We start from the raw sequence: 72,089 nt of genomic DNA, 5'->3' as shown, positions 1-72,089 counted from the left end.
TTTTTTCCCCTAAATCTTATGAACCCTAATTTTAAAATCTTCCTAATTTTAAAAAAAAAGTATGGATCAAAATCTCCAATCCTCAATAACAGAACCCTTCATTGGTTTCTGATCCAAAATCACAAATGAATTATGCGTGATCAACCATGAATACCGATTAAATGGTAACCCTCTGTGTTTTACATTTCCCTCTTCTTCCTGCACCCAACGCCATTAACGCAATGTGACACCAAACCCAAACGCGGAACCGCAAGCCTCCGTCGATGTTGGCGCGCACATCTCCGTCGCTGGTAATACCTACAGCCGACGAGCATAAAAGAGCGAGATTGTGGCCTTAACGTGCGATGAATATGTTGGCGGCGCGGATCATGGCATTACAAATTACGAATGATTGATTTATAGGTAAATTAAAATTTATTATTATAAGACATTTATGGATCACCCAAAGGTTGATTGTTATTTTTTATAATTAATGGATATGACTGTTAGTAATATGTATGTGTTATTAGTTTTGTTTATATATTCAAAGATAATAAATACTCCAAATTAATGCATACGTATTACTGAATAATGTTAATATAATTAGCGACATTATGTTTTGTGTATTAATGTTTCACCAAAAGGAGAACATTAGTATGCATAGAATGTTTGTTATCTGAATTTCTATTGTATGTTAAGTTTATGACTCAAAGTATTAATGTTAAGTATATGTGATTGTAGTATATGTTCTTGTATCTTTACATTTGCATGATATGTCTATTCCAGTCTTTAATGGTTTAAATTTTTCTTATTGGAGTGAACAAGTCTAATTTCACTTAGGTGTATTGGATCTTGATTTGACTTTTCAAATTGAGACACTTGCTACTACTACTGATGATAGTAGCAATGAGAAGAAAACTCATCATAGGGCTTGGGAAAAGTCAAACAGACTTAGTCTGATGTTTATGTGAATGAGCATAACAAGTAATATTAAGTTTGCTCTTCCCAAGACTGATAATGCAAAAGAATTTATGAAATTTGTGGAAGAACGTTCCCAACTGTTGATAAGTCTCTTGCTAGGACATTAATGAGTACCTTAACCACCATAAAATTTGATGGTTCTCGTACTATGCATGAACATGTCATCGAAATGACAAATATTGCAGCAATACTTGAGTCTTTTGGAATGGTAGTGGATGAGAATTTTCTTGTGCAGTTAGTCTTGAACTTATTACCGACTGAGTATGGTCCTTTCCAAATGAACTATAATACCATGAAAGACAAATGGAATGTGCATGAATTGCACAGTATGTTAGTTCAGGAAGAAACTAAACTTAAGAATCAAGGAAACCACTCCATGCATTATGTGAACAATTAGGGAGTTGGAAAAAAAGTCTACAAGAAACATGGAAAGGTTAAATGACCACTAAAGATAAATGATTCCTCTACTAAACTCCAAAAGAAAAATGAAAAATGTAATTTTTGCAAGAAATTTGGACATTTCCGAAAGAATTGTCTGGAACATAAGGCTTGGTTCGAAAAGAAGAGTAAGCATAATGCTTATTATGTATGTTTTGAATCAAACTTAATTAAAGTTCCACATAATTCTTTGTGGATTGATTCTGGATGCACAACTCATGTTTATAAATATGATGCAGGGATTCCTTTCAACCCGAACCATAAAACTAAATGAAAATTTTGTCTTTATGCGGAATAGATAGAAGGTTCTAGTGGAAGTTGTCGGGACTTATCATTTAATCCTCGACACTGTATTTCATTTAGACTTAATTGATACTTTTTATGTACCTAGTATATCTAGGAATTTAGTTTCTTTGTCTAAAGTTGATGTTGCAGGATACTCTTTTAAATTTAGGAATGGTTGTTTCAGTTTATATAAGCGTACTTGTTTGATTAGATCTGGTACTCTTTATGATGGTTTATATAAATTGAATCTTGATAATTTATATGTTGAAACTCTTATGATGTCGCATCATAATGTTGGCATTAAACGTAGTTGAGTGAATAAATGTTCTGCTTTCTTGTGGCACAAGCGTTTGAGACATATTTCCAAATAAATTATGGAAAGATTAGTAAAAAACGAAATACTTCCAAATTTAGATTTTACTGATCTGAATGTATGTGTGAATTGTATTAAAGGAAAACAATTAAAACACACAAAGAAGGGAGCCACAAGAAGTACTACATACTTACAAGGAACCAAGGACCACATTCTTACGTATAAAAGATCTGATGATCTTAAGGTGATATGACATACAAATTTAGATTTTGCTAACTGTGTGGATACACGAAAGTCTACATTTGGTGATGTGTATCTTTTAGTCGGAGGAGTGATTTCATGGAAAAGTGTGAAACAGTCTATCATTGTTGCATCCACCATGGAGGCTGAATTTGTGGCATGCTTTGAGGCCACAGTTTAGGCTAATTGGTAGCGGAATTTTATTTAAGAACTTGGAATTGTTTACAGTATTGCCAAGCCGCTGAGAATTTATTATGATAATTCAACTGTTGTCTTCTTTTTTTTTAAAACGACAAGTATTCCAAAGGTGATAAACATATGAAATTGAAATCCTTTGTCGTTAAAGATGAAGCTCAGAAACATAGAGTGTCCATAGAACATATTATTATTGCTCTTATAATTGTTGACCCTTTAACAAAAGGGTTACCGCCCAAAATATTTATTGGTCATGTTGAAAATATGGACATTATGTCTACTAGTGAATGATGAATATTGTTATTAATACTTATTTGACACTTTGAGCTCATTGATAAATAAAAGTTTTTGAAATCTATGTTTTCTACTTTATGTATATGCATGTAGATTATGGTGTGGAAAACAAATTGTGTTATTATTGATGAAAATGACATTATGTTTGAACCCATTATGGATTTTTCATTATAAAGTCATATCAAGGAGAAAAGATGATACAATAGTACATAGTACATGGAAGGAATGTGTTGATTAAAAGACATGTAATCGCCATGACTTTTATTATTTTTGTATCCTTGATTTTGATTGATGATAGAACCAAAATTCATGTAAGGCCTTTAAATGCGCATTATGATTTATGTAATTATTAAATCATGAAAGTATTATAGCTCATGAGTCAAGTGGGAGAATGGTAGAAATTAGCTCATGAGTCAAGTGGGAGAATGTTAGAAATTATGTAAATTAATTTGTATAATGTGACTCATATGAAATAGATTTTGGACTTTGGGCCTGAATGTGATTTAATAATAATAAGATAAAAGACTCATTGGTTTACGTTATATATGTGTGTGTGTGTGATGATGATGATACCTAATGAAAACCTAATCTACTGGATATTGAAATAATAGCAATAGAGTTTTGTCTCTGCAAATAAGGTTGTCTCACAGTTGGTCATCAAGTAAGGGTGTGCCAAGAACTGAATTGTCAAGAGATAGATTAGGAGAAGGGAGATAAAGAAACTCCTCACATGGGAACTTTCATGGATCAAGGTAAGTGCCTATCTCATTCTTAATTGAATATAAAGCATGTGCGAACCATAATTTGATAAGATCTTTATGAGAATATTATTGTATGCCTCCTCCTGTTTTATTTTACATGGTTGTCATTGAAGGCAAAGTTATTCATTTTTTTATTGTTATTGTGTACAATTAGCGTACTCTCCTTGTTTATACTTTGCCGACAATTTATCAGTTTTACAAGTATTGAAATGATGTTGCAGTTTGGAAGCATAACGTGACAGGCATACGAGTGAATTAGACCGCGTGAACGGATGTTGATATGTTTTTGGAAGGGTGAACTGTTTATGATCTTTTGTTGGAAAAGTATATTTTAATTTAAATAGCAATTGATACTTAATTTATTTTTGTAATATAGACATATAAGATTCATACACTCTAAGAAGTTCTTATGTGAGTTGATTTTATGATTGATCATTTAGGTGACACTTTTAGAATTAAGATTGAGATTGTTAAGCAAATAAGAGTGAAAACCTAAGGAAAATCCCCATTGAACATTAACTTAACCAAGTGGTTAAGTAGATGTGAAGGTTCATTTCACAAAGGCAAAAGAAAAACACAATTAAATGGTGTTGATGATGACAATATAAAGGAGCAAAATCATATAAAGAAATAAGGACAAGAAGAACAAAACCGAATTGACATATGGAAACAATTAAAGGACAAGGAAGAGAAAAACATGAAGAGGGAATGGATAAATGGAAGACATAATGAAAGAAGAACTTATGGATGTGGAGCTATGGTGTATCACACCATTTGATGGGATGGAACCACCAAGATAAGTGAGGGGAGGCCGCCACTTGAGAGCATCATGAACCCAAGATAAGACTAATTTTGGAGGAGAAACACTCATTCACTACTTACACAAAAGTTGTGCAAAATTTCTTTACTATAATTTCAAATTCTCTTTACAAAGGGAAAAACCTCCTATTTATAGATTTAAGAGCCTTGGAAAAGAAGAAAAGAGGGTAAAAAGGGAAGGCACAAAATATGGTGCGGCTAGGATGTTGACATTGGTCAATGTCGCACCATTCCACATGTTCTAGAAGGTAGGGTTTCCTTCCTACCCTAATGTACATCTCATGGGCCCATTCTTATGTCTTTACCTCCTAATTATGCTATATAAACCTAATCTACGGAAATTACAAATAAAGAGACAATAAGTGGATAGGTATATCTTTTGTTCAACAAAATGTCTTAAATCTGCACTTCACTAGCTTTTGTCTGAGCCATATCAGTAATAAACAAAATCTGATATGGAAAGGCGTATGGGCAACTATCATTAGATGTATTTGGGATCAAAGGAATCTCATTGTCTTCAAGCAAGGGGTAGTTGATGCGGAAGAGGTGTTTCAGAAGGCACAACTTAAATCTTGGCTCTGGATAAAATATAACGTGCAGTCCTTTAGCTACTCATATGTCGACTGGGTTCTTAACCCAATGTTATGCATTAGAGGTTATAAGTAGGCACAGTTTTGCAGCAGATGCAGGGGTCCTTAGCACACTAGTTTCTGCCATTGGAGGAAGAAGGACATGGTGTAAGTGTGAAGGAGTTTGTTCAGAAAGTCCAGCTTAAGTCTTGGTAGTGGCTAAAGCACAGGGGCTCCTCTTTTAACTATTCTTTTACAGATTGGATGTTGACCCCCTTATCTGCATTAGAAGTTACAAATAAATGGGGAAGGATGTCATGATCGCCGGTCGATGAAGCGGCGTTCTCCATATGTGTAGTCGGTGGTTGCCGAAGTTATACAAGGTCAACAAGACCGCCGATCGATGAAACGGCGATCTCCATGCGTGCGTAGTCGGTGGTCGTCGAAGTTATGCAAAGGTCAACATGATCGCCGGTCGAAGAAACGGCGATCTCCATGCGTGCGTAGTCGGTGGTCGTCGAAGTTATGCAAAGGTCAACATGATCGCCGGTCGACGAAGCGGCGTTCTCCATATGTGTGTAGTCGGTGGTCGCCGAAGTTATACAAGGTTAACATGATCGCCGGTCGATGAAACGACGATCTCCATGCGTGCGTAGCCGGTGGTCGTCGAAGTTATGCAAAGGTCAACATGATCGTCGGTCGATGAAACGGCGATCTCCATGCGTGCGTAGTCGGTGGTCGTCGAAGTTATGCAAAGGTCAACATGATCGTCGGTCGATGAAACGGCGATCTCCATGCGTGCGTAGTCGGTGGTCGTCGAAAGGTCAACATGATCGCCGGTCGATGAAGCGGCGTTCTCCATATGTGTGTAGTCGGTGGTCGCCGAAGTTATGCAAAGGTCAACATGATCGCCGGTCGATGAAGCGACGATCTCCATGAGTGCGTAGTCGGTGGTCGTTGAAGTTGTGTATCATTGCCGAATTCGAAGAACAGAAGATCAGATACTGGAAATCGCCGAGGTAGACACATCGCCGGGTTTTCCAGAAAGCTATTTGAAGCTATTGGAGTTTAGGTGAGAAAGTTCAGACGTGTTGGTTCGATAAAGATGTCAGTTAACCTTAACAAGAGCAATGAGATGAAGGGAACAGCACGGCCTTCGACGAGGGGATTTACCGAGTGGGTCCTCCTCGAGAGTAGGGTTTCCTTAGGTCAAAGCATACATGGCGAGAGGCATTGGCGGCAGGCGATTTTGCAGAGATTGTGCTCCTCGTGGCACTTAGTGCTCACCAGAGTAAGTTACATGGCGAGTTATTCCGTGCATGGGTAACTCGTCGTGTGGCGAGGTGAATGTAGGTGTGGCCTCGGTTCTGGGTGTTTCGGTAAGGTCGAATGTTGCTTTGAGGTAACCTGTTGGTTATATTTTTGGGTATGTTTTTCTCACTTTAAGGTTGTTCTGCTCCAACCATAAAGGAGAGTTTCTTTTGGGATGATATAGGAAGTCCACTTGTTGTTACTGTATATGGGTTGGGATACCCCTGAAGTATCCCCTTTAATTTTATTTATTCATTGCTGATAAAAAAAAAGACCAATTGATGCTCAACACCCAGAGTTTGTGCTCCACTCCTAGTAATCCTCTGAGGTATGGGTGTGGAGATCATGGGTTGGGCTTGGTCTTCATCATGGGTAGGCGCCCTCTCTCCTTGGGTCTCATTAAGTTCATAGTATGATTTTTATGGTTTGGTTAAAGTATTTATAGTTAAGGGTGGATAAAAAATCCAAATTACAAAATCCAATCCATAATTACCCAAATCCATATTAGTTTTAATCCATTTAAATGGATTTATCTCAAATCCAAATCCATATTTTTTGGATTTTAAATCCAATCCATTTAATTGGATATGGATTACTTATAGATTGGATACATTTTTGGATTATCCAAATTGCATTTTGGGTTGGATTTTGACTTGACCTGATCCAGGTTGAGCAAAGTCGCCTCAAGTCCACGTCGAGCCGAGTCGTCCGGGCCCAAGTCGAATTGAGTCGGTATGGGCCAAAGTCGAGCCAAGTCGTTCCGGGCCAAAGTCGAGCCGAGTCAACCCTGGGCCAAGTCGAGCTAAGTGGTCGATATTGAGTCGACCCAAGTCGGTCGGGTCCAATATCGAGCCGAGTTGACCCAGGCCAATGTCTAGTCGAGCTAGTCCAGCCCCATGTCGAGCTGAGTCTTTTGGGTCCGATATCGAGTCGAGCAGGTCTGGGCCGATGTCGAGCTGAGCGGGCCAAGGCCAATATTGAGTCGAGCGGGCCCAGGTAGATGTCGAGCCGAGCAGGCCCGACCCAATGTCAATTCGAGCAGTCCCGGGTCGATGTCGAGTTGAGCGGCCCGACCGATGTCGAGCCGAGCAATCCTAGGTCGGTGTTGAGCCGAGCAGGCCCAAATTTTTTATTTTATTTTTTGATCAGAAAAAAATAAAATAAAATAAAAAAATACTTCAAGGGTATCTCAACCAGTATACAGAACCACGAAATCCAAACCAAACTAAGGTTATTGGTTTCTTAAAAAGAAAATAAAACTCATTCCTTCCACCAACCCATAAACCTACACAATTGGTCTAAAGGGACTAGTACTTACGGTCCCCCACAGTACCACAAATCAACATCCATTATACCACTTATGCAGCAGAATCAAATATAATAATAATGATTGTGGCAATATCTAAGGTCTTAAATCCAAAGATAATGTACTCCCTAAGCAGACCCATCCAACAAAGCTTCTACCCTCCCTTCCTTTCCATCATGCTGCTCCCAATTTTTTCCACGCTTCTTGGGTCGTTTTAACATCTCAAATCTGGTTTAGAAACGTTCTTAGGCTTCCATTATACCATGCATGGCTACTTGCAGGATTCATTTGACAGCATTCCATTCCCTACTTCATGTACATGCCCAAAATTAAGCATTTTGTAGCACCTTCAATCAGCAGGCCACAATTTGATTTGTGTACTAATACACACAAATAAATTAGATGGATCAGAATAGAATTCCTACTGCCAATAATTCTTTCTTCAAGACCCCTTCTTCATTTATCTTCCAAGGTAAACGTGCACAAAATTTTGCTCTGCTCCACACACAAAACCCCATAATTCTTCTTATGGTTACTGCTTCTGCCAATTCTACTACCTCCAACAGACTTGTTTCCACTCCAACAGACCACCCTCTACAAATCTGGTCTAAGAGCCGAGCAGGCCTGGGTTGATGTCTAACCGAGCAGGCCCGAGTCGATGTCGAGTCGTCCGGGCCCAGACTGATGTCGAGTCATTTGGGACCAGGCTGATGTCGAGTCGTCCGGGCCTAGGCCAATGTCGAGTCGAGTGGGCTAGGGCTGATGTCGAGCCGAACGGGCTCGGGCTAATGTCGATTCGTTCGGGCCTAGGCCAATGTCGAGCTGAGCAGTCCTGGGCCGATGTCGAGCCGAGCGGTCCCATGTCGATGTCGAGCTGAGTGGGCCTCGGGCCGATATCGAGTTGAGCAGGCCCGGGCCAATGTCGAACTGAGCGGGGTCGAGCCGAGCGGGTCCGGGCTGATGTCGAGTTTTTGGGGTCCGGGCCGATGTCGAGTCATTCGAGTCCAGGCTGATGTCGAGTCGTCCAGGCCCGGGATATCGAGTGGTCTGAGTACGAGCCGATGTCGAGCCGTTCGAGCCTGGGCCGATGTTGAGCCGAGTTGGTCTGCGTTATAGGTTGAGTCGACTTAGGCCTAGTTCGAGTTAAATTAGTTTGTAGATTTAATGTAATTGATAAAGTGGATTTAATTTAATTAATAAAGTGGATTTAATCTAGATTTAATTCACTTTAAATGGATTTAAAAAGAAAAATCCAAATAAATTTGATCTAGTTAAAATGATATGGATTTTAAATCCAATCCATTTTATTTGGATTTAATTGGATTTTTGAAAAATCCAAAATCCAATGACGACCCCTATTTATAGGTTTGATTTGTTTTGTGGAATTTTGTTGAAAGAAGTAATGGAGTTGTAACCCTTGTACCCTATATTCTCTTTACAGATGAAGTTTGTTTGTATATAAATAGAATAGCACTCAGAAATGTAAAAACCATTATGCAGTTGGTTTATAACTGAAATATATCCTTTTCTGTAGTCAAAATCTCTTTTTCCTCTTCAATTCCTTGCTACACTTCTCAACTCATGATATCCTAATTAATCTCCCACTTCGTTGGCTTTGTCTGGTGCTTGTCAAAACTCATTAATTAATAATTTGGCTGTCAGAACATTTTTTCAACAAGTAATAATTCCGTATGCTACTTAGACCCCTTTTATGAGGTATTTTCTTGTAAGGACGAAATTCTTCTTAATTTGTTGTCTTTATTTTTGTTTTCGGCTTTAGTCTTATAGTAGAGATACTTGTAATGATATTTCTTTTTTCAAGTCATTTTTAAGAGTTATAGTGTTTAGTATTGTCTATTTATAATCATAATTTTAGACATCAAGATGTATGGATTGATAGATATGATGAAATAAAATCCAATTGCCTAATAATAATTACTTGATGATATTGTTAATTATTATGCAGAACATAGATAGAACATGATAAAAATATTGGAAAGATCAATTACTAAAATCATTAAGAAAATTATTAAATAATAATTAAATTTATAGAAAAAATAATAATTAATCATAGTTCTCGCCGGTTGATTCGCTTCGCTAGTTGACTCCAACAGCTGCTTTGGCCCTTCAATCTTGTCTGAGAATCATGCCTTCTTGGTCAAGAAACCTCTCACCTGCAAAGACAAAGGGGCGCCCTAGCGGCCGTTTGCACTCCGACGCTCAAGTCAGTATTAGGGCAAAGAAACAATAAGTGTATAAAGTAGTTCCAGTCTTAGAAACTGTGTACCTTGCTAGGGTTCTTAGCACCCTTTATATAGGTTGAAACTAGGGTTTACCTCTGCTCTGTTACCCTTGTCTAGGGTTCCTTGGAGAATGTCCATGTGCCACTATCATGCAATCTTAGCGTAATCTAGCATATAAGACTTCCCATAACTGGAGTGCAACGACTAACAGAATGGTCGCCTTGGTACCAACTTGTGCACCAAATCTCTAGGGTCATATGTTCTATGAGTGCCCTAAGTATTCACGTGTCATGCATGCAGCTTCCCTTGGAAACCCTAGCCCTAATCGGGCCTTAGTGCCTCCAATGGCTATTTACTCGTGTCGCGCCTGAATGTGCTATACACACCACCTTCATGGATCCCTCGTATCTTAGGGCTTCCTCTCATATCTGATGTTTTAACTGGTAACTAGTATAATTCTGGGGCCCACCTTACGTGGCCCAATATAGTTGTTCAGATCACTGACGTCCGATATCTCCCTCTATTGACGAGGTCCGATGTCGATCCCTGACGTCGATGTCCGAGGACTGATCGGTACAATCATTATATATGTTTATGTGTATAAAAGGCATGGAACAATTTATCCTTGTGATATATGTTTATATGTATAAAGGCATGGAACATTTTATCCTTGTGCTTGTCACTGTTCTTCTTTTGATGTCTTCAATATTAAAATGTGTTCTTAACAAAAGTTCATATGTCCCTTCTTCACCTCCCAAATAAAGAAAAGTACCTCTACAATTAATTTAAGTTGATATATATTTTGGTGTAAAACGGTACAAAAACTTTAGACATACTCAAATATCCACCATTTCAGATCAACTCCTATGATCTATTATTCAATTTCTCACTACCAGGCTGACCTAGTGCACGTTTATATTGAAAGGGAAACAATGGAAAAACAAACATGTCTGCTTTACTTGCACTCCAAAAATGCGATATTTTCGGTCCCATGCCTGTGGGGGGATTAATAATGCTGGCTATGATGTCCATGTCCCTGTGTTCAAATCCAAATTACATTTCATAATTTAACGTCGTCGCATGTGGGTCCATCAAACTATCCTAATGCAGTTTTCACAATCTGGTAATGAAAAACCCATGCTGATCACTCTCCAATCATTTACCTCAGCCCGTCAGAGCTTTTGCCCTCAAAACGGCACATCTCGCTCATCAAATTCGTAGATATTTTGACACATTTCTGATAGGCCATTTTAACAAGTGCTTAATTATCACGACAGAAAGTTTACAAATACTAGTTGTTTTCATAAAAGAAATGCTAAAACACGCAATATGTATATACAGTGTTCGGAATTCAGGGTGCTGGTTTCAATATTCAAAAGTATCAAAGTTGTGGAAGCAATTATTATGGAAGAAATATGCGTAAACCGTGTATGTAACTTTAATGCTAAGGGAGAAAAACCAGCAAACAAAAACATAAAACAAGAAACCAAGATTTTAAGAAATATTGGAGTTAATGGTAAGACGAAACCGTCAATGGCTTTGATATCTAACAACAGAGAGCGACGTGATGAGCATAGAATTATAGCTAAAATAAGGTCCCATATCAAATCTATCAGCTTTCAGTGCCGCTGGATGATCACAAGGTTCAACCTATCTTTATATTTCATGAACCACATATGTATCTAGAAAAAAGACGAAGAGTCATAATACTCTTAAACATATCACACCCCTTTTATTTACTCATTTGAATATAAAATCCTTTTATTGATTATAAAAAAAACAATGAAGTGTTTTTTTCTAAAAGTTAAAATTAGATTATAAATATGTTAATTTGTAAAAAATAATAGTTCCCTCGAAAGAATTTTTAATTAATGTATAAACTAATTATAGTTTATAAAATTATATATTATTTTTGTGAGTGTTTACAGAACAAAATTACTTGAATAAATTCTAACTATCCTTCCGTTTGGTTTAAGAATATTTTGTATTTCACTTTAACACTTTTGTTGGAAAACTTATAAGGGATAGTGAGGGACATTTAACACTAATAAATTAGGAGTAACTCAGATAAGATAACATAATACTATTTTATATATGTTTTTTTAATTTTACGTTTCTATTTAATATAGGACTTTTAACTCATTTAAATTTTTAACATATTTTTTATTTTCATTCTCCTCTTCTTTTCATTATTGATTTACAAAGTTTGTATGCAAGAAGTAAAAGTGAAAACAAAAAAGTTAATTAAATATTTTATATAAAATTCTAAAAACAATAAATAAAATGTCACTGTCTTCACTTTTTTCTTCCAATGAATCAAACGATAGCTGTTATTCACACAAAAAAGTGGGACAATTAGTCGAAGACTTTTATATAATCACGGATGTGAAATGGATAATCAGCTTTTCTCGAACATTTAATTAGTTACTTTCAGTTCTTTTTCAATAAATTTTTTTGTTTATAAAGTTCAAACTAAATAGTTTAATTTTTGGAAAATCATATTTAATTCCACTTATATCAACAATTTGATAGGAAGAAGTTTTAAACTTCAGTTATGTAAATTTAAAATGCTATCATATTCCATTTTGTAGCAAGTTAAAGTGTAAACAAAAAAAAAAAGTGGGATTTTTCATATATACAATAAAAGGATAGGTGAAAATAGAAAAATAAATAACCTTAAAACTTGTTTTACACGGTAGATTTCTATGAAATCTCATTTATTTAGTATCTATTCATTTATTGTGCGGTTGAAGAAATGTTAACAAGCAAGTTTGACTCTAAAAGTTATGTTAAACATATAGGTCAAATGTAGAAAGATATGATTCCAAACCATGCATGTACATATTTGTTACTTAAACAATAAAAAAAACAGCTATTATAACTACTAAAAAAATTATTAAATAAAAATATATTTTAAACACTAAAAATAATTAATTATTATATTAATTAAATAATATTTTAAAGACTATAAAATTATTAATTTTTAAATTAATTTTTATTATTAATAAATAATTTTTAAATTAATATTTAATTACTTACCAAGATTTTAACTATTAATTATTTAAATTTTAAATTTGATAATAAAAACTTTGTAACTAATTAGATACTAATTTAAAAACTATTTATTAATAATAAAAATTAATTTAAAAATTAATAATTTTTTAATTTATAAAATAATATTTAATTTAATCCATATAATAACTAATTAATTTTTTATTTAAAATTATTTTTATTTAATGATTTTTTTATAATATATATATATATATATTATTTATATATTTTTTAAAACACATTAAAATAAAAAAGTTGTTTATCAAAAAGAGATGGTCATGGTCAAACATAACTTATTTCAGCAGAGAAAATGTTAGAAAATTAGCTTGCTTATTTCCCTTGATGTGCCGTATCATTGACAAGTTATAGTTGCAGATTGAAAATGGTGGATTTAATTGAAAAAAAATCATGAAGCAAGTTGCATGAAATACAAAACGCTCCTAAACCCAGTAAGCGTGTATTTGAATTTGAGTGAGTTTGTGGGTTTAGCCGCTGCTAGCAAATTAATTCATCATCTACACTCAGTTGCCGACGCAACTCCGTTCTACGGGTTAGGTGGCCAATGATTTTCTTAGGATTTTTTTTTTCAATTTTTTGTTTCATTATAGAATTGATTAGCAATTTATTTTTCCACAAATTCTCCTCTCTTATTTAATGTTTAAAGAAATAAAATCGTATAAAGTAATTTTCAATGATTAAACATTCATTTTAATATCTTGTTAAATATATTTTACTAATGTTTAGAAACCAGTTTAATGGATTTCTCTATGCTTAAAAAACTATTTATTATAATTTCTAATACTATAAGATTCAAAGATATACTCGCTGATTTTGATAAAAATGTGTACTTGTAAATGGGGAATGGAATTGTTTTTTGAACGATATTATCTGTTGGTAATTGTAATTGAGGAAAATAAATTCATTTGTTATTTACTCATTTTACATACAGATTATAATATTAATATTAATAAAAAAATTGATATTATTAATAATAATAAAAAGTAATAATATTAATATTATTAATAACAATATTATTAAAAATAATGTTAATAATAATAACACAAACAACATTAATAATAATTAATAATTTTAATAATAATAATAACAATAATAATTTTATTATTATTATATTATTATTATTCATATTATTATTAACAATAATAGTATTATTACTATTAAAGTTAATGATAATTATTATTATTAATCTAATTATTACTATTATTGTCGTTATTATTAGTATTACTATAAATAATATTAATATTATTATCATTATTGTTATTAGTATTACTATAAAAATATTATTATTATTAATATTATTTTTAATATTTTTAATAATATTATTAATAATACTATTTTTAATATTATTATTATTATGAGTACAGAGCAAACATATCCGTTATATATATATATATATATATATATATATATATATATATATATATATATTCACATTTTTCTTATGATAACAAAACATAAATAACTAATTCTTATAAAAAGTATTATTAAATTTATAAAAAAATATTCATAAAATATAATTGTAAAATAAACAAATATTTTTATAATATCTTTTTTTTCTTTATTTCAAACTTTACAATCTAAATAAATTAATTTTTTCTTGTTTCAAAATTTAGATATAATATTTATTTATATTGAGAAAACTATTAAAATAAATCATTATTTATCTAACAAACTAATTTTTCTTACATCTAAAGTTTGGACTATAAATGATTTTTTTTTAAAGTAAGAACGAAAAATATATTTAACCATGCCCTTAGTATATTATAGTTAATTAAGGTTTTTTTTGGTAACTCTTGAAGAAGGAAGAAGAATTGAGGATGTAAAAATAATAAGAATAAGGTTTTATCAAAGAATTTTGGTTGTTGAAAAGCCAAAGTGGTCCAATAAGTCAAGAATTTTGGTTTTTGAAAGTGTTAAGGAATTGATAACTTCTTTCTAATCAAATTTCTTGTTAATACTGGAGAACTGATTTATTATGGAGTGTTTGGTTTGAGAATTTTCATTTAGCGTAGCCTCTTAGTCAAAAAGCCTCTTCATAAACATTTATATTTGGTCAAAAGGGGAAATATAAAAAGAGTCTTTTAGAAAAAATAATGAAATGGTACGACTAAAATGCAAGAGAAAAAAGGAATATAAGAAACAGTGCCACCTAATACTTTAACATCTAATCTTGTATTTTTTATTTTATTTTATTGGTACTCGTGATAATGAGCAGTTTGATCTATATTTGTTAAGGTTTAGATATAACTGTTTTAGATAGGAGTATAGGCGACTCTATATCTAGAACATCTAAAATGGTTAAGGATAGGAATACTCTTTTACTAGTGTGTATTACATTAGATAGTATATATGAGCGCATTCCTAACTTTCACTTTAAGGTTATGTTTCTATCTTAATTGAGTAATTAAGGTTAATTATTCAGGATCTCATGTTTCGTGCTATGATGCTTGCTCTTAGGGTCGGCGACCGATCTTGATATATCTAGGATCGGGCCAGAGTCATATCCTTACATACCCCCAACCTCGAACGTAAGCTACTGAGACTTTAGTGAAATGTGAGTCTGAGGATGGCGTATTATTTGTCAGACCATACCCTTACAATAACCAATTAACTCTCTTGTATATTTCATCGATAAACCTTTTGTTTAGAAATCCTTGAGCTAAATGCAAGTCTCCTGTTGAATTATAAAGAGATTAATAAAGTAGAATTAGATTTTGACGCTAGGAAATTAAGGTTTGAACAACTTCTTCAAGATTGATATCAATGTTGAAGAAAGATAGAATTTCATGAGGGTGTTCCAGAATGCAAAAGTTAGCTACGTCTAATAATAATAATAATAATAATAATAATAATAATAATAACAATAATAAAATATTAATATTAATATGAATAATAATAATTTTATTATTGATATGTTTAATATTGTCATTAATAATTTTAATATTATTAATATTATCCTCATATTTGTATATAAATTTACTTATAAATTTTTTATATAATTCGTACGTAAATTTATCTATGGACTGTACCTAATATTAATAACATTAACAATATTATTATTAATAATTTTAATAATATTAACGATCATAATAACTAATAATAATATTATAATAACTAATAATAATATTGTATTTATTATTATAATTATTAATATTAAAATTATTATTTTTATTTTTGTTATTATAGATATATATTACTATTAATATTAATCTTATTAATATAAATGTTATTATTAATAATAATAATAATAATAATATTAATATTTATATTATTTATTGATATAGATTTGTAAGTAATTTTCACATATTTATATATCTGTATATAATATTAATAAATAATAGTATTAGTATTAATAATAATATTATTAATATTATAGTATTGTTGTTATTGTTATCATTATTATTAATATGTTAATCTGTGGGTAATAATATGTATTGTTGTTATTATATGTATATGGGAATAATAAGTCGTATATAATATTGAATTTATTGATGGATACATATCAAAGGATAATATTTCATATTTCATATTTAATATTAAATTATTGATAGATACAAATTTGTGGGGTAGTATCAGTATGAAATGTTGAAATTTTCTATAAATTTGGATCCATAGATAAATTTAAAATTTCTTGCAATGATTTCTTATTCATTGATAAACAACATCATTTTTATTATCACCACCAACGGTTGGTTATTAATTTAGATTTTATTAGTGTTAAATGTTGGTTATTAATTCAGATTTTATTGCTCTTAAATTATTTATAGTTAGTATTGCATTAATGGTCATTTTACAGGGTAGTATATGGTATCAAGAGTCAGTCTATTATCATGAACTCTACCCAATTATCCGTCCCTATCCTTGATGGAAAAAAATTACAATCGGTGGTGTGTGCAGATGAGAGTTTTGTTTGATTATCATGAGTTATGGGATGTCGTTGAGAGTGGAGTGTCTGCATTAGCCGATAATGCAACTGAGGCGCAAGAGTAGCGCATTGTGACTAAAGAAGAAGGATAAGAAGGTTTTGTATCTCATTCATCAAGGGATGAATGACGAGAAGTTTGAACATATAAAAGGAGCAACAACCGCAAGTGAGATTTGGACCATTTTGTCAACCAATTATAAAGGTGATGACAAGATCAAGAGGGTGCGTCTTCAAACCCTAAGACGCCAATATGAACTGCTGCGGATGGAAACCACAGAGACTATTGATGTCTATATAAATAAAGTTCTTGCCTTGACAAATCAGATGAAGACCAATGGTGAAACACATTCAGAGCAGGCAAAGGTGGAGAAGATTTTGAGGCCTTTAACTCCCAGATTTGAATATGTTGTTGCCACAATTGAAGAGGCCAATGACATTTCAACAATGATAGTAAAAATATTGTATGGTTCCCTACGAGCGCATGAGCAACGGATGAATGAAAATAAGATTGAAAAACCAATTGAACAGGCTTTACAAGCACAAGCCTCAATTGGTAGCTCCTATCATAAACACGGTAGTTCACGAGGAAAAGGACGGGGACGTGGTGGTAGGTATTCCAGCAATGGTCGTGGAGGCCAGTATCATGGAGGCACTGAGCAAAACAACACTGGTTCCAATCACAATCCAAGTTCAAATAACTCTTGACACGAAGGACGTGGTCGCAGAGGACGAGGAGGCATGTATATAATGTGGAGTGTTATAATTGCCATAAACGCGGCCATTATGCAAATGAGTGCAGATCAAAAGGTGATAATCATGCTGTCAATTGTGCTCAAGAAGATAGTAATCACGAACAAGATGAAGAGGATCATGCAGTACTAATTGCAGCCACATCAAATGAAACTCCAAACAGTCAGACTTGGTATTTGGATACTGGTTGCACAAATCATATGTGTGGTCAGAAGGAGTTGTTTGCAAATTTGGATGATTCATTTCACACAAAAGTGAAATTCAGTGATGGCAGGTTCGTTCCAGTGACTGGAAAAGGACAAATTCTTATCACATTGAAGAATGGTGATCACAGGTACATCTATGATGTTTTCTATGTACTTGATATGAAAAGTAATCTGTTGAGTATGGGACAACTGGCCGAAAAGGGTTACGTGATGCACATAGTTGAAAATCAATTCTCAATTTTTTATAAAAAAGGTAGTTTGATTCTTAAAACCTTTTTATAAAAAAATCGCATGTTTCCGATAGATTTTCATATGGGTGATTTCAAGTGTTTGAATGCAATAGAGAATAATGAATCGTGGTTGTGACATTTACACTTTGGGCACTTAAATTTTCGAGTTTGGAAAATCTTTCCAAACGAAATTTAGTGAATGGTTTACCCCATATTCATCACCCTGATCAATTGTGTGAGGCTTGCATTTTTGAAAGAATCACAGGATACCATTTGTTAAGGAGCTTTAGCGTTCGAAATTTCCTTTGGAGCTTGTTCATACAGATGTTTGTGGCCCGATGAACATATCATCAATTGGAGGTAATAAGTATTTTTTTAACCTTTATTGATGATTTCTCAAGAAAAAGCTGGATTTATCTATTGAAAAGCAAGGATGAGGTATTCCACTACTTTAAAATATTTAAAGCATTTGTTGAAAGACAAAATGGCAGACTAATTAAGATGGTGCGTAGTGATGGAGGGGGTGAGTACAAGTCTAATGAGTTCAAAAGGCACTGTGAATAATTTGGGTTGCAGCATAACATAACCTGTCCCTACACACCTCAACACAACGAAGTTGCTGAGACAAAGAATAAAACAATCATGGACATGGCGAGGAGCATGCTTAAAGTGAAGGGTATGCCAAATTATTTTTGGGCTGAGGCCGTAACATGTGCGGTATATTTGATAAACAGATCACCCACTCGGAGTGTTCCTAACACAACTCCAATTGAGGCATGGAGCGGATTCAAACCCAATGTGCAACACTTGAAGGTATTTGGGTCAATTACTTATGCTCATCCCCAAGGTAGCAAGATTGAAGTTGGATGATAAGGCAGTGAAGACCATTTTCATTGGATATAAGCATGGGGGATACAAATTGTACAATCCAATGAAAAAGAAGGTGATTGCCAGTCGTTATGTTACATTTGCCGAAAATGAGGAATGGAAATGGAATGCAACAACTAAAATGGATTCGAAAAAATGATATATTTACGTTTTGAACGATGATGTGAAAGATGGAGTCACTCTTGAAGCACCTGCAATTCAACCTGAAGTTGTAATTCAACCAGAAGTTGCAGCTCCAATTGCAACTATGATGGAGCGACCAAGAAGGCAGCAACGACAACCTGTACACCTTCAAGATTACGAAGTAAATGTTGATGATGAAGTTGATGGCAATGGAGATTTGGTTCACTTTGCTTTTCTTGCAGATTCAAAACCCGTGAGACTTGTAGATGCCATTCAACACCCCAAATGGCAAGAGGCTATAAATGAAGAATTGATGGCTATTGAGAAAAACAATACATGGCAACTCACTGATCTTCCAAAAGGACACAAAGCAATTGATGTGAAGTGGGTGTACAAGATTAAAGTGAAAGCAAATGGAAGTAATCTCAAAATGATTGGTGACTTCAAGCATATCATGATGAAGGAATTTGAGATGACTGATCTCGGTCTTATGTCCTACTTTTTGGGCATTGAAGTCATCCAAGGATACGATGGAATCTTCATTCATCAGAGGAAATCTGCTGCTGAGTTTTTAAAGAAGTTTAAGATGGAGGATTCAAACCTAATTAAGACTCCAATTGGAACTGGAATTAAGCTTACGAAGGAAGGTGATGGGCGAACTATAGATGCAACATACTTTAAGCAGATTTTTTGGAGCCTTAGATATCTTATATGTACTAGACCCGACATATGTTATGTTGTGGGATTGGTCCGTCGATACATAGAGTCACCTCAACAAGTTCATTTACAAGCTGCAAAGAGAATTATGCGCTACATCAAAGGTACTACAACTTTTGGTCTATTTTACTCTTCATCTAAGAAGATTGAGATCGTCGGATACTCAGATAGTGATTAGGGTGGAGATTCAGACGAGAGGAAGAGCACAATTGGTCATTGTTTTATGATCGGAAAGACTGTTTGCTTGTGGTCATCAAAGAAAAAGTCAATTGTTGCATTATCTACTTGTGAAGCTGAGTATGTAGCAACAACAACAAGTGTTTATCAATAAGTTTGGCTTAGCAATATCATGACTCAAATTGGTTTTATTTTAATCTAGATGTTTCGATTAAGATTTATGTTGTCTCTGCAATTAATCTTGCAAAGAATCCGGTTTTTCATCAAAGAAGTAAACACATTGATATTCAATATCACTTCTTGCGAGACCAAGTTGGGAAGAACATGATCAAATTGGAATACTGCAGATCAGAAGATCAGATTGTAGATATTCTCACTAAGCCATTGAAGATCGATAATTTCATTAAGTTAAGAGATCTGTTGGGCATGAAGGTTGTTCCAATTCAGAATTAAGGGAGGATGTTGGTTATTAATTTCATTATTATTAAATGTATAAATAATACTAAAAATCTCTCATATAATATAATATATATATATATATATATATATATTTAAAGGTAATTAAAATGAGGATGTAAGATCATATATGTGCAATAGTTAGAAAATAAAAAAAACGGCAATTAAGTAAAAAAAAAAAAAAAGAATCAAAATTTTAATGTATCTTTGAAATAGGATTAATGGGGGAGATTTTTGGTGTTAAGAAACACATGGTGGGGTAGAAGAACTCCACTCCTTATCTCTTCTTAGGTCCATATTTAGAGGTAATATATTAATACTCTTAGAAGTAAAAAAATATCTTTCATATCTTAATAAATTAATATTTTATTATTTTTATTTTATTTTTAATTTAAAAATATTATTATATTATTATAAACAGTATTAAATGTATGCTTTTTTTATTGTTTATAACAAAACTTTTCTCTTAAAAGAAGGATGATGATGATATATTAATATGGTGAAAAACATATATTTAACACTCAAATAAATTAATTTTTTTATTTTTTATTTTTTTTAATTTAAAATATTATTATAATGATTTTTTTGTAAAGATCTTACTAGCCCTGTACTTCGAACAGTGTATATATAAGTCCCATAACACTCTCTCGACTCAGCAACAACGCTTGCTGTAACATAAAATTTAGATTTCAGTCACTGAAAACATCAAAACCACATGGATTGGTTTCTAAAATCATCCGAAGCCATGTCCAACCTAAATCCATTCAACATGGCCATCTTACTCATCCTCCCACTAACAACACTTCTCTTGGTTTTGCTACATCGTACTCGTCGAAGAGCACCTTATCCGCCGGGACCAAAGGGGTTACCAATCATAGGAAACATGTTGATGATGGACCAGCTAACCCACCGCGGTCTCGCCACCCTTGCCAAGCAATACGGCGGTCTTTTCCACCTCCGCATGGGCTTCCTCCACATGGTCGCCATCTCCGACCCCGAGACGGCGCGTCAGGTTCTCCAAGTCCAAGACAACATCTTCTCCAACCGCCCCGCCACCATCGCCATCAGCTACCTCACCTACGACCGTGCCGACATGGCCTTCGCACACTACGGTCCCTTCTGGCGCCAGATGCGCAAGCTCTGCGTTATGAAACTCTTCAGCCGCAAGCGCGCCGAGTCCTGGCAGTCCGTGCGCGACGAGGTCGACGCTGCAGTCCGCACCGTCGCCAATTCCGCCGGTAAAACTGTCAACATCGGTGAGCTCGTGTTCAACCTTACGAAAAACATCATCTACCGTGCGGCCTTCGGGTCGACCTCGCAGGAGGGCCAGGACGAGTTCATTGGGATTCTACAGGAGTTTTCGAAACTCTTTGGCGCTTTCAACATCGCAGACTTTATACCCTACCTCGGGCGCGTGGACCCTCAGGGACTCAACGCGCGCCTCGCTAGGGCTCGCGGCGCGTTGGATAGTTTCATTGATAAGATCATCGAGGAGCATGTACAGAAGAAAAAGAATGGGAATGGTGTCTGTGATGGAGAAACAGACATGGTGGATGAGTTGCTCGCCTTCTACACCGAAGAGGCCAAGTTGAACAATGAACCTGAGGATTTCCAAAACTCTATCAGACTCACTAAGGATAACATCAAAGCTATCATTATGGTATCTACGCATTCCTTTTACCCTTTTTTTTATAAATCTATTCTTTTTAACACATCAACATTTATTTCTTTTTCTCTTCTTATTAAATCGTAATATTTATAACAAAAATTATCCTTTTAAGAATTATTTCGTATTTTAAGGTTCTAGCTATCCTTTTTTTAATTCATAATTCATGCTATCAAGGTTTTTGTCATGTCACTATTTTGTCTATAGTGCAATTAGAAATTATTTATTTTCTAATTGGTACTTTTAGAAAGAAAATTATACGAACAAAGTGTCACTCTCTTTGGATTGCTTTCCACTTTAGTGGAATTTTCTAATTGTGAAATCTAAAATTGTTAAAGGTGTTTTGTATGCAAGATTAAGAGAATTGGTTATTATAGAAAAACTGGATGAAGAATTCAACTTATAAAAGGTAGTGTTTGTTGGGAAATTAACCCAAAATATCTCTCATTATATTCATTCTCATTCTCATCCTTGACAATTTGTACCACCTTAAAGAAACTGCCTCTGCCTTGAGTTTACAGAGAATATTGCCTAAAATTATCCACTTTCGTATGTTAAATTATAATGTATAAATTTTAACAACTAATTTAACTTTCTAATTTCTTTAAAGGATGTTTCATATCTTTTAAAAAAATATATTATAATTTTATTTTTTTTGCAATAAATAATTTTGCACCTTTTAGACTTTAGTTAAATTTTAAATATGTATACCAGTGACATGAAAATACATGCTAGTTGTAAAAGTATTTGCATCTCTGTCTGTCATGTTGAAAATATGTATAGGTCTTTGTTAGTGAGGCTTTAATTTGTCAAAAGTTGGTTTATTAGTTTATTATTTTATTTGCTGAATTGTCAAAACTCGATTTACATGTCTAAGTTAGAAATTTGACTTATAAGAATCTCTCCAATTGTAAAGTATTTTCTAGAAAACTTGTGCGATTGTTTTTACTTATTAAACTTTGTTGAATTTGTTTATAAACATGGTAAATTATTTAAGAAATATACATTACTACAAAAGAACATGTCCCAAATCAATTATGATTACTCGTGCTGAAATGAAAAGGTAAATGCAAGTTTACTACAGTTATTGCCATTATAAACGGAGAAGAAGGAAAAAAAAAAGTAGATAAGATTTAGTAGATACGTAAATATAGCATGCGGAAACATAGGCCACCAAACTTGCAGTGATCATCACCTTCAACGTGTTCATTCATAGTGGATTTAATTGGGTTGGTGTCATTTCCCCCTCCATGTCACCTTTTCTTTTCTTATTTATTTTCAATTAAAAAATTCAATGGCAAATTTTTCTTTTACCATCTGAAGGTGCTAAGTAAATAAGGAATTGATATTGATGATTGGGCTGTGGGTATCAAATCACCTTTTGTATTTCTTTATCTCACGTTATGTTCATAAATAAATAATTGAAATATGACTTAAAAATAATTATTTATTTTGTTTTTTCATTCTCTTTACCAGTTTTAACAGCATGTCTTCTCTTAGAAAAATATGGAAAAAAATATCAATCCAATAATTTTTCTTTGGTGAATAAGAATTGATATTGGTGATTGATTGTGTTGGCTTTAACATTATACAGGATGTGATGTTTGGAGGGACGGAAACGGTGGCATCAGCAATTGAGTGGGCCATGGCGGAGTTAATGAGAAGCCCAGAAGACCAAAAGAGGGTCCAACAGGAGCTGGCGGATGTAGTGGGCCTGGACCGTCGGGTTGAAGAATCCGATTTCGAGAAACTCACATTCCTAAAATGTACCCTCAAAGAGACCCTACGCCTCCACCCTCCGATCCCGCTCCTCCTCCACGAAACGGCGGAGGAAACGACGGTCGGCGGTTACTTCATCCCCAAGAAGGCGCGCGTGATGATCAACGCGTGGGCCATTGGGAGGGACAAAAACTGCTGGGAGGAACCGGAAACATTCAAACCCGCCCGATTTCTGGAACCGGGCGTGCCCGACTTCAAGGGGAGCAACTTCGAGTTTATTCCATTCGGGTCGGGTCGAAGGTCCTGCCCCGGGATGCAGTTGGGACTGTACGCGCTTGAATCGGCGGTGGCTCACCTCCTCCACTGCTTCACGTGGGAATTGCCAGATGGAATGAAACCCAGTGAGTTGGACATGGGTGACGTGTTCGGACTCACCGCTCCGAAAGCCACGCGACTCCTTGCTGTGCCAACCAAGCGCGTGGTGTGCCCTCTCTTTTAGAAAAAATAAATAAAAATAAAAACAGCAGCAATTGGATCCTTCTTCCTTTTATTTTTTATATTTTCTTTTCACCCCAATTATACATAATCATCATAAATAATATAAAGGGCAAAGAGTGAGAGAAACAACAAGAATGTGGTACATGTGGTTGTTCTCTCTGTTTCAAAAAAATTAATTGAAAAACTCTTGTTGATGCGATATGTATTTCGTTTCTTTTTGCCCCACTTCCGTTTTGATTCTTATCTGTATGATACACTGAAATAAAAGTGAAGCAGTATTAAAAGAGTGAGTGGCCATGGTGGCAATGCCAATAACTGGTGTGACAAATTAAATTGCAGGATTGTGGTAATTTAGTTTCATTTTTAGTGAATATTTTGAAAAGGGTTGATGGAGAATTAATGTTTGTTGAGAGGATTGACATGAAATCGCATATTTAACAGTGATAGCAGTATTGTTTTCTAAGCAAGTGGATCAGATGAAGTTGATGACTTTGGGTGTGAAATGAAATTGCAGCTATAGAAAAATCAACAAAAGGGTGTCATAAAAATCAACATCCCTCAGGTTCACAACTCCTGCAAATATATGAGGTTGATATGCTTGGACTAAGTCCCATAGATTGCTTTCCCAGTTGATATGAAATGATATGCAAACATTTTACACTGTATTGACTTTATTTAGTTAGATTTGGCGGTGCATAAAAGTGGAGTTTGAAACAGAAAAAAGATTAGCAGTTTAGGTGAAACGTGAAAGTGACACCTTGGACCCTTGTTTTGTATCCAGAAGCCAAGTCAACTGAACACTATTTCCGGGGCTGTAAACCTTTGACACCTTTAACTACTTTGTCACCAAACACAGACTAATCTTGTATTCAAGTTCCACTATTTTGCTTCTGACAGGAAAATCTACCATTCATCATTCTGCTCAATCCAACATATTGGTCAGCATGAACATTGCAATGAGTTAAGTCAACATGCTGGCATGTGTCTTTTTAGGGTGTGAATTCATTGTTTTTCTATTAGACTCATTGGACAACGATGACATGAACAATCAAATTTGATCACCTCTACACTAAAAACAAAACATTACTCCATTGGCTAAACCACAAATAAATGTTTCTTTTGTTGTTTAATTTGGAGTAGGTATAGAGAGACAACTGAGTTTAGTAGAATTTAGTGAGAGTATGTAAAACGAATATGCTTTATTATTGTTATACAAAGATTTTGCATATGAATAGTAGGACAACACAACATATTTTTAGGATTATAAAATAATGTTTTTTAATTGTGACTTAAATTTTATATAGTAAAACTGTTGAGAATTGAGTTTTTGATAGAAAAGTTATTTAATTGAAAAGAATATCATGTTCCCAGGTTAAATAATAATGATAAATTTATAAAGACTAATTGTAAATAAGTTTTTGGTCTTACCTTTAAAATTTTAACCATGTTATATTTAGTATAGACTATCTCATAATATCATATTAAGAGATGTTGAATAGTAATATTATTTTTGAACTTTAAGTATAAGTAATAATAATAATTGACTTCATTAGAAACTTAGTTAATATCATTAATTTTAGTAATCTATATTAAAAATGATTTTTTATGAGATATCATCGAAACTTGATATGATGAATAAAAAAACTACTAAAAATAGAATACCTATTAAAGGAAAAGTGTTTTATCATCAAACACTTTTCTTTTAATAGATTCAAAACCGTGGTTTTAATTTGCATGTGAAGCTAATTGTTGGTATGAAATAAACTAGCATTGATTTCCTTGACTTATACTTATTGTTTGAAAGGTTTCCCATCATGTACTTATCTAATAGCCTAATAGAAATATAGGAATTGATAGAACAATATATGAAATTATTTAGTGAAGGATGCAATAATAGAAAGATATAATTATGAATTTAAAATATTCTATTTTTATTAACATTTTTCTTAAAATATTTGTTAATATATTTAATATATGTAGACCTCTTTAAACCAAACCAAATTTAAGGTAGTTTTTTTCTTACCTGGATTTAATATTTAATTGATTTGTTTAGATAGTTCAATTCGGGTTAACTCTTTTTCTCAATTTCAACATTATTAGCCCAACCCATGTACTTATTCCAAATTTTACTCCTCTAAAATAAATAAATAAAACTGCACTTTAAAGAATAAAGTATATTAGGGTAATATAATAAAAATATGTGCTAAAATTGTTATTTATCTCATAAAAATAATATTTCTCTAAAAATTACCCTCTCACTGAAAATGTTCCATTTGTACAGATATTCTTTGAATGAGTCTATAAACTGATAAAAGAAATCTAGACATTTATTATAACTTTTTGGTATATGATATTTTCAAGATGGTTATTCTTTCTTAGTTAAACTTAATAAATTTTAACATTTAGCATTTCGGTGTTGCTTTTCAAATTTTGTTGATTAACCAAGAAATATTCTATAGCACTAGTGGAAACACATTGTCATTTTTTTCTTATAATAATAAAATAAAATATTAAAAATTATGATAATTATTAAAATTAAAGATATTACTAAAGCTTATACTGAATTGAAGTTATAAAGATTTGTGCATACAAAAATCAGTTATAAAATTAATTTTTTATAATGTTATAATAAGATTATTTGTAATTTTCAATCAAAAATAAAATAAATTATAATAAAATATGTATAAAAATAGTGTTAAAATATTTTAATATTTATTAATTGTTATAATTATATAAAGAAAACACTTTCAAATTATTAGTTTTTTCCTAAATCATGGAAACTAAAAAATTAGTTATGAAAGATGAGGATACAAAACAATAAAAGAAATAATATATATATATATATATATAAACAGATAACAAAAAATCCAATGGAGGCAGAGCTTTAACGCTTACCCTTGCAACCTAGATGTTGCCCTTTCCAAAAGTATATTGATAATTTAAAAATTTACAAACATACTTTTTCATCATAGTATAACATAAAATGGAGAGTTTTGGTTTATTAATATATTTTGTTCCTATGGCTAGCTGGCTATATAGTACCATATACAAGGCAGTGAAAGGGAAGAATCACTGGGTGGAAATTATGTTAAAAAGGGGATAATACGCATCTAATTCAAGTTCATCTAGGACCTGTTGTGTAGCCCACAAATATGAAGAATGACCCTCTACGTGATCTGTCACGTCAACCTGCAAATCCGAGGAACCATTTTAGCAAAGATCCAAATAAAATGAATCATTAATGGTACCACTAGTTTATAAGTTAAAATGCCAATTTGAAATGGTAACCCAAAATGAATAAAAAAACAGCAACTTGCAACGATATTCATGCACAAAGGGAATAGGAAAAACTAACATTTTGGATCCCAGGAATGTTCACAGGTTGGATTCCAGCTAATCCTTGAGAAAGTAGACTGCACAAAATCCATTTTTATGTTAGTTTCTGCTGTCTACTAAAAAGTCTACAAATAATTCTTCATTGTTTTCTTTAATATTTAAAATCATTCTATTCACACAATGCATTATGTGAGCATGCTCTTAGTTTGTAAAAATCGTGTCATATCAAACTGTGTGAGTATGCGTTTAGTCAGTGAAAAATAACCGTGTTATATGAGAATATGTTCAGCCACAAAAATGGTATCATGCAAATATCGACCATGGTCACCAGAACTTTATGTATCCCAATCAATAGATGAAACAGAGTCAATAAAATATGGAGTCATATTCTCTGTTATTGCAGGAACAGAACGCTATAACTCAGGACTTCATGGAAAAACTGCATAAAAAACATTTGGTCCAAGAATCACCAATACAACTTCTTGTCATTCTTTCTTTTTTCAATTGATTGTGAAGTGAATCTTTGGAGAACTGATAGCTTCATATCGGCTTGTACTGTGGATCAATTGGAAAATAAACTCACAAATCTGCAGAATACTAACACTACATTTTTGTGTACCTGGCACGGAAAGCAACTCCAAGCATCCAATCATTGCTTGAGTAGACATTTACAAATCTTCCAGCTACCATCTACAGAATACCAGGGTCTCATAGTAATTAATAAAAGCAATACATAGTATTCAAGAGTAAAATTAATTCCCTTTCCACCTTTCTAACAGCTTCCCAATTCTCATCCATGATTGCAATGGGTGCTCCAAGAAGAACAACTTTCTCAACCAGTTCAGCTGCTAATGAACAGAAGCAGCACCTCAAAATCAATAAAGGAACATCTTATTAACAAATAATTTAGTCCCAACAGAAATGTTATCATATATACCCATAACCACAGTTGAAAAGTTTGAGGGAAGAAAAAACTTATCCTTCGAGAGACAGTCAATAAGATTAAAAAATACCAAAAAGAAAGCAATAATATCACATCCAATCGAATACAAAAACTGTGGAAATACATACCACTGTTTTCTGTTTCAGCCAAGCACTCTAGACACTTGAAAATAACTCTTGCCCCCAGTGAGTAACCTACAAGTGTAACAGGCCTAAAATTCATAGATTAAAAATATTTCATATACTATTTTAAAGGAGCTAAATTTTTAGAAGATATTTAGAAATAAGAAAAATACCTATTTCCCTGCAATCCTCCCAATAATACTTCGGCAAGCAACTTCCCTGCCTTGTCAGATCTGAAAAGTGATATAAGCATGATAATTGCAAACTAAGACTGGAAACTGTCTTAACATTTTTTTATTGCGATGACAAAAACTGAAAACTCCTACTCCTTGCTGAGCCTCTGGTTAAAAAAACAGTGGCAAAAAGATAACATCCCAGTTCATCAACTACTTGGTTTTGACAGTGTATGATGACATTTAACAAACAGGTAATGAAAAGGTTGCCAACATCCACGACAGTTTTTCAACTTTATGAAACACTACTATCATTACCCACTAACAAGCAATTGCATCACTATTTGCAATCCAATAAAAACAATTGAAACACTACTCAATAATGAACACAAATTAGATGTTCTTCCTTTTACTGAGCAAAACTTCTATATACACCAACAGAAAAAAGAACCTGTCAATAGCAATTGTCCATGTGCTGTCTATGAATTCAGTTGCTGCAAGTAATGCAACTGGCCAAGCCAATGCAGTTAAAAGACCATGCAAGACCGTCATCATTGCCCCTTGCCTCATCAGCTCCGTTGCAATTCCTAAAGCAAAGCACAGCAATATTGGCACCAATCGTATACATCCCTACTCATACACTACACAAAAGTATCAGCAGCCTGGAACCCAAACCAATTACTTGATTTAACCCAATCCTGAATTGCAGAGCTCAGGGCATATAGATTCTTGGACTCCCACTGCAGAGCATACCTAGCTTTTGGCAAGGCCATATGAAATGTCATTTGTTTAGCAAGGCCATAATTATGTGCTTCTTTGGAAAATGCTTCTAGAGAAATAGTCACCAATTTTCAAAACTCTCAAAAGGAAGCTAGTAAAAATATGTGGTTATTTTACCAAAATAACTTGAACCAAAAAAACTAAATATTGCAGCTTTTAAAATGAAAAAAAAAATTGCACAAAATCAAGTCATTAAAATTTAATACTGTAATTTTGCACCAACATGTTGCCCTTGGCTAAGGGAACACCATATTCAACAATAATATTCACAATTGTATCAACTACTTTTCCTAAATAATGATTAACCAAACAAATCATTTAGGAAGGGGGGGAAAGGCAATTATGTGTACCTCTCCGAGTTGTCATTCATTCCCTCCCACGGCCTTATAAAATCGTCATCCTCAAAGACGAATCCAGAGACCATGATCTCAACTCCAAGCAGCTGCAAGCAGAAGCCAAATAAAATCATAAACTAATTGGAAAAGTAGTGCTAGATAATTTGAGAAAGTTTAGACAAAGTTTTGATGTGTTCCCCTCTGCACACAAATCATAACTCAATAAAGAAATAGTCGCCACCAGAAAGTAGGAATATGAAATGAGTAAAAACTTACACCTTGGTTATGGGTTTCTCCTATAAATTTGAATTCAAATTCATCAACATCCCCAACTCTCCTAGCCATTTTGGTTCCAGAGAGTCCAGCTCCAGCAGCTAGTTAAACAAAGTAGTACATAAAATATTTCATCATCTATAAAAGGAGCATTACCAATAGTAATACAAAAAAAAGAGAAAAAAATGGAGAAAGAGAGTTGTTTATTTGTCCAATATATCATAAATACATCCCAATAACATCTAACCAGCATCTACTGCAATTTGAAAAGGAATATTGTAAATCAATGGCTAAACATAGACTTCATTTGTTTTACATTAGGAATCAATTCTCATTTTCCAAAGAAAATTACACATTACAATGCAATTTGTCTCTAGTTTATTCAGAATCAACTCTACCTCGACACTATACCAAATAGTCATGGACGGGCTTCAAGATAATAGCTTATAGGCGGTATTGAAGGGCATACTAAACTCCTCCTCCAGAATATTTAAAAGCAAATAAAAAATCCCATATAACCTCTATAACTCCTCTTAGAAAGGCAACTACTGTAACATATTTCACTGAAGCGATTACTGTAAACAACCAAGCCTTTTTCTAGGTGTATTGATTACATTAACTAATTAATATAATTTATTGATTACATTAATCAATAATCAATAAATTGAAGTAACAGAAACACAAGTTGACCAGAAATGTAGCAATTGAGAATATTAAACCACTAAGACGCATATAAGTATGATAGTGACTTGGTAGTTGGTGGTGGGATAGTATCCTTAGACTACACTGGAAATTCACAAAAAGACTATTTCTAAATAAATTGAAGACATAATAGCAGAAAATGAGAGGATTATAGTAAAATCCAATCACATATAAGGAAACATATACCTCCAAGTGATGCAGCAACAGCAACAGAACCAGCAACAGTTCCAGCAGCACTAGCAGCTGCAGAAAATCCACTTGCTCCAATTACAGGGATCAGAGTACCCAAAGTTGGAGCCAAAGCACCAAGTCCAGCAGCAATAGCTGGGGCAGCTAAGCCTGTTTAATGAGTAAAAACAAAAACAATCAAATCAACAAGGAAATTCATTCAATTTGTCTTTTTATATTCCAGAACACAGAAAAGATGTTAAGATTCATACCACCAGTAATAGCCATCAAAGTTCCGCCAGTTAAGGCAGCAGCACCAATGATACCACCCCTCTTCCATTTATCCCACTTGCCTTCTTTTGATGGAGTTTCTTCTTTACTTGACTCTTGCTCTCTAATGAAAGCCATTGCAGTACTAGCAACTATTGTCTCAATTGCCTCCTGAAAAGTGAAGATTCATCTTTATCACTAGAAAATATGGAAATAATAAAAGTGATTTTTTTTAACAAGGGACAATTAATAGCAAAGCTTATAGCATATCGCCATATAGAGTAGGCTGAATAAGTAACTTAGTATAAAGGGCAAAAGCATAGGCAATTTTCACCAAAGTGAAGATCAGTTCGTGCCATGTCTTTCATAGTAGTACAAACAGTAAAAAAACTTATACTTAGATCTCATGACCACCTAAATTTATCAAAGTTGTTTTTCGACCACATTTAATTGCTAATTAATTGATTCATTCACCAACCATTTTTGACCACTTGATATCCAGCCATGTTGCCAGCAGCCGCAGAGTGACACGATGTCGAGCATCATAGCCCTTTCTCCTCCGGCCATCTTTCTTGTTATTTTCACCTAAATCTGATAGACAAGCAGAGAGAAGTTCGTAAAGCACTGCCACTTTCCTTGGATAGCTGAGCATCATTACCTCTTCAATTGGACTCTCATCAATATTACTATGAATTAATCCCTGATGTGGTGATTCTTCACAATCATGGAAAGGAGTACCTGTCTCCTCCTTGGTTTCTAATTGCGTATCTACCTTCTCAGAATTTGGTTGAACATCAGAATTTAAAAACTTTTCTCGACATTGATGCTCGTATTCACGTAGCTTCTCCCTTTTAGACCTGAGAGACTCTGAATTGTTTTCCAGGCTAAGTACCATAGCATCAACAGCTCCGGACAAAGCAAGTTCTTTATCTGACCTTTGAGAACAATCATCACCAAAATCTTCTGATAATAGTCTCAAGAACTGCGAAGTTTACATACATTATACTTAAGTGATGTACGTAAACTATACTAATATCGAAAAAATTATGACAAAAAGAGTTAGAGAAAAAAAAGACTACGTGGCAGTTATTAGAGAAAGGAAAACTAAACAAGACAAGTGAAGTCCGTAACCTGCCACACATAGTTTTGTAAATTATTATCCAATGCTTGCACTGTTTAGCTCCCTACCCCTCACCCAAAAAAAATGAAAACTACATTTGGGAAGCAAAAGAAAATTTTCGTTGAATATGGTAATCCACAATTGGAATATAGGAACATACCGGAAGCAACAAAACATTGAAAATCAAAACCACAGATTTGGATTCAAAACTGTGAAAATGTCCCTAATTTAGGCCATGTTTGGATTCTTGTTAGCGGTGTTCCAAAATCAATTTGGGGAGTAAATTTCATTACACGTTAACCAATAAAAGCACATTCCTATCCCACCCTTATATTTTGTCAAAAACCAAATTTCTACAAAAGCAAGACTTGGGTTCCCTTTGCAAACTTGATATGCAAAATGAAAACTACAAGTTTGCAAATTTTAACCCAAACATGCACTTAGTTTTCAGTTGCATGAAATTGTAAACTAAGCCTCATCTTAATTTTGGTTTGAAACTGAATTTACAAAATACGATTGAATTACATTTTAGACTCTAGAATCCAAAGATACGGTAGTGAAAGAGTAGAATGCCGTACAGGTCCGACGTGACGTGAAGCTGAAGAAGAGCCAGCAGTTTCCTCGAGTCCAGACCATGCAACGGGATCAATATCTAGGTACCTGCTCAAACTCAACACACACTGTTCAATAACACTGAAATGGCATGCCACAATAATTGGATGCAGGGAATAAAAACGAAGTAGAAAATGGGCACGAGTAGATGCAGTAGAAACAAACATGTGTAGTTATGCTTTGGAGAGAATAGATACTTGAAAACAGGGCGAAGCAAAGCGTGATGTTCATGGACCCAAAGGTTGGGATCTTCGGAAACTGCGAGCTTGGAAGAAGTTTTTTCAGAGTCAGAAGGGAAGTCATCGGTTGATAGGCCCAACGGGTGGGTCTGGTGAATTTGGGCCTGGTTCAGAGCCAGCCCGAACAACGCTCCCGCCGCGTACCTCTGCGTCGGCGTCAGATACGACGTCGCCGCCATTATCCCCAAATGCACACCAGATCGTCGTTTCGATCACGCCAGATTCTGATTTTGATCCTTCTACTCCGTTGACCGGCGCGTGAACAAGGGACTTTTCCTATTTCTCACGCGCTTCCCTTTGCATGCCTTTGGTTTTCACTCATTCTGTCTGCTTCCCTCCCTGCATTCATTCTCTTGTAATTTTTGGGGTTTTAAAATCTTGTAATTTTATTTATATATAAACTATTTTAATAATTTTGTTTAATTTTAATTATTATAATTTATTCATATTATATGTTTTAATATTAATCTTATTCAATGTCTTTAAATACTTTCAACTAAAATTATAATAAAAATAACACATTTAAATAAATGTCATAATTTTATTATGATTATTGGTGTTATAGTTAAAATATCTTAAAATATAATAACAATTACTTAACTTGAAAGGTTAAACACACATTTAATAAATGTTATAAGAATAAAAAAATGAATGTAAAAAGTTAAAATATGACATTCTAAAAAGGTTTAAGGAAGTACCATAAAAGAATCTATTTGACATTTTAAATAGTTTTTTCATTAAAAATAGAGTTTTATCTTAAGTATGTATATAATAAAAAAATTAAATTAAACATTCATATATATCATCTATATTAAAATCTAATTTTAATTGAAAAAGCTATTTAAAAATAACCTAAAAGCAAAATGTGAATTTTGTACTTGAAGTTAATAGATTTCAAAATCAGTGTGGTGAAAATTGAATTTAAATTAATTAAATTGAGTTACATTGAATTTATTTATTTTATTTATAAAATTTTACAGCACATTAAAATAAACTTGAAACATAATTATACACATTCATCCATAATAGATCACTGCATAAATAATAAATAAAGGAATAAGTATCTTAAATTAGAGATGTTATAATAACAAAACAACTCTATCTAAAATCATCACAACAACAGGAAATTATAATTAATCATCTCATTTCATCACTCACTCATCAAATATATACATATTTGTAAATCACAGATACGGATTTATATTATAAAAGATAAATTTACAAATGTTTTTTTATATTACTCATTTTGATTGATCAAATAAGTTTAAGATACCTAAATTAAAAACTCAAAGCGTTTCATATATGTAATAAATTTTCATTTCTTATTACTAAAAAATTATTAAATATCAACTAATTTATATAGGTTTTATTACTTATAATATACATTCAAACAATTTATGACATCCACTTCATTCATTTTCTACTACAAGCATATAATTCATAAACACTCTTTAGTCATCTAAAAAGATAGGTGAAATATAAATGTTTAAGTGAAAATATGTTATTTCAACTAATTTATTTTGGTTAAGCAAAATTATCGGAGAGAACATATTATTTTATATTATATTTTTGTTTGAGTGAAACATTTTTCACTTAAACAACATAATTCTCACTTGAGCTTACTTGACTGCAATAAAACCGAACCCAAACTTTTAGGCTTTGTTTGGATTAGGGAGGGGATGCGTGAAGATTTGAGGGAGTGGATGTATGAGAATGTGTGAGGAAAGTGTGAAGAAAGTGAGGGTGTTTGGATTAGGGTATGTTAGGGTGGATGTGTGAGGAAAGTTTATGGGAGTTTGTGAGTTATGTGATGATTGTGAGGGAATTTTAATTTTGTTTTTTAAAGGTGTGAAATGTTACTTTACAGATTTACCCTAGCCTATTAAAAAAATTATTAATAAAATGAGTTGTTCTTGTTTAAAAATGAACAACTTTCACAAATTTCATAGATTTAAAAATTATAAATAGAAAAAATATATGTTAAATGTAAATATGTATAATATAAAAATTATAATTAGAAAAAACTATGTATTCAACAAATTAAATAAAAACAGAACTTCAAGTAATTTCTTTAAAATATTAAACATGTGCTATAAAATTAAAAAATAAATCAAATTTTATATAAATAAAAAAAATATTATTTTTTAATATTAAAAATCCTGTAGTAATGAAAAATAAAAAGTACTAAAAAAATATAACGTAATTAACAATAAAAAAAATCATAATAAATAAATTATAACTCATAAACATAATAACTATACATAAAAATATATTAATATAAACACAACAACAAATTAATTAAAAACATAACTTCAAATAATTTCTTTAAATATTAAACATATACTATAAAATTATAAAATAAATCACATTTTATATAAATAGAAAATTACTATTTTTTAATATTAAAAAACCTCACAATAAAGCAATCTAAAAAATACTACAACAACAAAAATATAACTTAATTAACCATAGAAAAGGATTTCATAAAAAAATTTAATAAAAAATAAGGATAAAATAAAATGAAAAATGTTTAGTATTGGTGATACCCATGATCCAACCAGGTAATATTTTCAATGTTAATTAGATATATTATATTCTTTTCTTTAAACAAAACTAAATCCAACCACATTTAATAAAATATCTTATTAGAACTTGAAAAATAGGTATAACCTGATTTACTCTAATAACTAATATATAAATGGAAGATTTTATTTAACTATATTTTTTTTTACACTGGTTTATCATTATTTACATAATTTATATTTTATAAAATAATAAACAAACTTAAAAATTCCTTAAAATTTATGATGATTTGTTTCTTCATTTTAAATATTACATATATATATATATATATTTTAAACATGGTACAATAAAAAAATTTTAAATACTAATACATTCAAATGAAACATTGTGACACATTTAAATGAGGGTAAATTTGGAAATAAGGGATGCTGGCATGACTTTCCCTCTACATCTCTTCATTTTGAGATGAGAAGATATTTATTGTTCACATGTATATCCTCTCCCTCTCTTTTCCACACTACCACAGATCCAAATAGCTGATATACCCTCAATTCTTTGCCTGTGAACAGTACATCCATAAAAGCAAACGGGAGGTTAATTTCGTTTTCGTTTTCGCTTGAATGAAAAAAAAATATGTAGTTAGTTGAGATCAACTCAACTCAATTCCTTTTAATTAAATTTCAAATGTTTAATTTCAACTAAGATTACTCTCACATTCATATCAATTCAACCAATATTGTCCATATGAATGTACAATTCAAAGTAAATTCAATCCTAATTAAAATCTTGGTAACTAATTATATACCAATTTTAAAAATATTCATTAATAATAGAAACTAATTTAGATACCAATAATTTTGTTTAATCTCTAAAATAGTATTTAATTTAGTCAAACTAATTATTTGTTGTTTCTAAAATTGATTTCTATTTAATAATTTTTTAATAGTGAGATTTGATATTTAAAAGGATAAAGGATGAAGTTAAAATATTAGAAAAGAAAAAGAGAACTTGGAAAGATTATGTGAAGAAAAAAAAAAGAGAACAGAATATTACATATAATAGAAAAACAATTGTCTATTAATTTTGTCAAACTTTATTGGTAGCATATATTGAAATATTATAAAAAGAGAGTTCTCTTTTAGAATATTGATGAAAAGGAAAACCTTTTTTTGAGACATGTGGTATTTTTTTTTTAGATTTCTCGAAAAAAAAAGTTTCAAAAGAAAACAATTTAAAATCAATTAAGTTGCTAAGAGTTATGTAAAAAAAAATCCTACAGAATTAAGAGTAAAAATCCTATAGTGTATTTGGGATAGTTGGAAAATTAAATTATTTAAATAATTGAGTATATGTATAATCAATTATTATTACAGTGGATTATGATCTGAATAAGTTTCTATTTACAAATTATTGAAAGGCAATTTAAAGATAAATAATACTGATTGGATAACAAAAAGTTTTTATATGATAAATTATTAAAATAATATGTAGCTATTTGTTTGTATTACAAAATTGATTATAAATTATTTAAATATGTAACTGTTTCATGTGTTTTTTATAATTTTGTTTGATATAAATTAAGTAAACATGAATGATAACATAACTTCACAAGAAGAACGCCAGTAGAAGTTCGTTTGTTAGATGATGTTGAAAGCTTGTATGGTGTGTTTGGATTAAAGGGTGTAGTTGAGGGTGAGCGAGAGTGAAAGTGTGAAGAAAGTTGAGGTTGTTTGGATTGAGGTATGTTAGAGTGAATGTGTGAGGAATGTTTATTAAAAATTGTGAGTGATATGATAGTTGTAAGAATATTACAAATTATTTTGAATAGTAAAGTTTGTGAGTTACCCTGGTATATAAAAAAAAGAATAAATAATGATTAATCCTATTTCATATTTTAGTTAATTATAATTTAAAATTAAAGTATAATTATATTATTTAACATTTTATTAATTAAAAATTATTTTTTATTTAAGTTAATTTATTTACATAATTTTAATATTATAAATGATGTTATGTTATATATATACAAATATATATAAAATTAATTTTAATAATAATTTTCATTATTATGAATAGAAAAATGAATATATTTTAAAAAAAAAATAGAAATTTAGAATATAACATGAATATTAAGTAGGTGTCAAAATATATAATATAAAGTCATTACATGAAGAACATAATAATGTTAATTAGAAAAAGAAAAGACATTCCCAGTAATAACATTTGAATCCTTCTTGTGGAGACCTTCAAACGGTTTTCTAGAAGACATGTCTTATTCCGTTGTATGATAATAATTTCATCTTTTTCATCGGCAACGTCTTCAATGCACCATTTGAAAAAATTACAGCCGAGAACCATGACACTTCTAATCTGTTTTGAAGAAAACAATAAAATTGAGCAATGAATAAGTTTAAAATAATATTCTTAAGTTTGTTTCAAACCTAATTGAATAAATTTTACCTTGTAGTTGGGACAACCCCAAAAAAAATTTCCAGCATTTTTGTTGTGTTGTCGCTACTCTCAAAACATCAAATTGTCCACAATCACAAATAGGAGCAACGAAGGCACTTGTGCTCCCAGTAGCATGGGTAAAAGTACGACGTTTTTGCACACTACAACCAGTACAACTAGATGACGACGTGTTGTGATACGCAGACATTGAATGACACTTAACCAATGTTGTCGAAGTAATAAGATGGTAAAAAAGTTGCATTAAAAACAATATGATTATGTAAATAAGTAGCATGAAAAGTAGCATAAAACCTTAACAATAACAATAATAATAACAATGTCAACGTCAAAAATAACAATAACAATTCATTAATGTTCAACATGAAAATTAGAAATAAAAATAACAAAGACAATAACATAATGATAACACACTCAATGGCCTTGATGACGTCGAATGTATCCTCAATTCTGTCTATCCTTTGATCAACCCTGTCAATTCGGGTATTCATGTTTTGTATGCCGAACAAAATTTGAGTTAACAATTCCCTTTGAGTGGGGCTTGCCTCCTCAGGTTGACCACCTTCAACATCTTGTGCTGGCAATTCATCCTCTTCTTCGTGTGCATGGTGAGGTCTACCAAGTTGTCATATGTCATTGACCTGGAATATATTTAATTTGGTCATACTTTTTTTGTCAAAGTAATGATTCTAGCCTAGCATTATTGTTTGTTCATTCGGCAAGTCGAAGCCATACACCTGCAAGATCCTCGTTATCAAATTTGCATATGGGAGAGGCATCTTGTTATCTCGACATTTGATTATGTGTTGCATTATGTAATAAGGCCAATTAATGCGTACATTATTCTAGATTAACCACAACATAAAAATATCTTCATTCAGTAGTTGTGCATAGTTGCTTCCTCGAGGGCACAAGATATGCACCCATGTGTAATGCAACAGTCGGTCATTCATTTTCAGACTACCGACATTTTTGAGATTTTCACCTTCAACATCTTCACGAATCATGGATGATAATGCTAGAGCTCGATCAAAATTAAGTTCCTCAAGGATCGTTCCAGGGGTTAACTTAAGACCGTCATACTGTAGATGAGCAATGGTCATCCAATCTATTTCTTTAATATGTATCATTTTTTCGCAAATCTCAATGGCAAGGTGACCAACATGTGTGATTTTTTGCATTTGTATAAAATGGTAGAAAATATATTATTTCATGAAATTAATTGTTTACATAATCTTGCCATATTTCGTTTGCTATAGTGTCCCTAATATCACACCCTATCATGTAATCATGTTCACGAGCATGGGTGGTGCTTGGTTGGATATCTTGTTCTAACAATTCATTATCTACTTTTTCAAGCAGAGACTCATCATTGTCGATCCCGCGTAGAAAGTTATGCAGAATACAACAAGCTAAAACAATTTTTGTTATAGTATTCACATCATAATGTGGCTCAGTCCCACTGGCTATAATTGGAAAACGTTTTTTAAGCACCCCAAAGGTTCTCTCAATTACGTTCCTAAGTGATGAATATCGATGATTAAACAACTCTTTTGCATTTTGTGGCCCTCTTCGCGAATATTTTTTCAAATGGTATCTCACCCCGCGATAAGGTGTTATTATATTTCGTTTTAACATAAAAACTGCATCACCAAGATAGTATTTTCCTACAAAGATTGTGGAAAGCTGGGTTAGTATATACTACTACAACCTTTTAATTCTTCTGCACACCCAATCCCCTATAACTAACCTTCTGGAATAACCAAAGGATCGCCTCGTACCAAAACATCTTTCAATATCCTTGAATCGGAGGTAGTTCCTTCCCAACCGGCTAAGACATATGTGAACTTCATGTCAAAGTCACAGGCTGCAAATATGTTTTGGGTTGGCCAATCTTTTCTCCCTCGAAAACGAGGCGCATCAGCACGTGCAACCTTAACACGTACATGACTCCCATCTATGGCCCCTAAACAATCCTAATGTAAACAAAATTTCATAACTTTAATTAAACACAAACTAAAGAAGACATTACACATAATTTCAAGTAATGTTATTATCAACAAACCTTAAAGTAGGGGAGAAATCGACTGTTGTTAAGGATGTGTGGTTCTACAACCGTTCCATTTGGTTGAATTAAGAATTCCCCCTCCAACCTTAAAATTGCACTCAAAATATTATGAAAGTGACGGGAAACTGTTTCTCCAGACCGATGGAAAAAGAATGACACACTTCGATTCTTCACATTATGTCCAATAATGTGCAGAAATTTCGCTACTTGTTCTTTCACGGTTGATCGATATGCATCTTTAACAAGTCTAGTTCCCCGTATTCGTTCACATAATTTAATGAAAGCTTTCGGTCCCATGCGAATAATGTGACGAGATTGTTCAGTGTGAACCAAGTACTCCATAAATTCTTGTCTGCGACGCTCTTTTTGTGATTGGGACTCACTGATACAGTTGCTTGCAGTAGGCACCGTGCGTAACAATTTCAACCCAAAAGCAATCATACAAAGAATCATGACTGATGCACCTTCATTATTTTTTTTATTTGTTCTTCGATTTGTGAAATTAAATTCATGTTTGCCGCAACAAGATCGTCATAAATTGCAACTGTTTCCTCAAAGTGTACCATCTCTGCCTCGTCATAATTTCTTTCCGAATTCATACCGAATGCGGTTACCGTATCGGTGTAAAAGTACACCAATACAGTTACCCTAAAACGTACTTTTAATTAATTTTAATAAAAAAATTCATAAAAAGTACTATATCATTCAATAACATAATTTAATCAAACAACAAATAAATGTAAACAAACCAAATAATTTATGTACAATCTCAAAAAATATTAACTAAACATTAACAAATTTTATTTGTATTCTGTAAAAATATTATTTACAAATAAAATATTATTTCTTATAAACAATTTAATTTTTAAACACTAATAACTATCTAAAATTATTATTACAAATTCATATTTCTTATGTAAACTTTTTTCGACTTTTTAAATTACTATAACATTTAATTCTAACACCAATAATTAATGTGAAATACAAATTAAAAAAAATTAACTCAAAATCATATTTCTACTCAAAACTTTGACTGTTTTTTTTTTAATTACTACAATATTTTTATAATGTTTTTAATTATAATATTAATAAATTATGTTAAATCTACAAAAATAAAAACCCTATAAAAATATTTTTAAAATTTTGAATTCCATTCTCTAAATTAAATTTTGTAAATCTTTTTTATAAACAATTAATTTTTAAATAAATAATTACTTTCTACATTTATTATTAAAATATCAATTAAAAATACCACTTCTAAAATATCAATTACTTTTTAAAAAACCTACAAATTACAAATTTCTATTTCCAATTGTAAAAATATTCATTTTAAAAACATTAATTTTTTTCTTATAAACAATTAAATCTTATAAAAAAAAAACTAAAACATTTTTTTAATGTTTTTAATGATAACATTAATAATTTTTGTCCAATCATTTAAAATAAATAAATCTATTCTCTTATAAACAATATTTAACTAAACTTTTCAGTTTTCTTTAATCACTACAACATTTTTTTATTTGATTTAATTATAACATTAATAATTTATGTTTACTATAATCAAAAACCTAAACTTTACAAATTTTTGTTTCCATTCTGGAAATCATTCATTTCATACAAATAAATATTTTTCTTAAATCTTATAAAAATTATAACTATCTACAAAAATTAAAACAATAAATCAAATAAAGAAATTAGTTTACTAACTCCTTAACATAATTAACTAAACTAAAGTCTAAACAAATTATATTACAATCAACATTAATTTACTAACTCCTTAACATAATTAACTAAACTAAATTCTAAACAAATTATATTACAAAACCATAATCATCCAAACATAAATATAAAACAGAAATAAAAAAAATAACTTTACATAAAAAAATTTAAAAACCTGAAGATAAGCAAGAACAACACAATAGGATGACTGATAGGATGAAGAACACATCACCACGAGTGCCTGAAAACCACATAAAACAAAATAAGAAACACAGTATTTCAAAAAATTTAGAACATAATCGATTATCCCTTCAGTTATATACATAGGATAATCGATTATCCATGGATAAACGATTATGTTAGTAGGCAAAAATCAAGCATAATCGATTATGACAATAAATAATCGATTATGACCCTTTTTCCACACTTCAGATAATCGATTATGGATTGAAATTTTTACAGATAATCGATTACTAACTTTGCTTAATCGATTATCTTCACCATAATCGATTATGTGACCAGTTCTAATTTAACCATAATTGATTAAGCACCATTCAAAGACATGGTCTCACCTCAGAGAAACCCACAGATGAACCCAGATGAACCACAGAGATGAACCCAGGACGTGAGATGAACAAGCTATACGTAACTCAAGCCCCTACCACAAACTATGATGGCTTACGAATCTCTCCAACCACACTACACTACACTCTCTAATGGCTCGCTTTCTTTGCTTTTTTGTGAATGAAGGAACCACCTTCATGCTTCGTTTTATATAGCCAGCTTCATTCCACACCCACCCACCTCACCCACTGCATTCACTCACCTTTCACACTTTCACACGGTCAAACGATTCCTGAGCCAAGTCAGGAATATGATGCTTTCATGTGGCATGCATGCAGGGGCACTGTTCAACACAAAAGCAAGGGCACCAAAGTAACTTACTATGAATGACGTGGCACTCCCTCTCCTCAGCTCAACTTTCTCTTCATCTTTGGAGAGAACCGAAATTCACTCTCATTTCTCTTTCCTTCCATCCTCACCCGCAACAATTCATGGATCCAAATGGGGTGGTGTTGTGACTTCCGTCGTCGACAACAGGACCACCCCTGGAAGCAAACAAGCCCTTAGGGAAGGAATGAAAATGTGTGTCAGAGTCATGGTTTTGTGAAATATCAGATGTGTCGCTTGATACTTAATAGTTTGTGTTAGAAGAAACATGTTTTTTTAGTAATGTGTTTGGATTGTTCTTCATGCACCTCTATAACTTTTTTAGACACCCAATAGGTCATTCGGAAAGACCATTTTTTTGGATTCTACATTTGGAAATGTTATTTTTTTCTATTTATACCTCTCAATACCTTCCAAATTTTAAAATCTAAAATAATTTATTTTTTTAAAAAAATCATCAAGGATTACAAAATTCATAAGGTAATAATTTTGTACAATTTGTAATATCTCTTACTATAATATGTATTTCAGTTTTTACAATATGAAAATATATATCTTCCATATTGTACAATATAGAATATAATTTTAAAATATATTTTGAAATGTACAATCCTTAGGGTATTTTTTGGATTTGGAATTATTAAAATACATATTATAGTAATGGGTGTTATGAATTTTACAATTTGATATAAAAAAAAGTTAAAAAAATGAACAAACAAAAAATGAACAATTACAAAACTTATATCAACCACCGACTTACCAACAATCACCAAATAACATCAGTGACCACACCCAACACCACTTGAAAAGAAAGAAAAAGTCATCAAACTCTCCACTAAAATAGTCATAAGGATAGGGTTGAAATTGAAAAAAAAAAATAGAGATATAAGAAGGAAGTATGGAGGTGCAGGAACAATTTGCCCTGTGTTTGTGGGCAATTCTGACCAACTTTTATGGGCTCAATCTATTTAGTCACAATTGCTTCTTCCACCCAATAAATTTATATATGCATCCAATATCTTATGCGAAATTATCAAAATATTTTTTTAGTTTTTAAATAGACGTGAGTTACAACTCAAAATATATTTTAGTTTTGATAATCCAGAATACATTTTTGGATTTGATTTTCTTTAAGTACTTTTTTGAATTTCGAAATCTCTTTTTTCACATTTTCTTTTTTGGATTTTTTTTTTAAAATATATTTTTTTTTATTCCAATACTTTTTCTTCAAGAATGAAATTTTGTTTTTTCAATTTTATTTTTAAAATAAAAAAAATGTATTTTTTAATCGTGAATTTTCAATTACAGAATGAGAAAGAATTTTAGAATTTCAAATGTGAATTAGTACGTGAGCTAAAAAAGTCTTATCTTTAGGATATGTTAGTTTTAAATAATAATTAGATGATATTGCAACACTTAGTATGTGATGTGCTTATACTTATGTTTATGTTAGTTTATTCAAAAGTTATCATTTATTGGACCTCCATATTTCAAAAATATGTAAGGAAAACATTAAATGCTTTGATGGAGGATATTGGATTCTCTGTAGTTATGATGACATGTTATATAAAGATTGTCATTTACTTCCATAAAACATCGAGTCATTGAGTCTCACATCTATGCAACATATATGTGAAGAAAAAAAAAATTCTAAATTCTTCATAGAATATTAAGTAATGATTATCTAAGTTACTTAAAGAACTTTCATTAATTTCATATTTATAACTAATGTTTTGTCTTTTTAATATACCAAGTGAAACTTGCTAATTTTTAGAGGTGTTAGGTTAACATATACTTTTAATGTACAATATCCTTGTTTTTTATTCTTCTATAAAAGTTGCTTAAATAATGTTTTTTTTCTTTTTTTTTATATGCCTTTGTTCTACTCCTATATGAAAATTTTAATTATTCAAAATATTTCCTTGACAATTTTTATATATTGCACCATCTTCTTAATTTTTTAAAAATACAACATTGCTTATCTTTATAAGTTATTACAAACATTAACAAAATAAAAAAAATGTATAATCTCAAAAAATACAATCGCATAAGTGTAATTTATTTTAATTTGTAATTATTTGTGTAATTTGTTTCTTCAATTATTCACCGCGTCATATATTTTTGTGATATAAACATGTATTTTAAGAAAAAAAAAATAGTTTCATTAAAATATTGTAGCTGAATTTTTTCATGATTTTTTAAAGATGTGTCAATATATTAAATAGTTATATCTATGTAAAAATTTGTTTATTTAACCAAAGGGTTAAATACAAGTTATTATTGAATTAAGCCCAATGTAGTTCTACCATTGGAGTTAAATCTTTGGAAAAATATATAATCTCTAATGGAACTTTATTTATCTCAGTCAAATTAAATTAATCTAAACTCGGATAAATTATGTCCATAAAAAATAAACACTTATTCATTTAGATACTTTGATAGATTTTGGTATGAATCATTACACCCTTTAAATTCTACACACTGCATCAATGTTCTACATAATTTATCTTAATTTTGTAATCTTTTACAAATACTATCTTAATTTTAATGCTTTCCCTTTTTTACTATGACAACACATTATGATTTTCACCATTTTTTATTTTATACATTTTATTCCCTTTAATCATAATATTTTTAACTTAAGGTTACCAATCCTTTCCTTACATGGTTGAATATTCTAGATGTCATTATTTTGGAAAATATTTTGTGAACATTCTTAAGGTAGTATATATTTGATCTTCTTTAACAAATTAAATGAATATTAAATACTCTCAAACATATACACACACCTTCTTTTCTTAGGTGATTATAAAAGGGATTTTTTTTTTAAACTGAGTCCGTACGACCGAGATCATGTCTCGAACTTGATCATTACGCCGACTGACACCACAAATCCAATTACGCTTAAGCAAAGTTAGTGAGACTAATCAGCAATAAAGAGATATAAAGAGATATGTAATGCAATTCTAAACATGACTCGGTTCCCTAATCTGGCTCAATAAGAAAGGTCTACCAAAATAATATAAATAACACAAATTTCAAGAACCAGGTACATCATTACACAGTACTCAGGAATCGAGTGCTGAATACTAAATTTGACTTGAGCGTTGGAGTGCCTTCTGCAGGTACCATCCAGGTCGAGACTATGTGAAGACCGAGGAGTATAACGAACAGAGGAGAGGAAGGAGTTTGTAGGGAGTGGAATTGAAGGGCAATCTGATCGACTGACCAAGGAAGAAGAGGAACAACTTCAATCGTTCTCTAAACCTCAACCCGAGTTAAGTTGCAAGATGGCTCTCTTACCTTGCATATACTGTATATATGCTTGAAAATATTGGATTATAATATTAAGTTAAAAGTTTAATCTTTAATTCAATTTGTTCTACCTTTTGTTATTGAAACAAAGAAAATGATGGAGAATAAGAGAGAGAATGAAAACAAGTTAGAAGAGAAAAAAAAATATAGAGGTGAATATAAGAAAAAGAAGGCTCCATAATAAACAAATTGTGGTTAGAAAAATCACATGAAAGAAGAAATCACAAAACTAATATATGTGATGAAAATTTGTCCTACTTTAAAAAAATTGCCAATATATTTTTAAAATAATAAATTTATTATAAGTAACAAATTGATTAGATGACAATATACAACTATTACACCATCCATAAATTTTGATTATATAAAAATAAATATTTTTTTAGAATCTTGTTATCTATGAGTAAATACGTATTGTAGATTTTTTTTATTTTTTAATTTTTAATTTTCATATAACAATATAACTTGGAAAACAACATTCATTCATAAAAAAACCTTTCTACACACATTCACGAACTAATTGACCAAGTCTGAATTTATTTTTTTTGTTAAAACAGCCAAGCTTTTGGGCATACAAGCAAATTTATTTGAATAAATCTTGAACATAGTTTACATGATTTACAAATCTAAAAGAAATAACAGTGCTAAAACAAGAGTTATTGCAATCACAATGAATGTCAATTGGCAGTCTAATGCTAACAATGTTGAACCCAGTTTGTCCACATATATACAACCTATTACAAGCAACTTGATTCCTAGTTTCCTGGTGCATGGTCGTTCATGTCACTAGCAGGCTGGATGATATCCATTTTATAATGCGTTAATTATAGCAGAATTCAATGTAAGGATTTTGAAAAACAGTATCTAAGCTGTTAATTATTAATTTCTATGAAATTTTGAAGGAAAGTCAAATACGGTACTGTCCGAGAATGAAACCTAAGAAAGTACTTCACATTTAAAATTCAATGAGATTGCATAGCAGAATAGACAAGACTAACAAGAACCCTACCGCTCTTTCTTTTCTTCATCAACAAGCAAACAACGAAGGCGAGAGGTTATGTTTGCAAAGAATGCTGTTATGAACATGATAATATGTATCCAATTTAAGTTTTTTCTAAGATCTGTGTAGCCTAAAGATAAGAAAAATGGCCTTCAACATAATCTGTCATGTCAACCTGTAAATCAAAATAACCATTTTAGCAAAATGTCCAGATTTAGTAAATTATGAATGGCAAGCAAAATATTCAAAATAGTACGAAATATGATAGACTTACAATTAGGAGGATCCCAGGAAAATTGAATGGTTGGATTCCAGCTAATCTTAGAGAAAGTAGACTGCATAAAAAATAATACGTAAAATTTTACTTTCTAGTCGACCAAAAGTAGCCCTTCTAAAACTAATATATTAAAAAATGAGACTATCAAAATAATTTTCTTAGCCTAAAACACACCTCAACTTCTGAACTCTTTGATGTATGCTTCCCAGATATCTTTTGATATTGATGGTCCACATCGGCTTGCTTAGTTGGTTCATCTGGTGTTGTGGTTTTTAATGGAAAGTGTAAATCACCTGAGGAGCTCAGTGCGTCACCTTTACCTGCTGCATCAAGCATTGGGCTAAGCCCATCTGCAAAACTAAGACAATCAGTTATAGAACCGTCAGTCAACTCCTCACCACATTTCATGATCGAAGTGGGAGATTCCAGGCCACCACCACGCGACTCCATTGCCTCCACTTCAGCCAACAGATCTGAAACTGACTCATCCAAATCATTTGGTTCGCCAAAGATTGAAAGCCATGTAGATAGGTTACAAACTGGATTAGTTACACTAGGGCAACTCCAGTTCTGACCAGAAGACTGCCCTGAATTATCCTCACTGTCTGATTGTTTCTGATAAGTTTGTCCACTATTACTTTGACCATCAAAAATTCTGTTCAAGTCAAAATTTCCATTATCTTCAGACTTCACCTCTATCTTATGAACTTCCTCTAATTTATCAGAGGGATTCTCTTCGAGTTTTTCACAAAATGCAGTTGAAGGTAGTGAAGGATGTAAATGAGGACGGTCCTCACATTTGGGTGACTCCTCCCTCCTTTCAGAATTTCCACTTTGCCCCTCATTATTATTCCCATCTGCTTGTATAGTCCAACCCGGAGACTGAGAGTGCCAACCATTGCTCTTAACAGATTCATCTTTACCATTAGATTGTGTACAGGTATCAACCAATTTTTGCTCCCCACACTGCTCAACAATTTGGTGATTAGCAGAATTTCCGTTTGTTGTCACATTGTGCTCACCACCACCATCCTGACTACTTTCTTTATTTTCCAATGTACTATTGGTCTCCAAAGACAGCTTCTGGCTGTCGTATGTCAATGACACAAGTTTTGAGCACTTCCCACTCAGCACATCAATTAACAATGCAGCATTATCTTGTGTCTCATCTATCCTCCATATTCTGAGATCTACCGGAAAATATCCACTCACATTCCACGTATAAAGCTGCAATAAAGAGAAAGGTCCTTGAACCTTCCCGGTTGGATCCTGATAATGCCATAATTTATCATTCGCAATATTGCCAATTGGCAGCTCCGTCTTTGGAGAGAGAAATAGTGATGAAACACCTGCTGCAACACCTGATACTTCTAATCTCGCAACCCCTGCATTAGTGATATCATTATCTTCTGTTTCAATTTGGTTCTGTATTATACATATATTCACAGTTGGCACACAGGTAGTGAGCAAGTTTTCTGTACTGCATCTAACATCATTCGGAAACCATTCCAATTATATCTGTTTATCATGTCTTATAGTCTTGTTTTTCAAATTAAGTGAGTCTATTTCTATGTGAACCTAAAATGATAAAGTTAATGGCAAGTTTGAACCTTAAAACATAAGGTACATTCTGGAACAAGTACCTTTGCATGGATTTTTAGCTTCAAGGATCTCATCAATGGTCAAAGATAGCTTCTCCTTCAAATATGTCCAATAAACCTTGAAAAGATACTCCCAGCTGCTCTTGTCATCAAAATCCACTTCAGACTATAAAAACAACACAAGGAACAAACAAAAAAACTATAAGAACAAGTAGCATCAAACAAACTGCTTCCCCATCCCTGACACAGAGTAGAGGCTGTGCATGCATATATATATATATATATATATATATATATATATATATATATATATATATATATATATATATTATGAAAGATTAACATACCACTGCCTTATCACCCTGAGCACAATTCTCTACCAGCATTATGGTCCTCTTGCATATTCCGCATAAGCCTTTATTTTCCCTGACAGAGACAAAATCTGCCCTTTTTGTACACCCCTTGCACAAAGAATATGTACAAGTATAGCACATATAATGCGACCCCTTCCCACAAAGGCTACATATGTGCCAACCTGAGTAGTGGAAAAAATGAATGTTTATTAAAGGAAAGATTTTAATACATGCTAAAATATTAAAACCCAAAACAAAGAAAGAGGATTGACTTCTCAAAAATGATAAGTAAATGTCCACTTATTGGAAAATGTAATAATTGTTAAACTCCTTAATGGGCAACAATAAGTTGATATCATTGAATAACATTGAGCTTGTTCTCTATAATCGAGGAAATTTATTCAAATCTTCTAAACAAAAACACAGAAAAGAAGAGAATGCACAGGAAAATATATGCTACTACATTAAGTTATCTATGCAATAGGAGTAAATGTCACTTGTACATGCATTTCCCCCTCCAAAGAAACGTTCCCATGACACAATTTTGTCACCAGTACACCAACACTATATTTAACTATAATTTTCAAAAGTTCAAATTCAGATTTCATTCATTTACAACAATCAGATTGCATTTAAGGGATGAAACGTAAATGCAAGGTATTAAAACTTTTCAGTTTCAAAAATTTGAATTAATAGAAATATCCCTTCTCATATGATAAAAATGTACAAGATTCTGCAACTCCATACTTTAATTAAAACTCCTCAGTTTACAATAATTACTGAACATAGAAAACACACTATATGCAAGTACAACCAACCATAGATATTATTCCTTCAGTTTCAGCAGTATAAAGTATCCACTTGCATGCCAGTTAGGGTATTCAAGCAAAACAGCACACATATACACGAAAAGAATGAACACAGTCTTAGAACAGAATACCGCAATTCCATTTGGCCTTTGAGCGAAAAAACGCCTCGTCCCGCTTAATACACGAGGGATGATACGCTTTAGGGCATCCCCTGGAGAGAGAGAGAGAGAGAGTGAGATGCATGAATCTTCCAATGATTACAACTGAGTAAAAACCCCTTACTTACAGTATTAAACCCAAACTGAAACTGAATTTACAAAGTGAATATCAATTATCGCAAAATCGAGAAATCAATCACAAACAGGACGAAGCGGTGACGACTCACCGGCGATCGCAGAGAACGAGGCTTCCACCGTCGAAGCATATGAAACAAACATCCTCCTCGTCTTTTTTATGCTTAGTCGGCGGTGCCGTGGTTTTCAGAACACGGTTTCCCTTGGCCGGACGACCACGCTTCCGCTTCAAAACGGTGACGCAACAACCGTCGTTTGCCTCAGCCATGTCAACGTTGCGAACCTCCGTGACATATGACTTCTCAATATCCCCTCCATGAACCTCCACCGCGGGTTGCGGCTTGGGCTGTAGCTGCGGTTCCATAGAAGAATCGAATCAAAGAGAGAATCGATGCGAAGAGAATCAATCAAGCATATGGAAACATGAATTGGAGCGAGCGGACTTCGAGAGAGAGAAACCCTAAACGGAGGAATTGGGAATTGAGATTTAGGCCTCTGGTCGGTCTGATATAGTGAGTGGGCACACGGAATTGGAGTTGAAAAATGGACTTGGTGCAGATGTAGGGGGACTTGTTTGTTTCCTCCTTCTTTCTTCTTTCCTTTTTTATTTATTTTTTTTCCTTAGGGAAAACAAATCATTTTTTTGCCTTTTCGCTTTTACCTTTCATGACTATGCATTAAATTAATATTTTTTATGCTTTGGTTCATATTATTTATTCTTATTAATTAATTACTAATAAGTGTTTAAATTTGATGGCTGATAATCCATGAAGATTGTGAATGAATGGACAAAAGCGACTCTTACGTCTGTCCGATTCTGCGTTTCTCGAACAGCACGTGGTTAGTTGTTACCGAGGAAACGCCACTCATTGTGGGTGGGCCCTACTCGCTATTATGTTCAACGCTAAAAACATGATCCAAATGGACCAACTCCTATTCTTCTTTCGCCATATACCACTACCCTACACATGTATCAACATATTATTATTATATTATTCATTCACATTCTAACTATAATAACAGTATTTACTTTCTCACTCTTTTTTTTATGCTTTTCTAATTTTCGTTTTAAGAAATATTTTATTCAAATTCTTCTTTCTATTATTCAAAATTTATTGTTGGTTATAAATATTATTCTATCTAACAGTAACTTCCAATCATATTAATTTTTTTTATATTTTAAGTAAGAATTAATTGAGACGACAAATTAATGTGTTAATTGATGCCTTACTTTTTAAGTGTGCAATTTATTTTTGAACAGGAATTTAATTTTCAAAATTCATGACAATTTATTTTTCATCTTATTGATTCTTTTTTTTTATCTAAGTCTGTTAATTTTGGTAACTCCTCCGAGTCTCGTTGTCAATTCAGGGGCTCCGACAAGGACTAGACCGGAGGAGAATCGTCCCCGGTCCGGTTCACGGATCAAACCGATTTCACAGTGACAATCTACTTATGGTTCACCCTAGCCATTGCCTACTATATATTTTGAGCATAACCTCAAAATTTTCTTATATAAATGAATGTGTTAACTGATGCATTAACGATAATTTAAAGTTTTTCAAAATATCAACTAAAAAAACATAACAGTTTTTCTAAATCTTCCATTTAAATGTTTAATAATAAACAATATATATTTTGATTGAGATTAATAAGTTGTCAAAATACACGAAGTTAAACTAAAACACAACAGAATTATCTTAATTAGAATTAGAATTTTAAAACATTCAAAATAGTAGAAAGTGTATATTTTTTATGCGGGTGGATAATGTGGTTGGTTTTTAAATTTATCTTCTTTAAGGCAATTTCGTACTTTGTGAATCTTGTGTTGTTTTGCTTTTGGAGTGAATTTTGAATTAAACATTAGGTTAGATAATTGAGAATGTTTTTTGTTGATTCTGGTTTATATAAATTATTTTGATGTGAATTAATTATTAAAATATTTTTTAATGAGATATTAAATTATTAGTTTGATTGGACAACAACATATTTGTTTGAGTTGCAATTGAAATAAAAAGGATTGTTTTTTTAAGTTAGTTTTTGTTTTGATTTATTTCTTTAGGTTTTAGTTTTAAACATATATTGCTTAAGCACTTAATTGGTTTGAGATGAAGTTTAGTTGTTCAAGTATTATTTTTTAGTGTTTTTAGCAAGAAAAAGAAATCATATTCATTATCTCCTTTAAACTAATAAACTAATGTCACTAAAAAAAACTACTTAAAAACTTAATTGAAAATTTAAAAGTTCAGATTGTTTTGATTGCTGAGTTTTATGGAATTATATATATATATTATGAAGGAAGCTCACGAGTCTTACTAATATATGGCTTGAATGTGATTATGCCTTTGTTAGTGGTGCATTTAATGTTAGGACTAAGACTCTGTGGATACTTCGTAATTGCTGGAACACTTGTCTTAATTATTGTGGAAAAATAAGGTTTAAGTTATTCATATTTTTCGTGAGAGGAATGCATGTGTGAATAAGTTGACTAACTTAGAATTTATTCATAGAGACTCATAATAGGCTTTAATCTAGTCTAATCTTAAACCTTTTTATGAACATGTATAGTCTACCTCTGTATCATTTTTGTTAATATATGAATTTTGGTCTAACTTCCCAATTTTTTTTTTTGTATTTTCTTTCCTTTCCTTTTTTTTCTTTTAATAATAATTTTTCATGTGATAATAGATGATTGTTGTTATTTGAGGTGTCTAAGTAAAATGTCAAGTTGTGTAATGATGTATAATATGAAAACTTTATATAAAAAAACAAATGTGTTTGGCCTTAAGTCACACTAATCATAATTTTGTTTTTAAAAAATATATTGATTAGTTAAAAAAAAGTTGGTGTATCTTTAAACTCTTCAGCAACAATAGACTTTTGTATATAGTAAAACTCACAATTAAGGACTATAAGGTGTAAATATCTTCGGTTGGTTTTTGAACTCTTAATGATATATTATACTTAGATATTACTATATTGAATTTCATATCACTTGTGAGTTCAGATTAAAAATATTTGTTATATATTATCTTCTCTTAATTCACATATATGTTTTTAAAGGACAGAATTCACCAAATTTCAAAACGAAGTAAATACATCTCAAACCAAAGTAAATACTACTTAAAAAAATTGATTTATTTAGAAAATTCGTGAACTAGTGTTCATGTGTTATTTTATATATAAAATATATGATAGTATGCTGCAAATTATTTCTAAGAATTTGTCATTATATTAAACAATTTAATAAAAAATATGTTTTTTTCAATAAAATTTCATTTTAACTTTAATAAGTAAAGTTATAACTTCATCAAAATTGTAGAAAAATCATTAGAAGAATATTATTTTTAAAATATTAATTTTAAAAGGTAATTCTAAAGCAACCAACCTTGATCAATATCTGTTTCTCTTTTGAATAGGAACATATTAATAATAAATAAAATATTTTGAAAGTCATATTTACTTTTAAAGTCCACCACTTAAATTTTTTATGGTATCATTGTTCAATTAAAATTATAATAAAACTTAGTTATAAAAACTGTGAATTAATTCATTTAATAATTATTTATAGTCTCATTAGTTCGTTTTATTTTAAATAAAAAAATTTATTTCTAATTTAAAAATATTATTAAGCCATAGCTAGTAAATAAAACTATTAATTTTATTGTATAAATAATATATGCATTGACAAAAAGAATCCAATTTTCTTATAAAACAGTACATTAATCGATGCATTATTTTTAATATGTATCGTTTCTCTTCAAACTCTTTTTACTTATAGCATAAATCTAATTTGTAATGTTGAAATTCACCATTGCTACTTTTTACTTATTTTCAAATATAATGAAATCATTGGTTTATTTAGAAGGAAAAAAAATAAAAAACTAAAGAGACAAGTAAAACTAAATAAACCGCTGCAAAATTATCCAGAATAGAATTTAAAAATGTTCACAATTGTCAATAGGAACATAACACTTTTTTTTTTCAAATTTACCATATTAAATGTTTGATGATAGATAATGCATATATTTAAAATATGATTAATAACAATGATTCACCTAAATAATATGAATAAAATAATATCTGATAAAAAATAACAAAATGATAATTCCTGTTAATTAAAAGTAACACTAAAAGCATTTAAAATACAATGCCTAAACTTTACTATTAAAAATAAAGTTTTATTCATAATAACTTAAGTAATTATGAAAATAAAATTGTTAACAAAAATTAACATAAAACATTGTCTCTTTAGGCATTGTGTTGTCATTTTTTAAAACTATTTTCTCCCTCTGAACAAAACTACAAAACTTGGTTTGGGTTTGGGTATCCTCTTGTGCTGCATCAGTATTGCATTGTCAAAAAGGTCGACTTCGTGCTTTCCTTTCATACAAACTTTTGCTTCTCTTTCCGTTATTTCATTTTGTCTCTATTATATATATATATATATATATATATATATATATATATATATCAATTCTCCATATGTATTTATCACTATATCTACACACATTTTTACTTACATTATAGGCAAAACAATACAAAAAAATGTACTACCATCTCATGTTATTTTTTATATTAATTTTTGTAATATTGTTTTAAATTAATTACATATATATATATACCTTTCTCCATGTTTTGCAGGTTTTGAATTGCTTTCAGAATTGATTCATGAAGGTAAATAGTACGAGAGTTTTTGTTATTTGAAAGTCATGCAAGGTCTATTGTTACTTTGTTCATTATCTCATTACTAATGTTAGAGTATATTAAATTCAAGGTTTCGACAAGTCCTTTACATTCACTAGCATTTTCCACAGTTTACATTATTAAAGGCAGCTATTTATTCAGAGCAATTTTCTGTTGTATGATGTTATGGTCCAAGCAATGTATTTATATAGAATAGAATAGGCCTTGGTGCTTTAAAAAACAATTTTTGAATTATTTATTTAGTATTCTTTGAGATATATTCATGAATTATTTATTGTGTCTGCTAAATATAACAAAACCATAATTTTTTAGTCTTGAGAACCCCAAATCTTGCTGGTATAGTTTACAATTCATTGCTATTTTTCACGACACAATAAAATTTCCCTTATGATCTAGTATTTATAATAAGAAAGTTGAGGGATGGTGAATACTCCATGTATTGCTTGGACGAATATGTTAAGAAAATTTATGGAAGAGAAAACATTTCTATTGTTTTTTTTTTACTTGAAAATATCTTGTTCATGATAGAGATGTGAGAGAAATGAGTATCAATTCAAACATGATTTGAAGTCTAAGGGGATATATGATCCAAGTAAAATGGAAGAAGAAATGACTACCAACTTCCTTAATAAAAGATATGATTTAGTACATTATTAATGTTTTAAAAAAAGATAGGTGTGTATATAACGTCATTAATATATTACCTAAAATAAAGCTTGAGATTAATAACATTTGATTACAACCCATAAGTAACATAAACAAAAGTTGTTATATACATGAGGATTTTCATTATATGGGTACCAAGAGTCTTCCATTCACGAGGTAATTTTATTTCTTTCAATAATATTTAATTTCAACTATATTACTTAGATAATTAAATATTATTAATTATTTCATAGTAGAAATATGATTAATTAAAGGAAGAAGAAAAAAAGGAGTGCAACTCTCACCCACTGCAAATTCTATTGATACTCAAACTTGAGAAGATGGGAGTATTGTGAATGAAAAGGCACGTCATATAATTATAAAAACTCATCTTATTAAAGCATAATATAAATTATTGACTGTATTTGATTAAGATTTTATATTACATAATTTTATTATTTTATTTTAAATGGGTTCATGCATGTAGAATGAATTAAAGAAGCAAGTGATACAAGCTAAAATTTTAGGAGATTCTCAAACCACACATGATTATACAAATTGGAAGAATGATATTTATTCAAAAGTGAAAGGATGTTGACAGAAGAGAAGATGATATTTGTGTTGTCTTGCCAAACTTCTACAACCTAAAAATTTGAAATACTTAAAAGTTTTATAGCAAACATATAATTTAAAAATTATAAAAAGTACTTGAATATCTTTTTTTTCTTCAAACACGATTTTCAGAGGAGATAAAAAGACTAATGATATTATTAAGAGGTAAAAACTCTAACAAATGCATTTGATCATTTATGAAATAAAAATATAAGAGAAATTTTGTGTGGAGTTGGGGAGTGAAAGCTTTAAAATAGCATGTCTTATTGTCTACATGAAGATGACGGAGAGACTTAGGCAAAGTCTATGAAGAAGGAGACATGGATAGTTGGTTTTATAAAGCTACACAATGTGAATTTGGTTCATGTAATTTGATTAGATTTTGGTAGAACAAGTGACAAGGAAATTCTAATCTTAAATCTAGATTTCTTATATTGTATTCTATTTCAGTTAACCAAGAGAGATCAATGGGGAAACTAGTCGTTTTTGTCAGATTCTAGTCGAAAGTGAAATCTACAATGGAGAATGACTATGTTGAATGAGAGAGAGAAGAACAATTGTTGAGCGAATTAATTTCAGGGAACTTGTATAAGGGAAAAATTGACAGATGAAAATGGATAAGTGAAGAAGATGACACTTATTATGTGAGGTCAACATATGTTGTATTACAAAACATAACCACTATTGGAAACAACAATATGTTTAAGGACTTTTGGGATGTGAAGACTTTACCTAATGTCCAAATTTTTGTATAGAGGGTGTTACTTAACAAAATACCTTCAAGACTTAATTTAGTTATAAGAGGGGTCCACATTAGTAATACCTTACGTTCGTTTTGCCAACTGTGCCAAGAATTTGTGCATCACATATTTCTAACATTCACATTAGCCCCTTAAGTCTCGAACACTTATTGCAGCTAAGTGGGAATCTAGTCAATTCAACATAATAATATGGGGAACCATTTTGAACAATTTCAACTTTTGTATTTGAACCAAAAAAACAAAAAAATTGGTGTGGAAAAGTGTGTGGATAACAATGATTTGGAGTATATGGAATCATAGAAATTTAGTAGTGTTTAAAGATGAAAGAGTAGACGAGGAAGAATTGTTCTATATAGCTTAGTTGAAGGCATGAGTATGGATGAAAATAAATTGACTATTGTCAATTTATCTTATTCTGGATAGCTTTTGTATCGAAATCAATGCCTTATATCATTCAAGTAGTTATCAATTTCTATGTGAAGGTATGTATCAAGATGTTGTGAGTTTTTATGTGAAGTTCTGTATCATGTTGTTGTGTTGTTGTACACAGTTTATCTGCATTTTATTCTCTGGATGCGTTCTTTACTTTTATTGAAACTCTTTGTGCCATTATTGTTCAACAATATATTTCTTATGTTGTATATGTATATTATAATACCGTTAACTCCTTGATCAAGTTGGGAAAGATTCTTGTAATCTTATAAAAAATGGATCATGGAAGAACAAAGGACTTCAACAATAACTGACACAACATTTCCACAAGTATCAACTCAAATACTAAGGGAGGCTAGTGAGGGTATGGTTCTCTAGAGGTTTGTAGTGGAAACAAACCTAATCAACATGAGACCACCATGAGTCTTTGGAGGACATATCCATTTTAGTCTAGCAAAACAAATTGCCATGCATGTGGTTACACTCTTGTATAATGGTTGTTGTCAAATAGGTTGTGTTTGAATTAAGAGATGTAGTCATAAAAAGACATTTTTTTTGCTATTTATTGGATTCTAAGTATTTGAATTTTTTGGGAATCAACATAGATAGCATATGCATCTATATCTTGATAACTTAAAATGTTGAGATATTCCTTAAATGTTCTAATTAATTTATTATTTTCTTTGTTGAGAAAAAAAGTGATATTTTATAAAGATATATATTTTGTGATGGTCATACTAATGTTGGAAGTGATTGTAAAAGTATTTTTGGGAACAACTAAAAAGGAAAATAGTTAAGTGATATTAATAATGGTAAGAAAAATAGTTTTAAGTCATGATTATTTTTTAGTTTCTCTAAAATCAATACTTTTAATGTGAATTAAATGGTGATTTTACTAGCTTATATATTGATGGACAATATCATGTATTTAATAGTGATGATAATTGGATATTTATTTTTAGTATTTCTAACATAGAAAGACATGAGATGCACTTGTAATGAACCTGAACTTTTTCAGCTCAGAACCATGTGATTACTATTCCTTATAGCATGTATTAGTACTCTTATAATTTGGTATGTTATTTTTATATCTGTTATTACCAATTTGATATTGACTTAAAATAAACTCTTGATTGATTAAGTCCTTTTCAATAAATATAATGATTGATTGGATTCACAATCTAAACAAGGTAATATATTTAAGTTTTATCTAATTCGAGTATCGTAGTTTAAAATTTTGAATAATAAATCGAGTAATAGTAATTAAATTGAAATTTGTAATGTTTTTCATTTTTAGATTATATGTGTAGATGTAATAATAATAATAATAATAATAATAATAATAATAATAATAATAATAATAATAATAATAATAATAATAATAATAATAATAATAATAATAATAATAATAATAATAATAATAATAATAGAAAACATAATGAATATGAATACATATGTTATAGAAATGGATAGTGTAGGTTAAAGTCCTGTACCAATACTTTATTCTTAAGTGTTTTAAGTTATGAGGTTCAGACACTCCTTTTAAATGGTGTGTCTGTGTCGGATATACGTATCGGACACTGACATTCGTATGATACTCGTAAGTTATGTAACACATACACTGACACAGATAATGATACGACACGGATACGGACACAGAGATACGTAAAATCTTTAAAATGTAGGACACAGAGACACAAATCTATATATTATATAATTATGAATTATATAATTTGACAATAAAGATTTATGTGCACAAATATGTTCCAGATTATTTTTTGGAGTGGAAATGTTTTTTTCATGACTAGTTCACAAAAATTTGTTTCTTATTTTTATAATCATAATAACAATTTATACAATAAATTTTGATTTTTTTAGAAAATTAATGTATTTTTCCTTTTTAAAATTGTGTTAGAACTGTACTAGAATTTTCAGAAATCTAACAAATACATTTTGAACACTTCAAGGATATGTGTCCTACAGGTGTCATACGAGTGTCGGTGTCCAATACAAGTATCGAACACCGACACCATTTAAGAGGAGTGTCCGAGCTTCATAGCTCGTAAGACACATATTTGTGAAGTGTCAATTCAAAAAATATTTGTTGAATTTTTGACAATTCTAGCATGATTTTAACACAATTTTAAAAAGGAGAAATACATTAATTTTCTAAAAACTCAAACTTATTGTATAAATTTTTAGTATGATTATAAAAATAAAGAATAAATCCTTTTAAACCAGTCATGAAACAACATTTTTCTGCTTAAAAAAAACTGAAACATACTTATGCACATGAATCTTTATTGTCAATTTATATAATTCATAATTATATAATATATAGATCCGTATATCCCGTGTGAGATTATATATATTTCAGTGTTTGTATAGTATTATGTCAATGTATGTGTTATGCTATTTTAAGTGCATATGTTATAATATCATTATTCAAATTACAAATGACATATCATAACGGTATATATATGTTAACAAATTTATTTTCACAACTATAATTTTTTTAATTATAAACTATATAATAATGCATAATATATTGTTAAATTTTATTCAAAAACTATATTAATATTGTATGTGAGTATATGTCAACATATTTTTCATCTACGGTTTTATACGTCTCTAAATGTCACATTTGTTGTGGTGTATCTATATACATCTCTGCAGTTTTAAATTAAGTACTGATAATAATAATTAAAATGCTAGAAAATTTATAATTTTTTACACAGTTATAACTCAACCCCATAAAACCGGCTTAATAGGGTGAGGTTTGCATCCACTTATATACTATGAAAGGCTCTCATCTCTAGTCGATGTGGGATTCCAACAATAGAATTTCTTTTTATAACTGTTTTCTCTACATAATTTTTTTATTCAATCTTTATTTAATATATTTCATTTTATTAGTATAATAAATTATTTTATCATTTCATATGAATTATTTAAAAAATAATTTTTTTAAAATTAATATTAATGTATTACTCTTATTTGTTCCCACACCAAATCTCACATATCAAATAAAATAACTTCTATTTTCAATCATTCTTTTCATTGTATCTCAAGCAACTATATTTTGTTTGGTAAAGTCATTATTTTTTTTTATCTACCATTGAGTCAATCTCAACTTTAACATGCACATCATCATACTTTGTAATCCCCAAACTACTAATGGAAGAAGATAAAAAACTTAAAAAAAAATAAAATTATTTAATTAATTTATTATTTTTCTTGTATATATTACTTATTATATTATAGATAGACAGATGTTACTGTATCTGTGTTTTCGTTAATAATTATAGAACCGGTGGAGTAAGAGAAATTTTACTAAATGTAAAATGATAGTAAGGTTTACGTAATAAAGAAAGGTGTGTTAAACTTATGATGGGTGATAAAAAAGAAAAAAACTTATGATGGGTTACGTGCACCGAATTGAATTAAAAATATGACACAATATTAAAACTTTAAAATGGAAAATTGCATTTGAAGGAAGTAAAAATTCCTTGGCAGGAAGGGTTTGACACGGCAAGCTCATAAAGTGATTATTAGGAAACGTTGGAGAAATAAACACGTCTGTTGTGTGATGTGTTTTGGCTGTAAGTTGAAACATTATTTATGATGTCGCCCATAATTTACCTAAAAGACATCATATCTGCCCATCATAAATGTTTGGTTTGACTTGTAGTTTGTTCATAGCCTCATCTTGCCACGGTTCTGGTAGATACAAGAATATGTGATTCACGTGTACGGTCTACTTACATTTTCTTTTATCAATTCTTTCAAACAATCATAGTTATTATAAACGGAATTTATTTTGACTTAATTTTATAAATCCAAATTATATGATGATGTTTCAATTTAATTATATTTTTTGAAATATTTATATTTTTAGTCATAAGTTTTTTAATATATTGTTTTCTTTTTAACAAATTTTTTCTGGGATATTATAGTAGAGAGAAAATTTTAAATTTATCTTAATCGTATAAAATCGACTAATAATGAAATATTTTGAGATCTCCAACATGTAATTCAGATTTTTATTAATTTCTTTCTATTTTATAAAATTAATGTTCTATGAGTTTTAAACTTGAATTGTTATTCTACTATAAGTTCATAACGATCATGTATATCCCATAAATGAATTTTCATTGTTATTAATGACAATATGAATAAAATGGTATATTCAAAACATTTTTATCGTTAAGTGATTATTTATGAAATAATAAATGATTATTATGGTATTTAAAATATTTATAAATATTAACTCTTTATAATATACTTACACTCTGAATTCTCATAATTTAATGTGTATTTATCATTATTATGCTTTTACTTAATTATTGGAAGTCTTGATACGGATTTATAAAAGAACACAAAGATTCTCGCAAAGGTATACTCCAAACACATTTTCGATAATAACAATAATTATTATTATTATTATTATTATTATTATCCGTGTTTACTTAAAGAGAATTAAAAATAAAATTTAGGGTTCTTCTTGTGTACTGCAAAAGAATTGACTATCAAAATCACAAGAGTGGGAGAGGTATTATATGATCTTGATGTGGATATGTAAATAAAATTTAGGGTTCAAAACAATTGACTATCAAAATCGCAACAGTGAGAGAGGTATTATATGATCTTGATGTGGATATGTTGTTCTTAGTTTTCATACTCGGAATGGTAAAATTTGTCTCTTTGTCATTGGGAACTCAAATTGCACACGTCACAAAAGGTGATATACATATCACTCGTTTTATTTCATAATAACAATTGGGTGTTTTTTTGTAATCGTAATTATCCTACAAAATCTACAAATCATTATAGGCTTTTCTATAATAATATAATTATTTAACACATTTAAGTATTCGAAAAAATAATTTTAAATTAAACTAACATGTAAATAAAAAATATATTAAACAATAAATTACGTAATAAAATAAAAAATAACATCTATGATGTAGTAGATTCTTACAATTTTTTAATATTTAAATATTATCGTCAACTTCATTTATCTACCGACCAGTCCTCGGACATCGTTGATTGTTAGTAACGGTGGGTCGCGTAAATTGGGTCCCGCAAGCGGCATGGGCCAGTGTCTCACAAGCGGCACGAGCCAGGGGGCCAATTAGTGGTCAGATGTCGATCACCAGAGTGTGCTGACATGTCCTCGACAACAGAGTGAGGCCGATGTGACATCGGGCATTGGCGACTCAAACAACTGAATTGGACCACGAAAGGTGAGTCCCAGAAAACACATCAGTTATCAGTAATACCAACCATAGTTAAGGGGAAGTCCTAGGTCCCGAAGAGTTCATGCGTGTGGTGTGAATAGCGCATTCAGGCGCATCACAAGTAAAGAACCACTAGAGGCGCTAAGGGTCGTTAGGGTTATGTTTTCCAGGGGCAGGCTACATGCATGACACGTGAACAGTTAGGGCACCCCCAAGACGGGTGGCCCCAGAGATTAGGTGCACAAGTTGGTACCCAGGTGACCATTCCGTTGGAGGTTGCACTCCAGCAAGGGGAGCCTCACGCGCTAGATTATACTAAGATTGGGTAATAGCGACGCAAGGGCATTGTGTATCGACCAGTCCTTGGGCGTCGTTGACCACTAGTAATGTTGGGGCCACGTAAGCGGGGTCTCGCGAGCGACGTGGGTCAGTGTCTCGCGAGGCACGTGCGCCAAGGAACCAAAGAGTGGTCAGACATCGGTCACTAGGATGTACCGACGTGCCACTAGGCAGTGTGGAGAGGTCGGACATTAGGGACTCGAACAACAGAGCTGGGCCACGAGAGGTGGATCCTAGACCACACACTAGTTATCAGTAAGGGATGAGCCTAGGTCACGAGAGTCCATGCGTGTGGAGTGGATGACGCGTTCAGGCATAACACGAGTATAGAGCCACTGGAAAGGATACGACCTTCGAGGGTCACATTCCAAGGGTGAGCTACATGCATGGCACATGAACAACTAGAGCGTTCCCAGGACGGATGACCCCAAAGATCAGGTGCACGAGGAGGCATCCAAGTTGTCATCCTGTCAGAGGTTACACTCTAGTTAGGGAACCCCACGCGATAGGTTATCCTAAGAGTGGGTAACTGTGGCGCTGGGCCCACCCCCTCAGGAAGCCTATTTTGGGTAACAGAAACAGTGGAAACCCTAGGCTATATAAAGCGAAGTAACAAACTTAGTAAGGTACGCTATTCATTTACGTTGCTTAACACACACAGACACACAGAGCTTTACGCTTAATAGTTTTGGTGTTTCCTAGCCCTAAATTTGACTTGAGCGTCGGAGTGCAAACGACCTCTAGGGCGCGATCATCAGCACATACCGGTTCACCTTTCGCACAGTGTCGAAACGATACGTAAGCTCGCTTTCTCTCCAAAATACGCGATCATTGGGATCAAGCTCTTCATCTCGATGTTTCCTCACGTCTTCGCTGGAGGTAAGTGAGGAAGTCTCGACGAGGAGGTCATCAGAAGCCCAAGGGTACAGGGCTTTATAGTCAATGTTGGGAGGAGGGTTGGAGGTTGTTTTTGTTCTGACCATCTTGAATAAAGCTAAAAAGGGAGAGGAGAAAGGAAGAAAACCGAAGGTTCAGAAGAAGCAACGTGACTCGATGAACCAGAAACACATAAACTCAACAAAACGAAGAACACAAATAGTGTAGAAGAAGAATACCTAAAGTGCAAAAATATTAAACAGTCCCAGAGCAGTTATCGCATGTTATGGGCAGTGGAATCGTGAAACGAAGGCAAGTCATGAAGTAAAAATCATACCTTTAAGCAGTTGAGGTTTGAAGGTAGTGATTGATGAGGGAGAAGCGAGAGCGTTCGAAGAGAAGAGAGAATGATCGAAGAGAGTTTTCAATGAAGTGATGGAACAGTGAAGAAGCGCGGGTTTTTGAAAGAGTTAACGTAAACAAGGATGCAAAGCGACAATAAGTCCTGACCGTTGATCCAGCCACGTGTGCGCAAATTAAAACAAGTACGGAGAGACGTCACTTCGGTGCACTGTTCACGTCTTTTCACCCAGTGCCACGTAGGTCGCCAAAGGCGACAACTTAGTCTCTTCGATGAACAAGTTTACAACTCGAGACTGGGGGGCCTGTGTACTGACCAGTCCTCGGACATCGTTGACTGCTAGTAATGGTGGGTCGTGTAAGCTGGGTCCCACGAGCGACATGAGCCAGTGTCTCACAAGCGGCACGAGCCAGGGTGCCGATTAGTGGTCGGATGTAGATCACCAGGCTGTGCCGACGTGTCCTCGGCAACAGAGTGAGGCCGATGTGACATCGGGCATCGGCGACTCAAACAACTGAATTGGACCACGAAAGTAGGTCCCAGAAAACACATCAGTTATCATTAATACCAACCAGAGTTAAGGGGAAGTCCTAGGTCCCGAAGAGTCCATGCGTGTGATGTGAATAGCGCATTCAGGCGCAACACAAGTAAAGAACCATTCTAGGCGCTAAGGCCCGTTAGGGTTATGTTTTCCAGGGGCAGGTTGCATGTATGGCACGTGAACAGTTAGGGCACCCCCAGTACGGGTGGCCCCAGAGATTAGGTGCACAAGTTGGTACCCAGGTGGCCATTCCGTTGGAGGTTGCACTCCAACAAGGGAAGCCTTATGCGCTAGATTACACTAAGACTGGGTAATAGCAGCGTAAGGGCATTCCTCCAGAAACCCTAAATGCGGGTAATGGAAACAACGGAAACCCAATACTATATAAAGGGTAGTAAGAGAACCCACAAGGTACGCAGTTCTTGTGACCATAACTATTACACGCATTACTATTTCTTAGACCCAAGATTGACTTGAGCGTCGGAGTGCAAACAGCCTCTAGGGTGCCCTTTTGTCTTTGCAGGTACAATGTGTTTTGATCCAAGAAAAACACAAACATAGGCAGAGATAAGCAGGCGTGTGATCATCGTTAGAATCCACCGGCGAGCGAGTCAACCGACAAGAACAATTTATATACAATACATCATAAACACTACATAAGTTAGAGATTTGGAATGTTTTAAATTCAAAGAAAGTATGTTTTATACTAAACTCATCGTTTGTAAACACTAAACTCATTTAACAATGTAAACCATCCAAAATATTATCCAAAATTAAAAATTCATATCCAAGTTTATACTCATAATCTATGTACTTAAACCTAAATGTTCACCTCCAACTACTTGTGAGATGTCATATTCTTATGTTCTTTTTTTATTGCAAGAGTTTAATATAACTTTTTTTATAAAAAAAATAGTTATACTTTTAGTTGTTCACTGTCCACACAATTTTAATATTTTGTATAGTTTAATTGTATTAATTTAACTCCTTTCATATTATACAAATAATTTTGTTTTCATATTTTAATTATGTTAATGGTAACATTCTGTTCCCGCCAGTTGACTCGAACACCTTCGTGCATCTCTACGAATTGCGCTTCAAGAACCCCTTCGCTTCTGTTCCAACGTTCTTCCTCCGCCGTAAATACCTGAAACAGAGATACAAAAGGCATCCTCGCGACCGTTTGCACTTCGATGATCAAGTGAGCTATTGGACAGGAAACACCAAACACTTCTCGTCGCAGAACACCTAAGGTTAATGTTCAGAGAAATGTGTAACTGAATCGTAACTGAAAATGCTCACTTCTGCTCAAATGTCTTAGAATGTCTAAGACGTACCTTATTCTGTTTATCGTAAACCTTATATACCTTTCTGTCCACGTGTCAGTCTGAGACTTGCGCATTCTGTGGGCGCTCCTTAGCAACATTGTTCCCAGTCTTAGGGCCTTCTCAGTTTGTAAGATTGCCCTGTCAAAGTGCAACTCGCGCGGGGGTGACTGCATGGGTGCCAACTCATGCACCCATTTTCTGAGTCATCCGCCCTGGGAGTTCCCTGCCTTCCTCATGTGCCATGCATGCGGATCACCTTCTAGGACGTGACCCTTTCATGGGTCGTCTCTGTCCCAGTGGCTTTCCAGAGGTGGTGCGCACTGCCGCGTCCCTACACCTCATGCACAGATCCTTCGTAAGTTGGGTCTCTCCCTTCTGGTACTGGGGTGAGGCTTGAAAACCACCTTTCTTTATCTATTTTTACTGTCAGGGATGCCGAGGCCCGAGGCCTCCACGCCCCTACCGTGCCGCCTCCTATTGTGTCGCCTCCTCCACGGTTATCCCTACCCGTGGGTATCAGGAGGGGACACCTCCCTGGCTTGCCAAACTCCCCGAACGCCTTTATTTTGCTGAGCCTGGGCGACGCCGGAGGCCGGTCAACACCAGAGGCCGTGGACCTTAAAGAAGACTCTTTTCTGCCCTGCAGTACTTTCTAGTGGATCCCTTTCTCGGGGTCCCACCATGTTGACTTTGGTCAACGCCCGAGGACCGTACGGTACACATCCCTATAATTTCTCACATCTATAAACTATAATTTGTATAAAATATTAAAATGAATATATAAACATAATACAAATATGTTCACAACCCTTTCTTAAAATGTTTCAAAACATATCTCTCTTCATAAGACTTTAAATATTTATAAAAAATAAATAAAACAAATATTCAAAAGAAAAAAAATATTTTCATCATCCAGCTTCTCACTAAGGAGCTCTATCACCTGTAACATCATCTGCTCCTGTGTAAATACACGATCACCACAGATAGAGAAACAACACAAACAAATAACAGGGTAAATTAGCTATATAAAACAAAATTCTATATAATTTCAATTTGAAATTGATAAACATAAATCATCAAGTCTCATACAAATTCTCAAATCATCAAGTGTCTATTAAAATTCAATATTCATCTTTCACATGTCAGACTTCCACTGACTCATATCACATAGACACTTGAGTCTACTTCTGGAAGAATCGTGCGTTGACTTAGACTTAGAGATTTGCACCTGTTATACTATATCACTGTGAAATCCACACAACTATGTGTATAAATAATCTCAATATCATCTATCTCCTAGTATGACAGGGTTAACTCATATAACATGTCAAGTTAGTTATCTTTCAAACAACTTACCCCATTCATATGAACCTCCTTCGACTCTCTCCACCTGAATAACTTTATCTATATGATTCCATTATCTCAGTAGAGTCAGGATATCCTAAACAATCTTAACACGGTATTTTCTTTCCTAAAAATACTATGTCTTGATCTTACTTTCACATCATTGCACACTTCCTTTAACACATCAATACTATATTCAAAAAGTCATTTACAATAATAATCCAAAATAAACTATGCTAAAATAATAATAGTAATATATATATATATATATATATATATATATATATATATATATGTTACTATATTTAATTGGCTTGAGCTAAAAAAATTTAGTGTAAGCTAAAATACACCAGAGTGTACCCAGGACTTTTGGCTTGAACGAAAAGATTTTAGTGTGAGCTAAAATACACCATACTGCACCCAAAATAACAAACTCCATACTATAGCTGAATAATTACTCTATATCAAGATCAAACAACCAATACTCAACAACATTATAATTTTATAACATCTACCATATATCAAATTTCACATTCAAATCTCAATCAACTTCTAATATACTTAAAACAAACAATCCTGAAATAAAGTTTTGAGATTGGTGACCACATCACCCCCACATCCAGATCTTCTAGCCTAGTGTTCTATTGGAAATTAAGGCTAGCTTCCCTTACTTGAAATTTAGCAGATACTCACTAAGAGCTCCAAATCATTCAAGAACTTAAAGGTAACTTAACCTGCACCACACAATCCTAATAAAAAATCTAACTATATCACTAGGACCCTGAGCTAACAGAGATTAACCCTGAAGCTAAAAGGGTCACATGCAAAGCAAAGACAAAAACAACCTAACAAGATCAAAAATTGACTCAAAGAGACACTACAAGAAAATAACAATTTAGTCACCGAATTCAGCGACCGAAAATAAGTGGTCGCAATTTGCGACCGAAATAGCTACCGAATACTCGTAATGTCAAATCTGCGACCGAAATAGCGATCGACTGAACTATTAATGATGTTAGTTAGTTCTGCGACCGAACATGAGTGACAAAACCATCGGTCGCTAAAGTGGTGACTGTTTTGAATAAATTGGAAAAAATATACCTGCGACCGAATTAGCGACCAAATATGTTTATTTTTTAGCCACCGATTTTCTTTTGGTCGCTAAATATAATTGTTTACTTTTGCCACTGAATCAGACATCAAATTTGTTTATTTTTTAGCCACCGATTTTATTTTGGTTGCTAAATATAATTGTTTATTTTTGCCACCGAATCAGCCACCAAAATTGTTTATTTTTTAGCCACCAATTTTTTTTGTCGCTAAATACAATTATTTATTTTTGTCACCGAATTAGCCACCAAATACGTTTATTTTTTAGCCACCAAATTTTTTTTGGTAATTAAATATAATTATTTATTTTAATAATAATAACAATAATATAACTTTAATCTATAATTGCTCTCTACAACAAAGATCTTGCTCAATATAAAAAAGTGTAGATAAAATATCACAGACAAAAAAAACTAAAACTAGAATAATATATTAAATTAGGAAATATTAAATATATATCAAAAATATTTTCCTAAAAAGAGAAAAGAGAAAAAGGGGAGAAGAAACAGGCGCGGGAACTTTAAAAACCCTAACGAAGTGAATATATATTCATTTCTTAAACCCTTAAACCCATTTTGCTCATAATTCACCTTCTCTTTCTCTCCTTTCTCTTGCTTTTTCTCTGCACGTCGTTCCTACTAATGGAATCTCCAATGGAGTTTTAGTGTAATTTTTCTATTCCCTTCTAGAAGAGAAAAAATGAACTTACTCTATCAAAGATTCTGATCGGACAGTCTTGTAGTATTCACTGACAGGAGTCTGATGGTGGACTCCGATCGTCGAACTGATGAGCGAGGAAGTCAGAATCTTAAAGAGAAGAGAGGGGAAAGGAAAAAGAACTTTCTAGAGAGATGGTGATTCTTTTTAAAATAAGACCTGAATAACTAAATTTCTATTTCTATACTCTTTTAAATTTAATAATAAAATATGCAGGTGTCATTTTAATTGTACCACTTCTACTCTAAGACTATTTTTCTAAATCCTTACATTAATTGAGTCTTGTAAATAATAAAAAGACCAAAAAATATTAAAAAGTAATAACTCGTAATGTTATTTTAGTTTAGATTATTAGTTTATATTTAATTTTAAAGCAATTCTATCTCTATCTTAATTAGCTTCTAAAAATAGTCCATTCTATTCTATTATTATATTTGTTTATCTGTCATGTTTCAAAAGAATTTTTTCTATAGAAAAATTGGAAAACAATTTTTTTTATTTTAGATGACGAAACATGTTTTTACTACCTAAATGAGATTTTCATTTTTAATTTTTACACAAAAATTTTACCAGGTTTAGTCTTTAAAAATTTCTTTACTAATGTCTTGAGTTATTGTTCTCCATACTTAACATTTTGTTTTTTATTTATTAAAATTAAATATAGAAACTATTTTAAAGAATTACAAAATTTATATTCCGTTGCTTGAGAAATACAAATATATAGTAATATCATATTTTAAATAATGAACAATTACAAATTAAATTTTAATTATTTATTATAATTGAATAATTTAACATATAAGAGTAATCTTCTCAATTTATTTAATAAATATATTAAATTTTTACTTTAAAATATTTAAAAGATTTATATATATATATCACTTGCACCTGTAATATCACTAGGAATAATTATTAAATAGGACAACAACTATATTGATTACCATATTATTTGTTATGTAAATTGTACCGACCCGTCCTCGGGCGTTGACCAAAGTCAATACTTGGTAGGACCCATCAGGAGCGCAAGGAGGTGAGAAGGGCGTTGACCAGGCCTCGGGCGTTGACCGGCCTCGGGCATTGACTGGGTTCGGACCAAGAGGTGCTTATCGCTGGGTGATGCCACCTCCCGATACCCACGGGTGAGAGTGACCATGGAGGGGGCGGCACGGTAGGGGCGTGGAGGCCTCGAGCCTCAGTACCCCGAAAGAGTAATAGTCGGAGAGAAAGGTGGTTTCCAAGCCACACCCCCAGTACCAGTAGGGAGAGACCCAACTCACGAAGTATCTGTGCATGAGGCGTGGGAACACGGCAGTACGTGCCACCGTTCGAGAACTGCTGGGACAGATATGACCCATGAGAAGGCCACGTCCCAGGAGGTAATCTGCATGCATGGTAAGTGAGGAGGGCAGAAATACTCCCAGGGCGAGTGACTAAGAAGCTGGGGCGCATGAGTTGGCACCCAGGTGGTCACCTCCCGTGTCAGATGCACTTCGAGGAGGGAGACTTACACGCTCGGATTTCCCTAAGTTGGGTTACAGCATCGTAAGGCCACCCGCGCAGAGCTACGCTTAAGTCAGAAGGAGACACGTGGCAGAAGCACTGGAAAGGTATATAAGCTTTCGTTATCAACAGACTAAGATACCGTCTACACGTTTTACACACTCTGAGTCATTTGGCGCTTACGCATTGTACGCACGAGTGACTTTAGAACGAGAGAGAATACAGTTAGAATTCAGTTACGCACCTTCTGAACACGGCGTCTGTGGTGTTCTGATACGGAGGTGCACGGTGTTTTCTGCCAGTACTGACTTGAGCGTCAGAGTGCAAACGGCCGCGAGGGCGCCCTTTGTTCTCTCTGTTTCAGGTATTCATGGCGGCGAAGGGTGGAGATTTGGAACGAAGACGAAGGAGACCTTGATACGCAGCCCATAGCTACACGAAGAACAATCTGGTCAACCGGCATGAACATAAATTAAGAATTTAATTTTGATGTGGGAATCACATGTAACTTTTGCTTTGAATTTATTTTTTATAATTGTTAGCCTTTCAACAATTAGTTGACTGATTTTACTCTTTTAACAAACTTTTTTACTAGTTTTAATCTCTCAACATTTTTTTTCTAATTTTAGTATTTTTTTTGTGTGTAATTTTAGTTTCTGACCCTCTTAGAGCAAAATATGTTTTTGGTTTCTCATTTCCTAGAAATTTTCATTTTTAATTTTTAAATAAATAATTGACCAATTTTAATTCTAAGATTTGTCTCCATTACTATTTTTAATTCCTCTTATGACCTTTAAGCAATGACATGAAATAAATTATGTTCTAAAATCTCAATCCATTCAATATTCTCTTTAAATTAAATTTGATCTCTATGAGCATAAAGCAATGAGGCATTATCCTACATGCCATCATGTATGTGGTATTGAAAAGGAGAAATATTGTTGTTGTTCCATGCCAATGACCTTCA

At 32.2% G+C, this 72,089-nt stretch overlaps 4 protein-coding genes across 12 annotated transcripts; 1 reads left to right on the top strand and 3 right to left on the bottom strand.

Annotated features, from left to right (window-relative positions):
• The first annotated feature begins 20,920 nt into the window (after positions 1-20,920).
• On the top strand, positions 20,921-24,357 carry LOC137810998 (cytochrome P450 84A1). Its single transcript, XM_068612534.1, has 2 exons — positions 20,921-21,935; positions 23,536-24,357. The coding sequence occupies exons 1-2, from the start codon at positions 20,991-20,993 to the stop codon at positions 24,157-24,159; spliced, it is 1,569 nt and encodes a 522-aa protein (XP_068468635.1). The 5' UTR covers positions 20,921-20,990; the 3' UTR covers positions 24,160-24,357.
• A 2,684-nt stretch (positions 24,358-27,041) lies between these two features.
• On the bottom strand, positions 27,042-33,595 carry LOC137810996 (uncharacterized). 9 transcript variants are annotated; one of them, XR_011081009.1, is made up of 15 exons: positions 33,190-33,588; positions 32,959-33,040; positions 31,739-32,242; positions 31,263-31,431; positions 31,009-31,161; positions 30,124-30,221; positions 29,863-29,954; positions 29,415-29,485; positions 29,184-29,319; positions 28,733-28,792; positions 28,566-28,648; positions 28,263-28,362; positions 28,114-28,184; positions 27,514-27,571; positions 27,042-27,347 (listed from the first exon to the last, which is right to left on the bottom strand). XR_011081009.1 is itself a non-coding variant. In XM_068612532.1 (15 exons), the coding sequence occupies exons 3-15, from the start codon at positions 32,153-32,155 to the stop codon at positions 27,228-27,230; spliced, it is 1,608 nt and encodes a 535-aa protein (XP_068468633.1). In that variant the 5' UTR covers positions 32,156-32,242; positions 32,906-33,040; positions 33,190-33,595; the 3' UTR covers positions 27,042-27,227. The 9 variants fall into 9 exon arrangements, 5 of the variants coding, with proteins under 5 accessions (XP_068468633.1, XP_068468630.1, XP_068468631.1 ...); XR_011081012.1 differs by having other exon boundaries at positions 28,566-28,631; XR_011081010.1 differs by having other exon boundaries at positions 28,263-28,342; positions 28,566-28,631.
• Positions 33,596-39,441: 5,846 nt separating this feature from the next.
• LOC137809231 (uncharacterized) lies at positions 39,442-40,744 on the bottom strand. Its single transcript, XM_068610365.1, has 3 exons — positions 40,289-40,744; positions 39,974-40,199; positions 39,442-39,890 (listed from the first exon to the last, which is right to left on the bottom strand). The coding sequence occupies exons 1-3, from the start codon at positions 40,742-40,744 to the stop codon at positions 39,442-39,444; spliced, it is 1,131 nt and encodes a 376-aa protein (XP_068466466.1).
• A 6,462-nt stretch (positions 40,745-47,206) lies between these two features.
• On the bottom strand, positions 47,207-51,246 carry LOC137810995 (uncharacterized). Its single transcript, XM_068612528.1, has 7 exons — positions 50,702-51,246; positions 50,448-50,527; positions 49,502-49,689; positions 49,197-49,320; positions 47,728-48,938; positions 47,551-47,611; positions 47,207-47,451 (listed from the first exon to the last, which is right to left on the bottom strand). Exons 1-7 carry the CDS (start codon positions 50,971-50,973, stop codon positions 47,447-47,449), a joined length of 1,941 nt encoding a protein of 646 aa, XP_068468629.1. The 5' UTR covers positions 50,974-51,246; the 3' UTR covers positions 47,207-47,446.
• Between the last annotated feature and the right edge of the window lie 20,843 nt (positions 51,247-72,089).

This window comes from Phaseolus vulgaris, chromosome 2 (assembly GCF_000499845.2).
Source record: "Phaseolus vulgaris cultivar G19833 chromosome 2, P. vulgaris v2.0, whole genome shotgun sequence".
NCBI classification, from domain to species: Eukaryota; Viridiplantae; Streptophyta; class Magnoliopsida; order Fabales; family Fabaceae; genus Phaseolus; species Phaseolus vulgaris.
Note: the sequence above shows the minus strand (reverse complement) of the source record. Positions and strands in the feature narration are given on the sequence as shown.

What these genes read in the sequence shown, in the direction of transcription:
- LOC137810998 (XM_068612534.1), top strand. Translation starts at nt 20,991, where the DNA reads ATGGATTGGTTTCTAAAATCATCCGAAGCCATGTCCAACCTAAATCCA. An exon ending in ACATCAAAGCTATCATTATG is followed by an intron (nt 21,936 to 23,535) that starts GTATCTACGCAT and finishes AACATTATACAG; the next exon opens with GATGTGATGTTTGGAGGGAC.
- LOC137810995 (XM_068612528.1), bottom strand. Translation starts at nt 50,973, where the DNA reads ATGGAACCGCAGCTACAGCCCAAGCCGCAACCCGCGGTGGAGGTTCAT. An exon ending in AAAGGCCAAATGGAATTGCG is followed by an intron (nt 49,690 to 50,447) that starts GTATTCTGTTCT and finishes TCCACTACTCAG; the next exon opens with GTTGGCACATATGTAGCCTT. An exon ending in CTCAGGGTGATAAGGCAGTG is followed by an intron (nt 49,321 to 49,501) that starts GTATGTTAATCT and finishes TTGTTTTTATAG; the next exon opens with TCTGAAGTGGATTTTGATGA.
- LOC137810996 (XM_068612529.1), bottom strand. Translation starts at nt 33,410, where the DNA reads ATGGCGGCGACGTCGTATCTGACGCCGACGCAGAGGTACGCGGCGGGA. An exon ending in TTGCTTCGCCCTGTTTTCAA is followed by an intron (nt 33,041 to 33,189) that starts GTATCTATTCTC and finishes GAGTTTGAGCAG; the next exon opens with GTACCTAGATATTGATCCCG. An exon ending in TGGACAATTGCTATTGACAG is followed by an intron (nt 28,793 to 29,183) that starts GTTCTTTTTTCT and finishes ATCACTTTTCAG; the next exon opens with ATCTGACAAGGCAGGGAAGT.
- LOC137809231 (XM_068610365.1), bottom strand. Translation starts at nt 40,744, where the DNA reads ATGATTCTTTGTATGATTGCTTTTGGGTTGAAATTGTTACGCACGGTG. An exon ending in GATTTCTCCCCTACTTTAAG is followed by an intron (nt 40,200 to 40,288) that starts GTTTGTTGATAA and finishes TGTTTACATTAG; the next exon opens with GATTGTTTAGGGGCCATAGA. An exon ending in TCCTTTGGTTATTCCAGAAG is followed by an intron (nt 39,891 to 39,973) that starts GTTAGTTATAGG and finishes CAATCTTTGTAG; the next exon opens with GAAAATACTATCTTGGTGAT.